Raw genomic sequence first — 72089 nt, forward strand, 5'->3', positions numbered from 1 at the left:
ATATCTTCCAAATATTATTTATTTTTAAGCATTTTTAAGAGAAATTCTTGATTAAATATTAGAAAATAATATATTTTACTTCATATATGGAAAGTGGATTGTTTTTGTGACATGTGTAGGTACAAAGGAAGCTTCCAAGACACATTTATGTGGCCTTGAATGATCAAATTCGAATTTGATAAGATACGCCTCATGGAGAAGATCATGATCTCATGGAGAAGATAAAGGACAAAAGGGGACCTTATGTGTCTAGATGGTTGAGAGATGTATGGACCTAAAGGGAGATTAGTGGATCATCATTATGAGTTTGTTATCCCATCCCATTGTATAAATAGGAGTACAATCTCCTCCATTTGTAATTTTAGAGTTCCATTTGTAATCTTAGAGTTTGTAATCTTAGAGTTGGTTTGTATATCATGATGGAGATTTTGAAATAAAGAATCATACTTTGATTTTGTTACTTCTACATTTGAGTCTCCTTTGAAGTGGTGTGCTTGTGGAGTTATGGAGGGCCCCCATGGCCTCACTTGCATGCTTATTTTAGGTATAATTTAATTTATGTTTTTATTTCATTTCAACTTTTAAGTTCTTGTTAGATATTCTAATTGTTGGAAGAGATCTTAAAATTCATGTGTTCTTGTAAGGGAACCTTAAAACCTCTGAAAAATTAGGAATCTCTCTAGTTTGTTTAGTTGTTGGAAGAAATCTTAAAATTCATGTGTTCTTGTAAGGGAACCATAAGATCTCTAACAAATTAGGAATCTCTCTAGTTTTTTTAGTTATTGGAAGAGATGTTGTCGAACGTGTTCTTGTAAGAGAACCAATAGATCTCAGACAAATTAGAAATCTTTCTAGACCTATAGGTGGTACCTCTAATTTTACCTTCCCAGGTTGACATTAATTGAACTCTAATTTGCATCCACATTTTAGACCAAACAATCGTTATCCTCTAGTACTGCTTCCATCCAATCCTTCTAGGCTATATAATTTGAACTACCATCCAGGGCATATTCAAGTCTCAAACCATTGAACGCCATAGGTGAAATAGAAATGTGATAAGAACTCGATTTCTATATTCAGGAATCACAAACTTCAGCTTCTCCCTTCTTGTATACTATTTTTCCTTGATCACCTGTGCTCTGATACCATGTAGAAATTCCCACCTGTAGGTCACCTGATAATGCAATAGACTAAAGCAAAATACTTGATCTACTTCTACAACCAATTTATCGTAAGCTTAATCGAACATGAGCAACATTAATAAGAACACATATAACTGATAAGAAGGAATCAATCACATATAACATAGAAGATATAACCAGGGGAAAACCTCAGCCTAAAACCCCAACTTTATATTATCATACAAGTGGAAATATAGCCAATATTACAAAAAGAATTAGCTCAAAAGCTATCCTGCTCTCTCTGCAATACCTTTGCTTCTCATAGACAGTGAAAGGCCTCTATCTAACCTTTGGTCTGCCCTCCAAGCTTCCTATTTCTTTGCACAATTCTGATTGGGGTCCAATGCAACCACTTGTGTGAATTGGCCTCTTCACACACTCACTAACCTCTGATCCAACTATGCAGTCCTGAAGGGGATAAATCCTCTTCATGGATGAACTTCCTTTATAGGAAAAATATTCATCCAAGTGATAGTACATTGTCCCTTCTCTAATCTCAACTGGGTCTCTGTCTGAACTAACATGCATGAGTTATTCATGAGAGAATATTCAGTTATCTGAAGTGCAGCAGCTATATGCAAGCATGCATTAACTAACTAAACTTACTTAATTTAAACAAACTGTTTAAATCAAATATAATTGGACTTGACTCAGCTAACTAAGCCAACTAATTACTACTCAATATAGGACTCATCCTTATCTCTTTAACCGATGGATAAATTCCTCAATTAATAGAGAAAATGTTGCATGTCCTCACATAGACTTCATGTTTTAATTTTTACACCTAATTAACTCATGGAGAATTAATTAATTTATTTTCAAATAGCTGTTAAGTTCAAATTTGAATTTTACTTCCTATTTTTAGTCTAGGGACTGACTAAAATAGGAATCCATTCTAAACTGCTAAAAATAACAGTTCTATTTTTAGCACTTCCATTTTTCATTCCCTGTTGCCCAATCCAGCACTGGTACCCAAACTGCTATTTATACCAGTGCTATTTTTAGCACTTCTATTTTTAGCATTTCTTTTTGCCATTTTCAACACCTTTCAGTGATATAACACAATGAATGATAGAAATTATTTTGCCTTGTATGTAGAATTGTTTACTTTGTTCCTACAACATTAATTTGCATATGACTGGTTATCTTGTCTGCTGACTTAGGCTGTAGGTCGAGGTCCTTCCAGGACCACCTCCTGGTTTCCTCATGGAGTAGACTAACCCTATCCCAATTTAACTATGTTGATCCCTTTAGCCATAGTTCCTTTGTTTGATTTTTATTAAGGTTTACTCTGTCTATCCAACAACAAGAGTAACTATTTATGAGTGATTAATTACAAATGAAAACACAGAAAACACTGAACTCTTTCCAACATGAATATGCAAAGATTAATCACGCTAGTTTACCATTCATAGTTCAGAATTCACACATGTAAGAATTCATTTGAATAACAACAATGAAAGGATGTACTTATCTATTACCAATGCCTATGCAGTCAGGTAACTCTACCAGGATATGCTCTCCTCCCTACCAATGAGACTGATAGTTACGTTCAGGCTACTTTCTTGTCCCATCTGAGTCTTCTCTGATTTCCTTTTTCCCTCCTCTTTCAGATCAAAAGAAAAGAACCAAGAACAAACTCCTTTCCATTCACCAAGATTTTTATCTCCAAAATGAGTACCAGAATCATAACTGTCATAACTGCTTGGAAGTTATGTTTCTTGCCAATCATGATCCCCTTCGAGAGTTCCATCCTTGTGAAAAATATTCTTATTTAATTTTTCTTATTCAAAAAGAAATATAAGAACATTCAAGTTATTATATGTGTTTTCCAGAATTTATATAAATAAGTTTTTCCAATTGTCAAGTTTACCTATGGTAAAAATATAAAGAGAAATTACCAACAAATGCTAATGTTAACTGGAGGTGTCACATCTTCCCCTCCTGGTTCGAAACAATGCCCCCGGTGTTTATTCCCGTCCTTGAAACATATGCGGATATGCTTGTTGTGTCACACTTTCATCTTCCCAAGTAGCCTCCTCCCGGTTAAAGTGTCGCCACTGCACTTTAACTTTGATGATAGCTTGCTCCTGCAACGTTACTTCTTTCCAATCTAGGATACACAAAGGTTCTACCTGCATTCCAGTATGACACAATCTTATTTTTATTTTTTAAGTAAGATTGATTTCCAGATTAACATGTGTATTATAACAACTAACATAAATTTACCTGCACTTCCTACCAATTTATAATAAGGTTGGGATCATATATCTCTCTCTCTCTCTCTATATATATATATATATATATATATATATATATATATATAAGGAGATGTGAAATATGTTATGCACCCGCATATAACTTGGTAATGCGAGCCTATATGGTACATGTCCTACTCTTCCTAGGATTTGGAAAGGTCCTATCGAGGGCTTAACTTGGTGCATCCGGTCCATCTCAAAGTACTTCTTTTGGGCTTGACCCTTACGTAAACATGATCTCCTATTTGAAATTACTTGAATGTTCTTTTCCTATAAACATATACATTTTTCAGTCTTCTGTTGCTCTCAAATTCTGCTTTACCTTCCTCGCAACTTGTTCCATTTCTATTAACATATCTAGCCCAAACACGAGTCTATTTTCTGGGCTATTCCAATTAATCGGAGTTTTACACCTCCTTCCATATAACACTTCAAAAGGACTCATTTTCAATGATTCATAGTAATTATTGTTATATGTGAATTCCATTAAGTGGAGGTACTCTTCCCATTTACCTCGCTGTTGCATTACATACATACACAACATGTCTTCTAACGCTTGATTTACCTACTCTATTTTCCCATCTGTTTGTGGGTGATAAGTTGTATTGAATTGAATTTGACTACCTAGCCCTAAGAAAAGGTCTTTCCAAAAGGCAGATGTAAATTTTGCATCCCTCTCAGATACTATAGCCTTAGGTATTCCATCGAGCCAAAATATTTCCTTCATAAATATATTTGCAATTTGTACAACATTGTACATAGATTTAAAAGGGATGAAGTGAGCTACTTTGCTCGATTTGTCTACTACCACCATAATTGAGTCATTGTGTTTTTGAGTCTTTGGTAGTCCTGTTACAAAGTCCATTGTGATCGTTTCCCACTTCATTCAGGCATGGGTAAGGGTGAAGTAGACTAGCTGGGTGATGGTGTTCTGCTTTCACATGTTGACACTCTAAACAATTAGCTAGATATTCTCTAATATCCTTCTACAATCTTGGCCATAAATAATTTCTCTTAATAACATAAAATAATTTTTGATATCCAGGATGTGTGACATAAGGGTTCCAATGGAATTCATCTAACAATAATCGCTTAGTTGTTAATTGGTTTGGTACATAGGTTCTTCCTTTAAATGTCAACAACTTTTCATCGTTAATACCAAAGTCAGTCTGATACCCAACACCCTTGTCTTGCTTGTTCTACTACCATAAGAATTTATATTATGGGTCTCGATTTGCTGCCTCCTTAATTTTTTTTCTGAAAACTTAGGCTCCACTTGGCTATACTTTATCTCATAAATACATTGCAACCTTCTACTCATTGCATCCGCTACTCGATTTTCCTTGCCTTTTAAATGTTTTATGTCAAAATCAAATTCAATTAAAAAGACAGTCCATATTCCTTGTCGGGCATTTAATTAGGTTGTCTAAATAAATTGGTTAGGTTATTATGATCTGTCATAAGTAGAAATTTCTTTCCCAACAAGTGATGGCGCCACATTTTGAAAGCATGCACCACCATAGTTAACTCTAAATCGTAGGCAGAGTATCATTGCTCATGCTCCTTCAGTTTGTGAGATTCATAAGCCACAACTCTATCATATTGCATTCTAACTCCCCCAACACCCTCCTAGCAAATGTCCATACAAACTACCAATTATTTTCTTGGTTCAACAATTTTCAGATTCAGTTCTGAAGTTAACCTGTGCTTTAATTCTTCAAAACTATGTTGGGACTCTGTAGTCCATTTGAATGTTCTTCCCTTCTTATGTACGGAGGTGATATGATAATAAATTCATGAAAATCCCCCTATAAAACGACGATAGTACCCAGCTAAGCCCATAAATGACTTGATGTCTTCCACATTTCTAGGTACTGACCATTCCATGATAGTTTTGATTTTCTCGAGGTCCACAGCTAGACCCTTGGAAGAAATCACATGCACCAGATATTGAATCTGGTCCTTATAAAAGTCACACTTGCTAAATTTAGCATAAAGTTGATTTTCCCTCAATATTTGCAACACTATTCAGAGGTTCCCTTTGTGTTCTTCTACACTTTTTGAGTAAATCAAAATATCATCTATAAAGACTAAAACAAACTTGTCTAAGTATGGATGGAAGATACCATTCATCAAACTCATAAATGTTGTAGGGGAATTAGTTAGGCCAAAAGGAAGCACAATAAACTCGTAATGGCCATAATGGGTTCTAAATTTTGTTTTGCTGATACCTTCTTCTTCTATATTTATTTGATGATAGCCTGAGTGCAAATCTATTTTCGAAAATGACTTTGCTCCCTTCACCTGATCGAATAGATCATCAATCCGGGGCAATGGGTATTTATTTTTAATGGTTAATTTGTTTGGTTGTCTCTAATCAATACATAACCATAATGTGTCATCCTTCTTCCTCACAAACAATATTGGGGCACCCCATGGTGATACACTTGGGTGTATGTATCCTTTTTCAAGTAGTTCTTGCAGTTGTAACTTCAATTTTGTCAGCTCTAGAATACTCATACGATAAGGGGTTTTTGACATGGGAGTCTCTCCCAGAAATAATTCGATTGTGAAATCAATATCCTGTTTTGATGGCAGTCCCGGAATTTCCTCCGGAAACACATCACTAAATTCCCGCACCATCGGTATGTTTTCCAAAGAAGAAAGCTTGTCTTTAGAATTGGTGTATTCAACTTGCACAACATAGAATTGACAACCTTTCCTCATGCATTTACCTAATTGGTTAACTGTGATTGGATGTAGTTTAATTCCTTTTTTAATTCCCTAAATTTCTTATGTACTTCCTTCTTTTGTAAGGAAACAGATGGTATTCTCTCTATAGTTTACCACAGAACAATGCTTTTCTAACCAATCCATGTCAGTTAATACCTCATAAGATCCTAATGGAAACATATTTAAAGCTTCCTTAATCTGCTCGCCACCAATTTCTACGACACAATCTTCCACCTTGGAAGTCACACTTCATTTTGTTCCGGTAGCCAATTGTACTAGCCAAGTGTTATTAAAGTTGACACTTTGCAAATGGCATGATTCAACTACCTTTGGATTAATGTAATTTAAACTTGCACCAGGATCTATTAAAAAAAAAAACATAGCAGTTGGCTAATTTACCTTCGAATTCAACCATTGTTGGTTGATATTCGTCTTAGTGATTTTCCAATGCTGCATTAATTCGCGGAATGTTTCTTGCCAGCTCTCCAACTATAGAGGCTTATTTAATATTCGTAGTTTTCTTCGTTCTACCTCGATGAGGATAATTTTTATAATAATGAGGTTCTCCACAACCCTAACACTGCAAAGGGGGTTTCAGAACTTAATTTGGATCTGGCTTACTGGATGCTTATGTTTTTCTGGTCTCATTTGGAGTTCCATTTTTTTGTTGATTCTTTCCCAAGGGTCTGTTAAAGGGTCTCTTTACGAAGTTCCTCCTGCCAACAACTTTAGTGCCTTTCATATTCTGTATACTTTTTTGTCCCTTTTTATGCAACCATCCTTTGTTGTTCTCCCTTTTCAGTTTCATTTGTTGATAGCAAATCCGAGCCTTCTGAGTAGGGGCATCCATTATTTTTGGGTTATCAAATTCCAACCTCTCCTTCATGAACTCCAATAAATTACTAATAAAGCATTGTACCTTAGCTTTCTCTTCTCGAATATAAGGCACATATCTCAACATCGAGGTGAATAAAGTTATAAATTCATCCATGGTCTGCTGACCCAACTTAAGATCATGGAATTCCTTTACTTTTTGTCATAAAATATTTTTGTCAAATATTTGTCTTTAAAGTGTTTTTGGAATTTGTCCCACGTTACTTCTTGCTCATCGATCTGTCAAATCACTTTCACCTCCTCCCACCAAAAGGTTGCTTTGTTTTGCAATTGATATATTTCTAGTCGGGCCTTCAGGTTTCATCATATTCATATATCTGAAAATACTTATTCATATTGATCAACCATGTTGCGACAACTTCCTCTGCCTTTCCATTGAATTTTGGGGGTTTAATTTTCTTAAACTCCCCATGTAGTTCGATTTTCTGTTTCTTAGTTTTACTAGGAGACACATTTTCAGATTCCTCTTCGTTATTCATTTGATTTCCTTCGACTTGGGGATGTCCCTTCCCTTGGGGATTCATCTCTGCTATATTTCCATTCTTTGCGTTTGGGTTTAGATTCCTTTGTTTTTGTCTATCTGACATACTTTTTATAATTCTTTCCTGCTCTAACCTCAACCTTTCATTGTTATCCCAGAGATTGGTCATCTCTGCCTGTAATTGTTGGACTGTTTCCAACAATAATTCATTTGTATTCTGCGTGTTTTCTCCCAGTTGAACCCACATTTCTGGGTTGGTTCCCGTATGGAGTCCTAACTCAAATTCGTCCCTCAATCATCCACATGGTGTATCTTATACTCCTCTTCGCATAACACCTTTCTTATGCTTTGAATCATACAACAATTTTCGTTTTTTTATTCTCTCTTGTGCCCATACAGGGCTCAGCTTGTAACCGGGCTTTGATATCAATTGTAACAAACATCTGTCCCTCCATGACCTAAGGAGATAATTAGTAAAATAATATAACATATGTAAAATGAATAAAAAAATTCACTTGACTACTACGACATACTTACAATGATTAAAAAAAAGGCATTGATGCAACCATTCACCAGTCAAATATACAATAAGGTATTTCTATTATTTGTTTGAAGCTGTCACTTACCCAACATATTATTTTACATGTTATGGGTTGTAATGTTGTTCGAAGTTTTATTAACATTTAAATAATTGTAACTTAGTTTCACGTAGGAATATTAAAATCCCACCGCACGGTACCACTGTTCATCAAAATGAGAACACATTCCTTGGTAGTTGTCTGTCGAACATTCTAGGTTGCATTTTTATTGAGACAATTGGAGGTAATCTGACCATTGAATATCTAGGGTGTGATCAGACGATCCAACGTTAACCTCATGGAGTAAGTAAGTGATTCCCTTGCATCGGTGGTTTGTTTGACATTCTTTCACCTTTCCCTAGTTGTGAAGCTCTGCTGAGATGAGGGTCAGGTTCTAGAGTCTTTCAAGTATTATGATTATGTCTGTGAGGTACTGAATTCTTTCTCAAATTTTTTTATTGGTTATGTAGCTAACTTCTGGTTGGTTTACATAGGTACGCTTGAAAAGAAGGGTTCTAAGGAGATTGAGTATCTTGTCAGTTTTTTGCTTTAACCTGGCAGGTAAAATGTGGATACCACTTGATAATTTATGCAACACATTTTGGTTTCGGTTTTGTCCACTAACAACTGGTTTGGTGTCTACAAACCCTGGCTCATGTTTAATTCATCGCGACCCCTCATACAGGTATGCTCGATGCTACCCTACCCTTGCTTGGGTTTTTCTTTTTTAAAACAGATAAGTCAAAATTTAAGTTAACATGGGTTCTTCCTTTATGTTGCAGGTATTCTCTTGGCTTTATCATTGTACACTGAGACCAATTACGAAATCGATTCTTGAGACTAATAACTAGGTACCACTTTTGGCGAGGTTCTCTTTAACTCTGGCTCAACATGGCACGTTATGGCGATCTATGCAAGTCTTTGCTGGGTTTACCTTCTACGATTGCCAACCCAAATTCGGGTGGTGGCTCAACCGAGGGCCATAATAGGGGTTTAGTGTTTACTTATCACGACTCCTTTGCCATAGCCATATTGTTTCAGGGTGTATTGAGTTCTAGTCTAAATATGAAATCTGAGCCCTTTGCTCTGAGATTTTCCTGATTATTATGGAGTTTGTTTTCATTATGTAAAATCTTGTACTAAGACAAGGTGTTTCATATTGTAAAGTATTGCTTTATGAACGACGTTAAGACTGTTGTTAGTATACTTATGGGTTTTTTGTTTGGGAAATTTTTGAGACCAACATTTATGACTCCTATAAAGTGTGAACAAGCTTGCTATATTAGCATTGTTCTGTTAATGAATTTTTCTAATTTTCACTGTATTATTGCTTCAAATATTTATTAGTTATTACTGTTTTTATTTTTCGTAGACTTATATACTTCCAGTTTCTATACCTTCAGCTCCTTTCAGTGATTTACCATAGTGAATGATATCAATTGTTCCTACATCATTTAATTTGCATATGACTAACTATCTTGTCTGTTGCCTTGGATTGTAGGTCAAGGTCCTTCTAGGACCACCTCCTGGCCCACGAGGGTGCCATAATTTAGATAGTGGATTTCTCTACTCTGATTCCCTCCTAGAGTAGACTAACCCTATCCCAATTTAATTGTGTTAATCCCTTTAGTCATAGTTCCTTTGTTTGATTTTTCTTAAGGTTTACTTTGTCTATTCAACAATGAGAGTATCTATTTCTAAGTGATTAATTACAAGGGAAAGCACAACAAACACTGAAATCTTTCCAACATGAATATGTAAAGATTAATCACACTAATTTACCATTCATAGTTCAGAAAGATTAATCACACTAATTTACCATTCATAGTTCAGAATTCACACATGTAGGAATTCATTTGAATAACAACAGTGAAATAATGTACTTATCTGTTACCAATTCCTGTGCAGTTAGGGAGCTCTACCAGAATATGCTCTCCTCCTTACCAACGAAACCGTTAATTACGTCTGAGTCTCCCCCTAAGCCCCTAAACTTCCACAATTCCATGACATATTTTCTTGAGTCAAGCATTCAAATATCAAGACGACCCTAGTCCAATCTGAAAGCTCTATAATTTTGTCTATAAGGTGAATAACTCCACTGGTTCAAGCTAGCTCAAGGTTTATACACCTAGAGTAGCTCCAAGCTACTCTCTTGTCCCATCTGAGTCTTCTCCAATTTCCTTTCTCTTTAAGATCAAAAGAAAAGAACCAAAGCTACTCTCTTGTCCCATTTCCTTTCTCTTTAAGATCAAAAGAAAAGAACCAAAGCTACTCTCTTGTCCCATCTGAGTCTTCTTCAATTTCCTTTCTCTTTAAGATCAGAAGAAAAGAACCAAGACAAAACTCCTTTCCATTCACTGAGATTTTTATCTCCAAAATGAGGACCAAACTCACAACTGTCATAATTTCTTGGAAGTTAGGTTTCTTGCCAATCATGAGCTCCTTTGAAAATTCCATCCTTGTGAAAAATATTCTTATTTTATTTTTCTTATTCAAAAAGATATATAAGAACATTCACCTGATCATATGTATTTTCTAGAATTTATATAAGTAAGTTTTTCCAATTGTCAAGTTTACCTACGGTAAAAATATAAACATAAATTACCAACAACTACTAATGTTAATCGGAGGTGTTACAAAAAGATTTATAGGAGTTTCCGTAAATGGTGTTTATAAATTATAAGAGATAAATACTACTCATAACAGGTGAAATCAGAAGCCAAGCAAACTTTGTAATGAAGTAAACAAAAATAGACATATTGTGATAAAGAAAGTGACAAAATATATCAAATATGAAGTTCAAAGCCTCTTTTAGAACAAAACAAGTTAAATAACATATTCATAACTTAGTACATTAAGCACATAAATATGCATGGGTCCCCGCCCAGACAAAGTGACGCTCTTAATATTAAAATTCAACTCTACAACTGGGGTTAATAGAATCCTTTGTTTCCCTTATCCGTTTTAAATTATGGACCTATAAAGATTATAACATAAAACTACTCCAAACCTGTTAGGGTTTTTCAAAAAATGTAGGATTCTCTACATAAACTGGAAAATGCGAATTAGACCACACTTGAAACCAAACGGAAAGGCGTTGGTCACTTTTCTGATATTCAATCCAAGCAAAAATGGACGAGGCCTGAACCTGAAGAGATTACCTGTAGCACAACGCCAAGAGTGAATTAAAACACCAACCTGTGTATACATTATGAAGTTTGAAAGACAAATATCAGGCGAACAGTAAGAAAAAAAGAACACCCACCTGATATATATAATTCCCCTAGGGAGAAACCCCACCAGGAACATGAACCTGAGAACATAAAACTCCATAATGAGCAGTAAGCTTAGGAGAAGAAAATAATGGAATGGAAACGACCAAAACCCTAGTCGACCAGGTGGAAGGGGATACATGTGTAAGGGTTTCGATTAGCGGTATAAACCGTTGAAGACGTAGTCGAAAAGTGTACACTCCTGCAACTGCAACTGCAACGACCGTAACTGAGGGGTTAAATCAAAATAGAAAAAGCCCTCCGCTACATGGTCTCAAAGAGCTTACTAGAAAACTTTGAAAATTCTAATTCTGCTTCGCTGGAAGGACCTCATACCATGGAATACCATGGTATAGGTTTGAATGGGTCATCTTCTTAAGCATGAAACCCTCATTGGTGTCAGCGAGCAAGAAACTACACTGATAGGCATGCAAATGAGACCAGAAAACGAGAGAGGGGTGGGTTAGTTGCTCTCTAACCTCTCTGGACAATGAACACTGCCCATTGACCGCAGATTCGGTGAGTCGTCGATCGGTGACAGATCCAAGAGTGGATTATCGCCAAGTGGACGGACCACATACATTCTCTCGAGGAATTATCTCAAAATTCTAACGACATTTTACAAATTAAGGAACCTTTTAATAAAAGCCTGGACTGTGATACGATTCTCTTGTCATATATGATACGAAATTACCATCGGCGCAACCATTTACCTAGGTACACGATGCGGTGAGCGTGGATCGAACACGCGACCTTCAGATCTTCAGTCTGACGCTCTCCCAACTGAGCTATCCCCGCTAGATGAATATATGTAGTTTAAAAACCGAGGTGTCATCGTAGTTACAAAATTGTCGCAGAAGAACTTTTGTGATCTTGCCTGTGATACCGTAAGGATGGCTATTCATATTTTTTTCCGTCACATGACATGAATTTTGCAGGTGAAACATAAGAGGGTATAATTGAACCAAGTTGCTGCTACCCTTATATGTGCCTTTATTTTCTATTAGGCCAGGGTTACTTGTGGATTGACTTAAAACGAGTGGTTTAAAGATGTTATAATTTTATTTAGAAATTAATAAAAAATTTAGTTAGATTAACGGAAAGTTATTAAGGTTTTGTATTTTGGGGGGTTTTTATGAGGCTGAATTTATTTCTAGTTCAAAAAAGTTATTTAAACAATGTAACAATTAAATTTTTTAGAAATTTTTTATCTATTTTATAAAAAAAATAAAAATTTGAAGTCCATGGAAAATTATGACCTAACAAAATAAAAAAAATGACATTTATGTCATTAAATTTAATGTAAAAAAATAAAAATATGAAATATCAAACTCTATAGCTCTTACTTACAAATGCTCAAATAACAAATAATTTAATATATAAATATAAATTTATATTTTTATATTTATTTAATATAATTATAAAATTATAGCCAAAAAAAAGACAATAAAATTAAAACTACTCTTAATTAATTGTAAAAAGAAAACGTAACTCTAATCAGCCTATTATACCCTCTTTTTCCATAAAGATAATTTCATTAGAGCGACGGCAATGCGTGTGCGCTGCATCTCCTCTTAATTAATTATGTGTCATCCACTTTTCTGTTTACGAGGAACCTCTTCATATCGCCACAAGCATTTCAAGTAATTTTTAAATGCATATCCTCTCTTTTAATATAATACACCGCCGCTAGTGAATTGGTTTCAATACAATACCCGGGAAGCACATTTCTTCACATGTTTTGAAATGGTTTTTCATGAAATCATCCCCACTTTATGCACCTCATAAGAAAATTGCTTGTTTGTTATTCATTTTATTGTAAGTTATGATTCTTGTCGTTTCTACTCAGCCTGGCATTTGCATTACATGTCTTTCCATTGTGTTCATGGCTGGAGTACCGTTAGAAAATCAGCATTAGGTTGAAGGTGAAACAGTTGGGGACGTAGCTCAAACGGTAGAGCGCTCGCTTTGCATGCGAGAGGCACGGGGTTCGATACCCCGCATCTCCGGCGTTGTAACTTACAAATATTCATTATTTTACTCGTAATAACACTCTTTGTCAATGATATGCGTTATTGATGGTTGAAACCATAGTTTGGAGAAATTTTGGTTTACATAGCTTGCAATAGTCACCAATTTATTCCTAACAAAACTCGTAGGAGCTTTTAGTTTACCGAGGAGGACCAGGCTCCATCTTCATTATTAACAACAATACAATGTGTCGAACTCAAATATGCTCATAAATTCATAAAGTTGAAACAAAACGAAAATGTGGGAGGATCCGTGGCGCAATGGTAGCGCGTCTGACTCCAGATCAGAAGGTTGCGTGTTCGATTCACGTCGGGTTCAATCTCTAAATCTTTAAAAAATCTTGACGTCGAGATCAATCTTCAAATCAATCGAAATGTCATTTTCAGTTTTATAAATCAAATCAATGCATACATATTCCTCTATAAACACGGGTGTGTTAAAATTTAATAATCAATGCATGCATATTCCAATCGAAATGTCATTTTCAGTTTTATCAATCAAATCAATGCATACATATTCCAATCATGCTGTGCGTCGACGTCGAGATCAATCTTTAAATCAATCGAAATGTCATTTTCAGTTTTATCAATCAAATCAATGCATACATATTCCAATCATGCTGTGTGTTCTTTAAGCTCTATAAACACGGGTGTGTAAAAATTTAATAATCAATGCATGCATATTCCAATCGAAATGTCATTTTCAGTTTTATCAATCAAATCAATGCATACATATTCCAATCATGCTGTGTGTTCTTTAAGCTCTATAAACACTGGTGTGTTAAAATTTAATAATCAATGCATACATATTCCAATCATGTTGTGTGTTCTTTAAGTTTTATAAACATTGGTGTGTTAAAATTTAGGAAGACACTTATTCTTACTCTTCGTTGCATGCGATGATCACAACTTTTTTAATGCCAATCCAATAGACACATTGAAGAGCACCCCAAAAAGCAATCGTCTTTGCTCTGCAATTGTCTCCAGACCCACTAGACTAGAAAAAACGATATAGAGAAGAGGGCTCAATAAGAAGATATATACCACAACCACAATTTCCCCTTGTAGATGCACCGTCAAAGAAACATTTGGGGAATATCCCATCCAAATCAACCAATGTGACTAATTAAGAAGGAGCCCTGGGATGTCATGGACCAATTTCATTGAAGAATGCCATGATCTTGAAGGCCACCATCTTGCTATTTGGGACTTTACCCTCGAAAATGAGGTTGTTTTGAGCTTGCTAAATCCCCCAAAATGTATAAAATGGGACAGCCCTATAAGGCCTGGCATGTTGGGCCCATGATATGAGACAATCTGTAATAGAAAATACTTCACAGGCAACATTTACTCCCAGGAGATGGGAAACCTCCTCCCAAACAACACCGGCAAAAGGACATTTCACAAAAAGATGGTAGCAGTCTTCCCCATCCGATCTACAAAGAATGCATCTTCCAGGTCCGATAAATCCCAATTTGATTAGCCTATCCCAAGTCAAAATGCGGTTGCGAATGGTTAACTAGACAAAGCATTTTAATTTTAAAGGGACTTGCCAACACCGCATATGCTCACTGCACTCAGCATATGGAAGGGGCTTGATGAATGAAGAGATGTGTGTATATACTTCTTGGGCACAAATCCTCCCCTTCACAATGTGACCATTCCAAACAAGCACATCCCTGCATTGTGACAGAGTGATGCCTGCTTGGCAGAGTAGGTTCCGGTAGCATTCCCAATCCTCTTCAAAGAGATGGGGAATACCAAGATGCCATGCATGGGACCATACCGGGGTGGATAGTGGGGTATAGTCCCCCATCCACATGCTAGCTAGAGTATCAATCCCCTACTGTTTTAGGAAGAGAACCAATGAAGTTGAGAGAATATGGCATCCAGATACACCCTTAATGGCATCCCTTCCAATAAAAATATTTTGTCCATTCCCCACTAGCCAATGAAGGTTACATCTTAACCATGGGAACACCTTATTGAGACTCCGCCATATTATAGAGGAATAGTCTTTCGAGGGAGCCCCTACCCTAATCCATTCCTCCATGCCATTTTGAGGGATGTATTTACCAAAACATATTTTCTGCCATAGACCATCTTCCTTGAAAACCCTCGATAAGTTTGTTGCCAAAAGATCCATATTGAACCTTCTGGTATCCAATATGCCCCATCCACCCAAATGTGTCAGCTTAGATACCTAAGATAGCCTCATAAGATGAATCTTGCTAGTGTTCCTGGAACCAGACCAAAGAAATTTTGAGATCAGGGTGTCGATCTTGTGTATGATTGCATGTGAGATGCGAAAGAGGTGCATCCAATCAACAAGAATGCCTTGTAGAACAACCTCAATCATTATAACCCGACCTCCAAGAGAAAGCAACTTATGTTCCCAGCATTGAAGTTTCTTTTCAAATTTTGAAAGTAACCAACCCCAATCCTGATTTTTGTGCTTATCCGCTTTTAAATAGCATCCCAAATACTTAAAGCCAATGTATAGGGGGGAAATTCTCACTCCAAATAATGCTGCAATATTTTGGATCTGTTTTGAGTCAACCTCATCTATAAATATCTCTGATTTACTGTTGTTTATGTCAAGATCGAAGGATTTTCCAAATTGATCAAATACTTGGTGGAATGATGTCCATTCCTCTATGCTTTCCATCCCCACACAAAGGACATCATCCATGAATAATATATGGGACATTGTGCAATTGTTGGCAGCCTTACAACCCATAATAAGACCAGACTCCATCTTGGCTTTTATACCTCTACTGAATGCATCCATTACAAGAATGAAGTGTAAGGGAGAACACACAACCTTGATGAAGCCCCCTATGTATCTTGAAGAATGAAGTGGGTTTACCATTGATAAGGAAAACCATTGAAGCAGTGGAGAAGCATGCCTTAATCCATTTCACATGCCTATGTGCAAAGCTGATTTTATATAATAACATGATTAGAAATTCCCAATCCATGCAGTCATATGCCCGAATGAGGTCAATTTTCAATAGACATGCTTTTAATTTTCTAGATTTTATCGAGTGCATGCACTCTTGAGCAATAGCGACAACATCCTAGATTCTTCTGTTAGGAAAAAAGCCGAATTGCTCCAATGAGATATGAGGAGACAAGTTTTTTTTATTCTATTGGCTAGCAATTTGGATATCATCTTATATACAGAGTTACATAATGAAATGGGTCTGAATTCATCAAAAGAAAGCAATTTAGATTTTTTGGGAATTAATATTAAAAAATTAGAATTGAATGCACCTGAAATTTTCCCAGAAATTCTAAAAGCTTCCACCATTCCAACCAACTTGGGACCCATCAACTCGAAAAGGTGTAGGAAAATGTCCACAAGCCATCCATCAAGCCCTGGACTCTTGTCCTTGGCCATTTCGTTGAGAGTTTGGTGCAACTCCTCACTCGAGATTGGATCATCCGTCATAGATGCATTCTCGTCACTTACCATCTGTGGGAATAAATTTACCAGATCCATTTTTTCTTCCATGTGATCACCTTCTATTTCCTTGAAATGATTGCTGAAATGTTTCAATGCTTATTTTTTTATTCCTTCAACTGTGGAGAGAATGATCCCTTCGCCATTTTTTATTTTCTATATAGTATTCTTTTGTTTCCTTTTAGATGCCACCCGATGGAAAATTTTGGTATTCCTGTCTCCACTTTTTATCCATACCACCCAACTTCTTTGACACCACTCCTCCTCTTATAATTTGAGAATTTTCTCTTTTCTCATTACCAAGTTTAAAATAGATTTCTGCTAATGGTTGGAGAAATAGCCAGGAGATATTGGGTCCATAAAGCTAGCAATTTCGCAATCAATGTCCAACAGTTCGTGATTATACTACCTTTTGCATTTCCTAAACCATTCCCTTACCTCTGTTTTCATTCTCTCAAGCTTGAAACGAATCTATTGCATAGGATCAAAAACATGTAATGGCTTCGGATAGGACTAGTTTATGTTGACCAATTCTTGGAAATCAAGTTCATTTAACCAAATAGGGTTAAATTTAAATGGATACTTGGCTGGCGCCAGATCAAATTTCCATTCTAATATAATTGCATCATGGTTTGATACCTCTGAGAAAAAGTTCCAGGATTGAATGTTCCTCATCCTCTGGCACCATAACAAATCCACAAAAAATATATCAATTCTTTTTGTTATGCCATCCTATCCAATGCACCCATTGTGCCAAGTCGGGCAAAGCGGAAAGGGGACAATGTTGATAAGAGCTTTGTGTTCAAAGAGCTCCTTGAAATAGTCTGCTAACGGATCTAGAATTGATTTCTGTCCCTAGACTTCCTTCTCACCAGTAGTGAAGTTTAAATCCCTGGCAATAATAATTAGGCGAATATCCAGTATGCTAGTTGAATATACTCGCTCCCAAAAGGCCTTTCGATTACTGTATGGTGCATATATATTTAGTACACGGAATCTGTGCGTGATACCCATACCATATCCACTCAATAAAATCCCAGCACATGATTGATAGACCTGGAAAGAAACTATAGAGGGATCCCATAAAGATGCTAGTCCCCTTGACATTCCATTCACACTTATTTCACACGCACACCATGAAGGGAAAATTATGAGGAGAATATCTAATGCTTTATCTTTCGTTATCAATATCATTGTTTCTTGAAGAAGAAAAATAGATGGGTTTTTTTATTTGATGTTGTGTTTTAGGGATCTTATTTTTTGGGCTGATCCCAACCCTCTCATGTTCAACGACATAATTCTCATTGGGAGCAGTTTGTCGCGGGAAACGATTCTCTAAGGTTCAGGAGGGTAGTGAATATAGGTGTTGTAGCGACTACAACCTCCCTCCAAAATTCTGCCTTAGCTTCGTTTTGGAGCCTCCCTACTAGCCTTCCTCAGCAGCATGTCTTGCCTTGTCAAATAGACAAGCTTTAGTGATTTTCTAGTAGACTGCCAGTCTATGCATGATAGCTTGTTGCATCCCCCTCATAGGTTGTTTCTCCGGACTTGGTCCAGTTGTAAGCTAAGTAGCTCCCTGAATAAATTGCGCAATTTTGTAGTGGAACCAACCTTCCCTCCAGAAATTGCGCAATCTTTTCTAGTAGTCTGATGGGCTCCATAATTGCGCAAATTTTCCTATCACCCTTCTTTAGAAAAACTGCGCAATCTCTCCCAGTAGGACTACTTAGCCCAGAAATTGCGCAATTCTGGGCAACAATCAACTTCTTAGCCCAGAAATTACGTAATCCCTCTGGGACAACCATCTTTGCTCAACCCAGAGATTTGCATCTTGAGCTCACAAACCGATGCATGTGCCTTCAGGTTGATCGATTCCACCCGAGATCGAGCAAAAATTATTTGCATGCATGGACTACTTCTCCCAAGGAAACATGCAAATGCATTCCTTGATTCAAGGATCTATTTGTAGCAGATGGAGGTTACATGCAAGGATCATTTCAGAAACCTCCCACCAAGTGTCGCTTTTCCTAGATTTGTGGCATGCGCGTGACAACATCGATTTTATCAAAACTCATCAACCAGATGCTGCAGAGGTCATTCCTCACATCGACCTTGCAGCTCTGACATCCCATATTGCATCTAGGAGTTGTCGGCACATTCAGCTCAGTTGTTTCAAGGTATGCATGCTTTTCATGTCTCGCGTTGTGTTTTTGTTGCTTTCTTTGTTTCGCTTCGTGGGAGTGTTGTCTGCTTGATTTTAGGTAGCACTTGTTTTCATTTTGATCTATGCTAGCTTGTAGAAGCATTGTTTCAGTTTTCATTCGCATCTCACTGTTGTTGCATGGATGACACTATTTTTGCGTGAACGGTCGCTGTTGTGGTGACTCACTTCACACACATGCATGCTTTCCTGATTTCTGAATCTTGCACTTGTTGTTTGCATGTATGAACATCCACTTCTATTTTCACTCATCTCATCATGCATTCAGACTTCTTATGTTTCCAGTCGCCCAACGGCTGGCTTGGGCTACCTTGGTCTGGACCATGCCTTGCCCAGCTAGCACTACGCATTTCCGAAAGTGAAGTCTATGCCTTCCCTCCAGAAATTGCGCAAGTCTGGCCCATCATTGACCTCCAAGCTTGCATTGCGCAATTCTTGGAGGCAGTATCCTGCTGGCCCCAGAAACTGCGTAATGCACTTTGTTGGTTGCATGTCATTGCTGACTGAAATTGCGCATTGCTTAGCTTCAGTCCTCAACAGGCCAGGCTAGATTGTGCATTGCATAGTTCTAGCAGTCAATCAACCTCATGACAGCCCGGACTGTTCCTTGCCTAGTTTTGGCAGTCAATATCCTGACCTCTGGGCGGAAATTGCGCAACCTTCACGATCAATCACATAGGTATGTTGCAAGTCAGTCCTCAAGTTTGTTTTGGTTTTCAACTGATAGATTTTTTGCCATGCGTGTTGCTATGTATCCAGGTATCATAAGTGTTCGTCTGTCTCTCAACAGCACAAGTACAATGGCCTTCAGGAGAGCAAAGTCAAAGGACACCTTTGAGAGCATAATGGGGTTTGTAGCCAAGTAAATGTCTATGAGCTTGCCTACCCATGAAGACATCAAGTTGTTCATAGGAAAGGACATCAAGATAAGATGGAAGTAGCATCACAATGAGCAGCACCATCAACAGCAGCAAAAGGCAACACACTTGCATGTGATGAGTGCAAGAGGAAGGTTGTTGACAACATAGAGGCGGAGAAAATCTGCAAGTTCAAAGTAGATCCACTCATTACGAAAGAAGCTTTGGAGATTGAGGCTATAAGGTGATGGGGTGACACGAAGATCGGCCGAAGGCAGAGAGAGAAACAAAGGAGGAGTTGCATGTGCTGAAGGGACAACTCAAGGAAGAATAGGAGCTGCACAAATAAGAGAATGAGTAGCAGCAGAAACATGCACAGTAGGGGGCGCAACATGCACAGACTGATGAAACTGCACCCATACAAGATATATATCCATCCCAACAGCTGGCACAGAGCAGACAAGGTGAGCATTGTTGTTGATCACATGCGTGGGAATTCAACAGCATGCATGTCATTATGCGTGCGCATGTTATCCCAACCATTTGGCACACTCACTGAGGCGAAGACAAGAAGCAAGTCCAACTGGAGATGAACATATATTTTTACAAGTAGAAGCGTATGACCACCAGCACATGCTTGGATATCGGAGCAGACACTATGCATCAACATGTTGCCGGTCCAGTCGCACCCAGGACAACCATGTGCATACTATCAAACAAGTTGGAAAGAAGAGCCATATCAGTGTACCCGGATGCAATAAAGGAAAGAGTTCCCTTCAGCAAGATGTCACCATTGAGCGCACGAACACCATCATGGACGAACAAGCTTGGCATCAGTTCACCACTGTCCAAGTGTTAGTGATGTCTTGCATGGCTTGCTCAAGCCATTTTGTCTCACATGGGCACATGTGCATTGTAATGTAGCGTCTTGTCAAGTGGAAGTTCAAGTGTCGATAGTTGAATGTAATAGTCATAGAGTAGTTGAAGAGTCATTAGGATACATGAAAAGTCACAAAGGGGAATGTCAAGGGTCACCCCACCTTTTTCTATAAACTTTCCCTCGTAACTCATTGTAAAGGCTTTTGGTTGACCAAGCTTCCAAAAGGAGTATCTTAGAGAAATCTTGGACAATATTGTAACAATCCTTGGCTTCTCCACTGCACAGAGCTAGTATATCTCTTTGGAGGAGTAGGCGGCAGTGACTATAACATTCTATTGGCAGAACAAGTGGCTGGTCGTGGATGTATTGTATGACTCGTACTTACACTTTTTAAATAACATAGCCAACACGTTTCATTCATATGTTGTATTATATTCCAGTTATCTTGTTTACTCTAAATGATATATGTATTTGTTTTCTTATGGATGCATGTATGGACTATTCTGTATAAGTATATATGAATCTTATTGAAATGTGTTGATTGGTTTAACTGTCACTTTGGATTGTTAGCTAACTTGTTTTCTAGTTTGTGATGCATCTTCACTCGTGTGTTCCCTTCCAAGCCACGTGCTACCACAGGTTTCCAAGGGGTGCACTCAACCCACTTTCTGTGTGTTAGAACTGTTCATGCACCTTCCTTGACTCGCCGTAGTTGTCACACCCTTGCTACCAATAGGGACATCTTACTTTCCTTTGTGCGGAACTGTGGTCAAGGCGATACCATACGACCCACTGTCAGGACTCCCACATGAAATGGTTGAGGTCTAAATGGGAATTCTTATCAGTGATATCCCTTGACATGTTGGCTAGTCGAGCACTATCAACATTTATGGTGCTAGAAGGAGGGCCAGATGACAAGTTGTGTCCTCTCATCCTGTTTTGAACCTTTGCACATCTATAATGGAATCTTTCACACTCAACCCTCCATGATGTTTTTAGCATTATGACCCTGTCCACATCACGAGGGAGTTTTTTGATCTCTTTTCTGAATACATGTATGATGGTGAAGGCGAAGTGGCCTGACCTGTGTTCTTACATGACTTCCTTTCCATTCTTGATGAGGAAGATGGATGTTTTAACGAACATGCCAGTCTGTTGCTTGCATACACACTTCGCGAATCCCCACATCGGTGGTTGTGCAACCTACCAGTTAACAACATGCACTCACTTGAGCACTTCTGTGATCTCATTGAAGATACTTTCCATCATTTTGATCCAGAACATCTTGACCACAAACTGTTACAACAACGGAAGGCTCCGCATGAATCACCTAATGATTTTTGGCAATGCTTCTGTGTTTTGCAGTTTCAAGCTCCGAGAAGCCAGATGAAGTTTCAATATATCATTGATAGATTCGAGTATTTCCTTATCAAATCTGTCAATCCCAAGAAGAAATATGAGCCCAAGCCTTGCTCAACATACTTCAGTGATGGAGTTGTGCAATCACAGATGGATACGGTCGCTGTCACAAGTGATTATCCACTGTCCCCTCATCAAACAACTCCACCACTGCAGAGTGATGCGGGAGATCAGACACACACATTTGTTCAACCGTCACATCCTCCCAACATCACTTCTCTTAACTTTCATGCAGATTTGGTTGTGAATCCATCGAGTTGTCATATGCATTCTGTACCACAACCTCCATCTTCATACTCAGTTGATCCTACGGATGATACTGTCTTGTGTTCTTTCATTCTGGACTCTACACTTGTTGTGAATGAGGATCAAGCCATCGACGGATTTGGTGTTGCACAACCAACATACGCTGTCATTCATGAAGAGTATGATTGGGAGCTTGAGCATCAACACTCAGTGAAGGATGAATCCCTTTTGTTTGAGCCCCCTCTGTTCTTTCTTGACATCTTTGGTGAACCTGCCATCCACGATTTAGAATGTGTATCTTCATCTATGGATGCAATCACTCGCAGGACACACCGGATGTCAGTCCATCATTCAACAACGGAGAGTATAAGTTATTAATTTAAAATCCACTTGACCTTTCATCTGCCTTTTTGGGAAACACAGAGGGTGGATTTGTCCGCTTCTCATCTACCCCTCTGTTTGATTTATCAGATCACGAAGATGTCGATGAAATCATTGATTTTTCTGATCGTAGATGTCGTGATCCATTTACTCCCATATTCGATCACGATGATGATTCTATCGTAGTTGATTTTTCAAAGCCACCTGTTTATGATGATCTATATAACGACAAAGTTGAAACACCCTAGACTATTAAGGCACTTTAGCTCGAGCTAATGGTTATGTCAGGCCCTCGCTATCCTAAGGATGGTTTCATTTCTGATTAGGAAATTGTTCAATCACCTGAGGCTCCTCATCACTCATCTGTATGCATTGAAGATCAATCTCACACACAAATCATGATTCCTCCACTTGAACTACACAATCCCATCGCTCATGCATTGGAGGAATCTGACATTGCAAGCACACGTGCACGACGCAAGTTGTCTTTGTTTCTTTCGTTTACTTTCATGTCAAAATCAAGAGTATGTGTATGCTTCCCAGCTGCACACAATGTCGCACAACACATGATAAGTCCACGGACTACATGTCATGTACTTGTACTCACTTATGTCATGTGGACACTTTTAAACATGAAGTGTCTTTGTCTTCATTGTTATATCTTTCTTGTTTGTTGGTTCGCACAACCAGGTTTCTCGCAGACCAAGCCTTCACCAACATGGGTCAACCAATGCACCAGTGGCTGCATTGGAAATATCACTTCACGTGATTAGGCCCATGCATTGTGAGCTTAGGTAGGAGTAGTGTTTGCTTTCAGTTTTCTTACATGCATGTTTTCTTTCTTTCTTTGCATGTTTTTTTGTCTGCTTGCTTGTTTTCTTACTCACTTTCTTTTGCATTTACTTCTTCTTCTACTATGCTTTGTTTTTCGTTTGCTTGTTTTTATTTGTAGGTTAGTTTTGCATGAAACTGTGTGTGACTCTTGAAACAAGTTGGGTAAAGTACAAGAGGCCTTGTGTAGCTATCACTACTTGATTATCTATCGTTCGACCTCTGTATGAAGAACTTGTTATCTTCAGTCCATGATACGCCAATGGAAAATATGTACTGTTCGAAGTGAACCTTGTTGGAGACACAACACTTGCGCGCTAACTAGTGTCACCTACTCTAGTCAGTTGTTTTTGGGTTAACCCTTAGGAGTGCAGTCAAGTAGAGTAAGGTGAGGGGGAAAACATTAACAAGCACGTTAGAGGTATATATAAACTACTTCTCTGAAGGAACAACCTCTTCTGCTCTCAATAAGTTGAGATCCCTCTTCTGCCTTTGAAATGAATAAGTGCTATGAACAGTTACGAAAATGAAAAAATGAAAAGTGAAAAAATTTCGATAGGAGAAAGAAGAGAAAGGCTTCTTGCACAGAGGGGTGATTCAAGTAAATTTGTTGGGGTACTAAATAGGCTCACTCGCAGTGGAGCGATGCTTGTGTTCCTGCGTGACTCCATCGGGGTACTGTCCAGGCCTGCTGGTAGTGAAGCAAAACCAAAGATGAAACTAAGACTCTGACGACTATAATGCTTGTGCACCAATATACCCCTCAACCCTAATAGAAACAACTGTGTTGACTTGCCTTGGAATGTGTGTCAACTGACCAAGATCTTCGCAGATGCTACATCTTACAATCAAGCAAGTGTGGAATCCAAGGCGAACTGAGAACTAAACAATACTTTTGGAGGTGTTAGACTTGCTTTTCACGAACAAGGTCCATTCAGAGAGTTGGAGTTCTACCAGTGTGTTGCCAAGTGTTGTAGCGGCTACAACCACCCTCCAAAATTTTGCCTTAGATTCATTTTGGAGCCTCCCTACCAGCCTTCCTCAACAGCATGTCTTGCCTTGTCAAATAGATAAGCTTCATGATTTTCTAGCAAACTGCCAGCTTGCGCGTGATAGCTTGTTGCATCCCCCTCACAGACTGCTTCTCCGAACTTGGTCCAACTGTAGGCTAAGTAGCTCCCTCAAGAAATTGCGCAACTCTGGAGGGGAACTAACCTTCCCTCCAGAAATTGTGCAATCCTCTCTGGTAGCCTACCGAGCTCTAGAATTGCACAAATCTACTTGTCACCCTTCATTGGAAAAATTGCACAACCTCTCCCAGCAGGACTACTTAGCCCAGAAATGGTGCAATCCCTCTGGTAAAACCATCTTTGCTCATCCTAGAAATTGCACAGATTTTCATCCTAGGCTCACAGACTGATGCATGTGCCTTCAGGTTGTCCGGTTCCACACTGGATCAAGCAAAACTGATTTTCATGCATAGACTACTTCTCCCAAGGCAACATGCAAAGACATCCCTTGATTTAGGGATCTATTTTTAGCAGCTGGAGGTTACATGTAAGGATAATTTCAGAAACCTCTCACGAAGTGTCGCTTTTCCTAGATTTGTGGCATGCGCATCACAACCTCGATTTTATCAAAACTCATCAACCAGATGCTGCAGACCTCATTCCTCACATCGAACTTGCAGCTCTGACATCCCACATTACATCTAGAAGTCGTCGGCACATTCAGCTCAGTTGTGTCAGGGTAAGCCTACTTTCGCGCTGTGTTTTTGTCGCTTTTTGTGTTTCGCTTCGTGTGAGTGTTTTCTACTTGATTTTAGCGAGTGATTGCTGTCATTTTGATGTATGCTAGCTTGTAGAAGCAATGTTTAAATTTTTGTTCACATCTCAATGCTTTCACATGCATGACACTACTTTTGCACGAATGGTCACCGTTGTAGCAACTCACTTAACACACATGCATGGTTTCTAGTTTTCTAAATCCTGCACTTGTTATTTGCATGTATGAACATCCACTCTTGTTTGCACTTATCTCATCATGCATTCAGAATTCTCACGTTTTCAATCACTCGACGGTCGGCCTGGGCTGCCTTAGCCTGGATCGTGCCTTGCCCAGCTAGCAATGCGCATTTCCAAAAGCGCAGGCTCTGCCTTCCCTAAGAAATTACGCAAGTCTGGACGAGCATTGAACTCTAGGCTTGCAATGCACAATTCTTAGAGGCAGTGTCCTGCTGGCCCCAAAAACTATGTAATGTAGTTTGCTAGGTGCATGTCACTGCTGACTGAAATTGCGCATTGTGTAGTTTCAATCCCTAGCAGGCCAGGCTGGACTGTGCATTGCGTAGTTCTAGCAATTAGTCAACCTCATGACAACTTAGAGTCCTCAGCAGGCCAAGCTGGGTTGTGCATTGCACAATTCCAATAGTCAGCCAGCCTCATGACAGCCTAGACTGTGCCTTGCACAGTTTTGGCAGTTAGCCTCCCGACCTCTCGATGGAAATTGCGCAACCTTCACAATCAATCACACTGATATGTTGCAAGTCAGTCCTCAAGTTTGCTTTTGTTTTTGACTAACATATTTCTTGCCATGAGTGTTTCTATGTCTCCAGGCATCATAGGTGTTCATTTATCTCTCAGCAACACAAGTACAACGGCCTTCAGGAGAGCAGAGTCAAAGGACATCGTTGAGAGAAAAACGGTGTTTGCAACCAAGCAAGTGTCTATGAGATTGCCTACCCATGAAGACATCAAGTTTTTCATAGACATGGACATTAAGATAAGATGGTAGAAACATCATAACGAGAAGCACCATCAATGGCAACAGAAGGCAACACACCTGCATGCAGCGAGTGCAAGAGGAAGGCTGTTGACAGCATAGAGGCGAAGCAAAGCTACAAGTTCAAAGTAGATCCAATCATGACAAAAGAAGCTTTTGAGATTGAGGCTATGAGGTGACGACGTGACACAAATATCGTGCTAAGGCAGAGAGAGAAACAGAGGAGGAGTTGCATGTGTTGAAGCGACAACTCATGGAAGAACAAAAGTTGCACAAACGAGAGAATGAGTTGCAGTAGGAACAGGTACAACAGGGGGTGCAACATGCACAGACTGATGAAACCGCACCCGTACAAGTTATAGATCCATCCCAGCAGCTGGCATGAAACAAATAAGGTGAGTATGTTGTTGATCTCATTCAAGGGAATTTAAAAACATGCATGTCATTATGCGCGTGCATGTGATCATACCCATTTGGCACACTCACTGAGGCAAATACAAGAAGCAAGTCCAACTAGAGTTGAACATGTATTTTGACAAGTTGATGCGCACAACCACCAACACATGCTTATAGATCAGCGCATACACTATGCATCAACATGTTGCCAGTCCAGTCACACCCATGACGACCATGCGCATACTATCAGATGAGTTGGATGGAGGAGCCATATTAGTGTACCTGGATGAAACAGAGGAAAGAGTTCACTTTAGAAAGATGTCACCATTGAGCGCACAGACACCATCATGGACAACCAAGCTTGGCATCAGTTCACCATCGTTGACCATCATGAGGATGTTGAAGAGTTGGTCTCACTACAATGGACCGAGTGTTAGTGATGTTTTGCATGGCTTGCTTAAGCCATTTTGTCTCACATGGGCACATGTGCATTGTAATTTAATGTCTTGTAGAGTGGAAGTTCAAGTGTCGATAGTTGAATGTAACAGTCATAGAGTAGTTGAAGAGTCGTGAGGATAGATGAAAAATCACAAAGGATAATGTCAAGGGTCACCCCACCCTTTGCTATAAATAGTCCCTCATAACTCATTGTAAAGGCTTTTGGTCAGCCAAGCTTCCAATAGGAGTATCTTAGAGAAAGCTTGGACAATATTGTAATGAGCCTTGGCTTCTCCACTACATAGAGCTACTATATCCCTTTGGAGGAGGAGGCGGCAGTGGAACTAATGGTTGGTCATGGACGTATTGTATGACCGGAACTTACACTTCTTAATATAACAGAGGCAACACGTTTCATGCATATGTTTTATTGTATTCCAACTATATTGTTTACTCTAAATGGTATGTGTATTTGTTTTCTTGTGCATGCATGTATGGACTATTCTGTATAATCATGTATGAATCTTACTGAAATGTGATGATTGGTTTAACCATCACTTTGGATTGTTAGCTAACTTTCTTTCTAGTTTGTGATGCATCTTTGCTCGTGTATTCCCTTCCAAGCCACGTGCTACCACAGGTTTCCAAGGGGCGCACTCACCCCACTTTTCGTGTGTTAGAACGGTTCATGCACCTTCCTTGACTTCCCGCAGCTATCACACCCTTGCTACCAACACAGACATCTTACTTGCCTCTGTGCAAAACTGCAGTCAAGGTGATATCATACGACCCACTGCTAGGACTCCTACACCAAATGGTTTGAGGTCTAATTGGTACTTCTTACTGGGGAGATCCCTTGACATGTTGGCGGGTCCAACACTGTCAACAATAGGGGAGTCATAAGATGCATTTGTTAGTCTGTGGTGAGTTTGTTACATGGATTTTGTTGCTTGTGTTTAGTTGAGTTCTGTAATTTGCATATTTTGAGTATTACACATTCAAAAATATATTTTAGGTAATAAAAATTCACAATCTAGCTCCAAATTGTATTCTCAGATTTCCTTTAAAGATACAAAAACATATAATAGTTAGATTGTGCCTTTTAAACAACAAAAAATCACTAATTTCAACTAAAATCAAAATTGTATCGTCGAATTTCAACTTTAAAAAATGGTCTAATACGTTGACTATGCCCAATATGTGTGATCTAACTATTCAATGTTTTTGTCATTTTCTAGTCAATTTTGCTCAAGAATTGTTGGAATCATTTGTTTGAGTTGTATAATTTGCACAATCCAAGCGCCCAATATATTTTTTAGTATGATGAATTTATTTATGCATTCAAAAATGTATTTTAAATAACAAAAAATCATAATATCACCCAAAATTTTATTGGAATATATATATTGTTAGACTGTGCTTTTTCCTATATCACAAGAATTCTAGGACACTTAATTATTTTAGACTTTATATTTTTATTTTATTTTTTAAATAATAACTGTTTTGGATGGTGTCTACATAAATGTTAATAGGAATTTTGATAAAAAACCTTATTTCCATAGGACTAGCAAAGCCCTTTCTTCATATAGAACTTATATCTTTAGGACCCAAGGAACAAATGAAAATATTGTTTTCTACCTCTAAGTTCTGCAAAAGGTGTTATAGTTTTTATTAGGTTAGTAGGATTGAGTATTTACCTCAAATACTTAGTCTCAACATGAGTGCTAGACATGAAAAATACTTCTCGATGGCAAATGATGTTAGGTAGAAAGAGTGTCTAAAGCTATTAGTCTATTTATCAAAGCTAGTGCTACGATTTTGATACATTGGTTGCATGATATCCTTTGATATTTTAGTAAATCGAGTAACCTATATGGGTTGGTCACATTAAACCAGGGAAACCAAAAAGGTATCAATAGAAAATCATGACTAAAAGGCTACTATCATAAAAAATAGTCAATTAGTGGAAGAAATGTTTTGATAATGAAAGAGAAAACCAATTTATTAAATTAAGTGAAGAAAGCTAATTAGATAACATGTGAGGATTGAAGTGCACGACACAAATGAAAGATTTTTCATGTAGATATATATAGAGATGGTGTCTTTGCAAAATATAGTATAATTCATAACAATATACAATGACAACTTAAAAATTTAAATGTGCTAAAAAACATTAGTGTAAGTTATATGTGTGTATGAGGAAGTGGACTATAAATTAGAGAATACAAACTTGAATACCAAAAATTACTCAAAATCTAGGTAGAAAGAGCATTTGAGCTCTTATGACATTGATGTAGGATAAGTATAGGAAGGGGACCTTGGTAGTTCACCATCCTTCAGTTTCTAAGAAAATTGTTTAAACTATACAACTTGGTTACTCTAAACCAACAAAGCCAAGAAAGCGGCATTGAAAGACAATGACTAAAAGATGATTATCGCAAACAACTTATAAAAGGAAATATTGTTTCAACAATGAAAGTGATTCATTCAATGAAGAGGGAAGATATTTATATAACTATACATGGGAAGTAAAGTAAAGGGAAAACTTCAATAGGGATGGATATAGATATGTACATAACTATGCATTTGCAAAATATAGTAATGAGTGATAAGAATGCAAAAACAAGAACTAAAAATATCTAAATATGTTAATGACATATATGTCACTAATACATGTGGATTAGAAAGTGAACCATAGACTAGGGAATGAAAACCAAAATATTAGAGAATTATAAATTGATATATTATTATGGGTATAGAATTTAACTGTTTTTAAAGTACATGTAGGAAGCTAAATAATCAATGCCCTCATTATTTTCCATGAAGAAATACATCATTAAAAATTGATCTATAATGCAAACTTGAAGGTGATGGTAAAATTGTAAGTAAATTTTTTATGTATTGTAGGCACAAAACACATAAAATTATGGGTTTTTAAACTTAGTTAACAACATAAAACAAAGACAATAGACCATATCAAAAACACATAATACAAAAATGATAAAGGATTTCACCCCTCTTCTAGGCGACATCTCGTGGTATAGGTTCCAATGTTGGGCGTCTTTCATTAAATTCTAAAATTTGTGTTTAAATATATTTAAAATACTCAAAATGTAAAAATTATGTCTCCAATGGCTCCAGAACTATCAAAAACCCCCATCTGGGCTCTTTCTGCACCTTATTTGGCCAAAAAATGACAAAGTTATGCTTCTTCCATTTTTTTCCAATTTTCCACAGCTAACCATTCTACAATTTGCCTCAAACCCAGAACTAGCACACAATTTCAGCCTACAATCACACTCGATGGCGCAAATTGTTGGACAGATTAAATTCCCAATAACCCCCATTTTCTGAAAATTATGGTCATATGGGGCACGTGCCCAGAGCTAGGGCCAATCACCCGCCCTTATTGGACGACCCCAAAAGAACTGGAACTGAGGAGAATTTCTTACCATAGAACCAGGACTAGGGCCAAAAATCTCACACATAACCCAGATTTCATGCTAAGTGGTTGTGGTGGTGGCGTGAGGTTCTATGGCGCCATGGGACCGGGGTTGGTCCCTAAACTCTGTGCTTGTTGTAACAACCCCCCAAAGACTGCGCATGTGGTCATGTTTGGTATTAAAACCATGGGATGGGCTCTTACCTTAGCACCCTTAGCACGAGCACCTTTCTCCGATCTACCATGTGTTACATGTTGTGGATGAGACCATGGACTAGGCCCTTATAGCTCCGCCCTTATTTACATGTTAGCATCGAGGTTTGATCTGTGGTTCTGTGGCATATTTTTGTGGGTGATGACAGTGGCTTGGGGTTGGGGCTAAGCCGCGAGCCTTTGGTTCCCTCCACCATGGTTCTGTGGTGTGTAGTGTGGTTGGGGGCTAGGGCTTAGCCTTGGTCCCTTCCCCCATATGTGCACAACATCAAACTTATATATCATTTTTGAACCATTGTGAACAAGGAACAATGCACGCTCTAGTGGTAAGGTTATTTACTACTTGGTGGGAGGTCTTGCGTTCGACTCCCCCGGAGGCCTATTCGCCCATAATTTTTTTTATAATGACACTAGGAAGCCATGTGGTAGTCATTCATTTGCCCATGTGGCTTCCAACCACTGGAGCCCAAAAATCAGAGTCAACCATATAAAAGTAATAAAATAATTCAAACCAATAAGATTCAAATGTTTTTTTACCAATAAAAAGCAGCCAAATGGCAACCTATCAATGGCCCAAAAAAGTACAATCATCCTATCACCTACAATTTTTTACTTGTTTGGGAATTTAATTAGAACATGATATCGGGAACATACAATATCGGTTTTTAACGATTCAATTTGCGTTGGATTCAAGTCATCGATATCTATGCACTGGTATAAGTTTCGAGCTCTTTTGAACACTTTGAATTGTGAGCACTTTACTGATCCTCTCGATCACTCCTCCCAACTAGAAGCTTTTGGACCTCCAAAAGACTATTTTTCAGTCAACAAACAAATGTGTGTACAATTCCCTCACCCTTCCCTTTTCAATCCATTTGGTTTTCCCCGGTTTTGTATCTTTGAACCACATATGAAGGGTTTTCCCATTCCTTCTTCCTGGAGTTCCTGTTTCTCTATCAAGGATAGGATCTTATTGCAATTCTTCAAGATATTGATAAGAGAAAACTTATGTTAAAGAAATATGAACATTCTCTCCTATGTCTTCAATTAAAAGAGGCTTACCCAATTTGAAGTTATTTTCAAATCAAATTTTTTCTTTGCTGATGCAAAGCCTTACTTCATCTCCAACTTGAAAGCTATGGCCAATCTGATGTTGATCATGTTCAGCCTTGTTTTTGGCTCGACTATTCACCATATGTGAATACCATCACCATGCATCATTCTTCCTCAAAGAGAAAACATTAGGAGACCCACAAGAAGTCATATTAGAACTAATGTTCCCTTTTTCAAGTAGCTCTTGCATCTGCTTCTTGATTCCTTCTTTCTCTAACACTGACATCTTGTTCAAACCAATGTTCAAAAGTTAGTCATCCTACTGCAAATAAACTTCATGTTTCTTTCCTCTTTAAAGAGGCAACACATTAGATTCCTCAAACATCTTATCATATGTATTAGCAACTTCAACTAAATTTGATTTTAATGTTGCATCACATTCTTGTAAGGCTTCAAATTCATCAACATCTTTATGTTTAATCATCAACAATGTAAAATTTTGACTAGCATTTACAAACCTCTTCATTTTTCCTACATTCACAAGAGATAAATTCAACTTGTTGCTATGTGCTCTAACAATGTACTCAATCCCATCTTTAAACAATCAATACTTGTTCTCATGGCGATGAAAGATGGTTTTCCTGTCATATAAGTATGGTCTTCCCAAAACAATCCTACAAATGTCAAGTGGTACCACATCAAGTTCTACCTCATCAATAACATTTGCAAGGATAGGAAGTCATTTCCATGGACTTCATCACATGTTTTCTGAGTATAGTGAGATAAATGACTCTATCATGGTTATTGTGAACAGGTTGACAAAGGTTGTGAACTTCATTCTAGTGAAGTCTACATTCTCAGCTAGTGATGTAGCATAGGTATTCATTAGAGATGTGGTCAGACTACATGGTTTTCTAAAGAAGATCGTGTTAGACAGGGATGCAAAGTTCACTTCCAAGCTTTGGAAGGAGTTGTTTGCAGGTATAGTCACAAAGTTGATTTTCAGTACAACTTATCATCTGCAAACAAATGAATAGAAAGAGAGGTTCAACAATATATTGGAATACATGTTGAGGATGTATGTGATGCATCAGCAAAAAAAAATGAGAAGAGTGTCTTCCATTGGTAGAGTTCACTTACAACAATGGATATCAAGAATCTTTGAGGATGAGTCCATTTGAGGCATTGTTTGGGTGGAGTTGCAATACTCCTATCAATTTGAGTGATCTAGTTAATAGGGTGTTGATTGGACCAAACATGTTGGCGGACATGGAACATGAAACGAAAGTAATCGAGAATAATCTAAAGGTAACACAGGATATGTAGAAGAGCTGTGCAGATCAGAACAATTTGTTCAACGAGTCCCAAGTTGGGGAATAGATGTACTTGTGCATCAAACCGAAGAAGAGCTCCTTACAGATCGGATCATGTGGCAAGCGGGCACCACAGTTTTGTGGACCCTTCGTTATTATTGAGAAGATTGGGCCAGTAGCCTATCGACTTGCACTGCCTCCGACAATGAAATTCCATTATGTTTTCTGTGTGTCATTTTTAAGAAGTATGTTAAAGATGTTGATCATGTGGTTGACTAGTTTGTATTGCAGGTGGAACCAGATGTACAATTCCTATCAGAGCCTCAGTGTATATTGTAGAAAAATGTGTTCATGCTCCAGAACCAAGCAATCGAGCAGGTTAAGGTGCAATGGAAGCACTTTGGGTCCGATGAAGAAACATGGGAGATGACATATTAGATGCGGGTTATGTATCCTTCATTGTTTTCCAGTTGAGGCAAAACAGTTTTAGTATGGTGTTTTGGTATATGTCTTGGGATATGTTTGAGTATGTATTTTGATGATGTTCTGGTATATGTACATATGTATATGGATGTAAATATCACCATGAGATATGTTATAAATCTCCAATAAGAGTTATGGGTTTCATTTCATTATGATGTTATGCTTGTTATGTTTTCATGTTAGTTTACTTCTCAACAGGTTTATCATTGTAAATATTGCATCGAGCTAAATTATAATGCTCCATCAGTAGTATGCTTTTCTTACGGCAGTGTTGTGGTTATAGGTATTATTAAACACCGAGGATAGTGTTCCCCCAAGGGGGAGGGTTCTGTAACATCCCTGGTGAAAATTCCATGTAATAAAAGTTAAGAAAGGGAAAATAATAACCACTTTTGATGAGACACTTATTCCAAGCTAAATGTTGGGCAAGGCATCCTAGTGTGGGTGTTCATTTGGTTATTAATGGCTACGAAAATTGGCAAAGTCAATTGCTAAGGCTTTGGAAACACAAAATGACATTTTTGGCACATTTATTTATGAAAATAATGGAAATTAAGAGAAAAGGGAGGTGAAAGGTCACAAGTTTCATGTGAGGAGGAAAATGAAGAACAATAATGGAAAATTAAGAAAATAGAGGTCTCATTCATAAAAAAAATTCTAAGGACCAATACATAGAACTTTGTCAGTTCTGTTTTGGAGCTCTCTCATTATTCTCTCTCTCTCTCTCATTCTTGGATACTTAGAGTTTCTTGGAGCACTCTTGCAGAGTGTGGAATACTTGGATTTTTGGAGCAAGAAGGAAAAGGAAAATCAGAAAAGCGTAAGAGGACATCAGGGTCAGCAGCCACAACGGGTTTTTCTTGCAGGTATTGAGTTGATGTATGTTTTCCTTACTAGTTTTGGCATGCATGGCATATGCATGTGGTTTTTTGGTCATGATTTGTCAGTAGCATGGAGGATGGTCAGGATTGACATTGGATTTGCCTAACCTTTCCATTTTCTGGATAGCCATGGTGATTGTGGATGTATTTCCTTGTTTTTTTTGGGTTAGTTTTCATGTTTCCTTAGCTTGGGTTGAGTTACTAGTTCCTGGAGCCTTGTTTGGACAAACGCTTTGGAGCCCTGTATTGACTTGGGTTGAGTTACTAGTCCTGGAGCCTTAGTTGGACAAACGCTTTGGAGCACTTGGTAGGTTGAGTTACTAGTCTTAGAGTCTTGGTTGGATAAATGCTCTAGAGCCCGGTATAAGTTGTAGGTTGAGTTACTAGTCCTAGAGCCTTGGATGGAACAAACGCTCTAGAGCCCTGGAAGGCTTAGATAGAGTCCAATCTGATAATGGTTTTGTGTGTCCGGCCATGAGGTGGAATCACTGTTTGATGGGTTGAGGTGGTTTGCCTTTAGAAGCCCTAGATGGTTCTAGATTGATGTGTTATATGAGATCCCACATTCATGCTTCGAATATGACACAGGCGTGAATGAATGAAAAAGATTTGGCTCAACCATTCTATGGTCGAGTGAAACATGGAGGTCTCATCCCAAGTTTCGATTTTTCATCATCATTATGAGGTCATTTCTCCTTATATTTCTATGAGTATGACACTAGTTTATATGTGAATTATATGGCCGTGATTTCCTTAGTATTTATGTTGTTATTATGTTGGTTACGTATATGTTTTATGATAGTAGATATGTATGGATCTCATAATGTTTTTACGTGTAAATGAATGAACAATGTACCTATGACATAATGGATGAAATGGAAGCTAATGTGTTGACATATCAATGCCTCTTAGCAATTCTCAGCTAAGTATGAGGCCCCTAAGCCCAGATCTGTTATTTACACTTGCAGATTACATATTCATGATATGTTTGATGAAATGCCTGTCATGGCTAGTAGGTTCCAATCAAGGTCTTGTTCAAGTAATTGTATTTGTATTGTCACTTCCCTATTATCTTACTATTCTAAAGGTGTCATTAAATTCTAGGCGGTGACTTGGGTTCTAGGCTTGAAAAAGTGGCTCAAATCTGGGGGATGTGGGCACATCACTGAGTAAAATAGTCCCTGGATGCTAGCATGCCTTGTCATGAGAGCGTCTAGAGCCTCTTAGATGCTAGAAGGTCTATAGGATGGGAGTGTCTCGGGGTTAAGTGGTCCAAAATCTCAATGGGACCCAAGGGCTGGTTGGCATAAATTTTGGGATGGTTCCTGAGGGTCCTAATGCTGATGAAGAAGGTTTGTATGGTGTGTTTCCATTGGTTCTGCTTCCTTAATGTAGTTTAGGAGGTCGAATCATATCATAGTGACCTCTCATTGTATGTTTACCTCAGTGGGCTGGTTACTTGGGTAGACCTGGGAGGAGGGTGTTACACTTATGAAATAAATTTTCAGCTTGCACAGAATACTAAAAGTGATAATATCTGATAGAGATGTCAAGTTTAAACATTTTCATTTTGGAGAGCTCTGTTTGTTGTACTGGGTAATCAAATACAATTAAGTACTGCATATCACCCTCAAACAAATGGAAAAATTGAGTGAGTAAATCAAGTACTCAAAGACATGTTAAGAATGTGCGTAATGTAGCAAGCAACTAAGTGGGAAGATTATATCCACTTGGTGGAGTTGGCGTACAATAATAGCTAACACACCTCCCTAAAAATGAGTCCATTTGAAGTGTTATATGGACGTAGGTGTAGAATACCTATTAAATGGAGTGATCTAGAGGAAAAATTGATGTTAGGACATGATATGTTGAAAGGAATGGAAGAAGTGAAGAGAGTAAGGATGAATTTGAGAGCTTCCCAAGATAGACATAAAATGTATTCTGATAAAAAGAAAAACTACTTGGAATTTCAAGTAAGAGACCACTTGTATGTGAAAGTAAAACCTAAGAAGAGTACCTTGCGGTGGGAAGGTTGTGCTAAGTTGGCTCCTCGATTCTATGGTCCTTTCCAAATCTTAGCCCAAGTTAGGTTGGTGGCTTATCAAATAACTTTGCTTTGCCACATAGAGCTTCATAATGTATTTCATGTTTCATTATTAAAAAAATTATTTATGATCCTAGACATATCATTAATTGGAAGGATATATAGGTAATTATTTATAAAATGCATATAAATATACATGTATTATAAAAATGTTAGCAATAGAGACTAACAATGACTTAATGGTTGTGGGTATAGTTCGAGTTGGACAGAGAGTTTCTGGTCGAACTCCTATGCACCCTAAATAAGAGAGAAGTAATGTTTCAGAAGCAGGTTATCACCGAGGTTAAGGTGAAATTGAGGCACTTTAGCACAGAGGAGGCTACCTCGGAGGATGAAAAACTCATGAAAGAAGCTTACCCCAACCTATTTTTAATATTTAGAAACACCGGGAAGGTGTTTCACTCAAGGGGAGGAAGATGTAATATCCCCTAGTAACCTCATAAATATTGAGGTTAAAAGAATGTTGTTTTAATTGTGGGTTGATAAGAATAAAACTATAAGTAGACATATATGAATATATGTTTTGATTTTATTTTATTTTCATAATGTTTGTGTGTGGACCGTGATTGAGAAGCAATGCTAGAGAAAGCTCACACCTAGGTAGTTGAACAATTATGGTGAGGTAGTTGCCTATCCAAGCTCCTCCATTAGAAAGAAGAAAAAACTTCCAAAAGAAGGCCAAAAGGGTTATTAGGCAAACTTTGAGGTCTAAAATGGGCCTCCTAAGAAAAATGTATAGCTAAAATAAAATTTATAAGAACCAACAGGATTCAAGATGATGATATCAACCATGGGGGATGATTCACCATTTTTGGAGTAAAAAGTAAAAAGATTAAAAAATAATAAAATAGTAAAATTACTTGTTCAACTCATATTTTAAACTTATCTCCCTAAGGTTTTACTTAAATTTCAAGTGGGAGTACTCATTGGATGCAAAATTTAATTCCTCATCTAACGAGTACCCATGTTGCATACTTCTGATGGACCTTGCTACATGAAAAATGAGAAATACATGAAAGAAACATGATTGCAATCACATTTTTCATGTATTTCTATTTTTTCGTGTAGCAAGGTCCATAGAAAGTATGCAACATGGGCACTCCTTGGATGAGGAATCAAATTATTCATCCAACGAGTCTTTTCGCTCGAAATTTGAGTAAACCCACAAGGAGATAAGTTGAAAATAAGAGATGAAAACAAAAAGTAATTTTTTCCCTTTTCCCTCTAAAATTTGATGATGTAGTTTAATCTTATTTTACTATTTCCAGTAATATTTTATAGTTTCCTTAGGAGGCCAATTTTAGACCTCAAAACACCCTTAATGTTTGGGAACCTGAGGCAAGAGGAGAGTAATATGGAAAAAGAAAGCGAAAGATAGGTCGAAAATATTTGAGCAGTAAAGACTCTAGAGTTGGTTGGCTAGTGGAGCTTGTCTAGAGCCTGGATGCTCAAAAATTTAATAGTGGCTAAGTTTGGTTATGATCAGGTAGCCTATGGGAAGAACATTCATGTATTGTCTATTTTCCCATAAAAATTACTCTAGGTGTGCAACAAGCTCGATGGGGGGATAAATAAATAGAAACTCAGATAAGCGTCAACAAATTACCTTGTAGTTACTCAGATTATTTATGTGAGGTACTGAATTCATTCTCATGATTATTTATTGTTTCTATAGCTAACTTCTGGTTGGTTTACACAGGAATACGATTGAAAATAAGTGTTTCAAGGAGATTGAGTATATTGTCAGTTTGTTGCTTCAACCTCAGAGGTAAAATGCGACTATGAATTGCTAATTTATGCAACACATTTTGGTGGTGGGTTTTTCCCACTAAAATCTGGTCTGGTGTCTATAAATCCTGGCTCTAGTTTAATTCATCGTGGCCCCTCATACAGGTTGCTCGATGCTACCATACCCTTTCTTGTGTTTTTGTTTTTTAAAACAGATAAATCGAAATTTAAGTTGACAAGGGTTCTTCCTTTATGTTGCAGGTATTCCCTTGGCTTTATCCATGTGCATTGAGACCAATTAAAAGCTCGATTATTGAGATTAATAACCAGGTACCACTTTTGTCCAGGTTCTCTTTTCCTCTGGCTCAACATGGCACATTACAGTGGTCTATACAAGTTTTTATTGGGTTTACCTTCTACGATTCCCAACCCAAATTTCGGGTGGTGCCTCAACCGAGCACTGGAATAGGGGTTTAGTGTTTATTTATCATGGCTCCTTCACCATAACTGAATTGTTTCAGGGTGTATCGAGTTTTGGTCTAAATACGAAATCATAGCCCTTGGCTCTTAGCTTTTCTCGATAATTATGGAATTTGTTTTCATTATGTAAAATTTTGTTCCAAGATAAGGTTTTCATACAGTAAAGTCTTGCTTTATGAATGACGTTAAGCCTGTTGTTAGTATACTTATGGGTTCTGTGTTTGGGCAATTTTTGAGACTGACGTTTATGACTCCTCTAAAGTATGAACAAGTTTGGCATATTAAACTTGTTCTGTTAAGGAATTTTTCTATTTTCGCTACATTATTTCTTCAGAAATTTATTAATTATTACTATTTTTAGTTTTTCTAAACATGTATACTTCCAATTTCTATATGTTCAGTTCCTTTCCGTGATTTAACATAGTGAATGATAGCAATTGCTTTTCCTTGTTTGTAGAATTGTTTACTTTGTTCCTACAACATTTAATTTTCATGTGACTGGTTATCTTGTCCACTGCCTCAGGTTGCAGGTCGAGGTCCTTCCAGGACCACCTCCTGGCCCATGAGGGTTCCATAATTTAGAGATTGGTTTGCTCTACTCTCGTTTCCTCCCGGAGTAGACTAACCTTATCCCATTTTAACTGTTTGATCCTTTTAGACATAGTTCCTTTGTTTTATTTTTATTAAGGTTTACTATGTCTATTCAACAATGAGAGTATCTATTTTTGAGTGATTAATTATGAAGCAAAACACAACAAACACTGAACTCTTTCCAACTTGAATATGTAAAGATTACTCACACCAGTTTACCATTCATAGTTCAAAATTCACACAGGTAAGAATTCATTTGAATAACAATAATGTAAGGATGTACTTATATCTTACCAATGCCTATGGAGTCTGGTAACTCTACCAGGATATGCTCTCCTCCCTACCAATGAGACCGACAATTATGTCTGAATCTCCCCCCCGATCCCCTAAACTTCCATGATTCCATGACAGATTTTCTTGAGTCAAGCATTCATATCAAAACCACCCGAGTCCAATATGAAAGCTCCAATTTTTTTTCTATAAGGTGAATAAATCCATTAGTTCAAGCCATCTCAAGAGTTATACACCTAGAGTAGCTCCAAGTTACTTTCTTGTCCCATTTGAGTCTTCTCCAATTTCCTTTTTCCTTCCTCTTTCAGATCAGAAGAAAAGAACCAAGAAAAAACTCCTTTCCATTCACTGGGATTTTTATCTCCAAAATGAGGACCAAACTCATAATTGTCATAACTACTTGGAAGTTAGGTTTCTTACCAATCATGATCTCCTTCGAGAGTTCCATCCTTGTGAAAATTATTATTATTCGAAAATATACATAAGAACATTCACCTCATCATATGTGTTTTCCAAAATTTATATAAATAAGTTTTTCCAATTATCAAGTTTACCTATGGTAAAAATATAAACAAAAATTACCAACAAATGATAATGTTAACTGGAGGTGTTACATCTTCCCCTCTTGGTTTGAAACAACGTCCTCAGTGTTTATTCCTGTCCATGAAACAAAGGAAGATATGCTTGCTGCATCACATTTTCATCTTCCCAAGTAGCCTCCTCCAGGCTAAAGTGTTGCCACTGCACTTTAACTTGGATGATAGCTTGCTTCCGCAACGTTACTTATTTCCGATATAGGATACACAATGGTTCTACCAGGAACTCTTCGCTTGGTTCTACCTACAGTCCAGTAGGACACAGTCTTAATTTTTTTTTTTTAAGTAAGTTTGATTTCTAGATTAACATGTGTATTATAACAACTAACATACTTTTACCTGCACTTCCTTCCAATTTATAATATGGCTGGGATCATATATATATATAAGTAAAAATATGTGAAATATGTTATGCACTCGCATATAACTTGGTAATGTGAGCATACATGTTACAAGCCCTACTCTTCCCATTATCTAGAAATATTCACAATATTGAGGGCTTAACTTGGTGCAATTAGTCCATCTCAAAGTACTTCTTTTGGGCTTGACATTTACATAAACATGATCTCCTATTTGAAATTCTTTGAATGTTCATTTCCTATCAACATATACTTTATGTCGGTCTTGTGTTGCTCTCAAATTCTGCTTTACCTTCCTCACAACTTGTTCCATTTCTATTAGCATGTCTGGCCCAAACATGAGTATATTTTCTGGGCTATTCCAAATAATCAGAGTTTTACGCATCCTTCCATATAACACTTCAAAAGGAATCATTTTCATTGATTCATGGTAATTATTGTTATATGTGAATTCCACTAAGTGGAGGTACTCTTCCCATTTACCTCATTGTTGCATTGAAAAAATATACAAAACATGTCTTCGAACACTTCATTTATCCACTCTGTTTTCCCATTTGTGGGTGATAAGTTGTACTGAATTGAATTTGAATCCCTAACCCTGAGAAAATGCCTTTCCAAAAGGCAAACGTAAAATTTTCATCCCTGTCAGATACTATAGGCTTAGGTATTCCATGGAGCCGGAATATTTTCTTCATAAATATATTTGCAATTTTTACAACATTGTACGTAGATTTAAGAGGGATGAAGTGAGTTACTTTGCTCAATTTGTCTGCTACCACCATAATTGAGTCATTGTGTTTTTGAGTCTTTGGTAGTCCTATTACAAAGTCTATTATGATCGTTTCCCACTTCCCTTTGGGTATGGGTAAGGGGTGGAGCAGACTAGATGGGTAATGGTGTTATGCTTTTACTTGTTGACACTCTAAACATTTAGCTAGATATTCTACAATAACCTTCCGCATTCTTGGCCATAAATAGTTTCTATTAACAACAAAAAATAGTTTTTGATATCCAGGATGTGCGACATAAGGGTTTGGGTGGAATTCATCTAATAATAATCGCTTAATTTCTAATTGGTTTGGCACATAGATTCTTCTTTTAAATGTTAACAAATTTTCATTGTTAATACCAAAGTAATATGATTCCCAACACCATGGTCTTTCTTGTTCTATTGCCATAATAATTTATATTCCGCGTCTCAATTTGCTACCTCCTTAATTTGTTATGAAAACCTAGGCTCAACTTGACTATACTTTATCTCATAAATATATTGCAACTTCCTACTCAGTGCATCCCCTACACGATTTTCCTTGCCTTTTAAATGTTTTATGTCAAAATCAAATTCACTTAAAAACACAATCCATATTTCTTGTCAAGAATTTAAATTAGGTTTTTATGATATGTTATAAGTAAAAATTTCTTTCCCAACAAGTAATGTCGCCACATTCTGAGAGCATGTACCACCACAGTTCAAGCTCCCTCATTTTGGGAGATTCATAAGCCACCACTCTATCATATTTCATTATAACTCCCGTACAAACTACCGATTCTTTTCTTGGTTCAACAATTTTTAGCACCGGAGCTGAAGTTAACCTGTGCTTTAATTCTTCAAAACTATGCTGGCACTTCGCAATCCATTTGAATGTTCTTTCCTTCTTATGTAGAGAGGTGATAGGATACGAAATTCGTGAAAGTCCTTCTATAAAACGATGGTAGTACCCAACTAAGCCCATAAATGAACTGATGTCTGCCACATTTATGAGTACTGACGATTCCATGATAGTTTTGAATTCTTTGTCTCCCTTATCCCTTCTAAATTATGGAACTATAAAGTTGATAACAGAAAACTACTCTAAACCTGTTAGAGTTTTCAAAAAATGTAGGGTTCTCTACATAAACTAGAAAATGTGAATTAGACCACACTTGAAACCAAACGTAAAGACGTTGGTCAATTTCCTAACATTCAATCCGAGCGAAAAAGGACAAGGCCTAGACCTGAAGAGATTACTTGTATCACAATGCCGAGAGTGAATTAAAACACCAACCTGTGTATAAATTATGAAGATTGAAAGACAAATATCAGGCGAACAGTAAGAAAAAAGGAGCACCCACTTGGTATATATAATTCGCCCAGGAAGAAACCCCACCATGAACATGAACCTGAGAACGTAAAACTCCATAATGAGCAATAAGCTTAGGAGAAGAAAATAATGAAATGGAAATGACAAAAACCCTAGTCAACCAGGTGGAATCGGATACCTGTGTAAGGGTTTCAAGTAGCGGTGTAAATTGTTGAAGACGAAGCTAAGAAGTGTACACTCCTGCAACTGTAACGACTGTAACAGAAGGTTTAAATCTAAATAGAAACAGATAAAATACAAAGTCACATAAAAACGCTGAATAAAACACTTGATTAGATGGTCTCAAAGAGCTTGCTAGACAACTCTGAAAATTCCGCTTTGCTTGAAGGACCTCGGGCTGTGGAATGCCACGATAGAGGTTTGAATGGGGCATCTCCTAGGGCATGAAACCCTCATTGTTATCAATGAGAAATAAACTGAACTGATAGGCATGCGAATGAGACCAGACAACCAGAGAGGGGTGGGTTAGTTTCTCTCTAACCTCTCCAGAAAATCAACACCACCCATTGACCGCAGATTCGGTGAGTCGTCGACCGATGACAGATCCTAGAGTGGAAATCGCCAAGTGGACGGACCATATACATCATCTAGAGGGTTCAAGTACCAGCGCGTCAGCAATACCAAGGTGCATTAAACATGGTTTAATGATACACTCACCATAATCCTAAACCATAGCTTGAGTTTATGTGAAGTACACAAACTATGGCTTGATATTTAAAAGAAGAGATTGACCATCAGGTAATATGCTATGCTTAAGTTACAAGGTCTTCATTGTAAAACACATAGACTCAATGTATGTTAACTCAAGTATTGTAACAGGAAAATCTAAATTTTCGCATGTGGTATGTAGCATTAAAAATTAGATTAATTTTTAATTTTTTATGTGACATTTAAACACTGAAGTCTAAGTTAATTGTTGAATATGTCTTTAGAGATATGTGACAACCGCCATTATTTTTTTCCTTAGATGTTTGAAAACAAATAGCATGTAAAGAAGATGTCTTTAGAGGTATGCGATAACTACCATTATTTTTTTCCTTAAACTTTTGAAAACAAATATCATGTAAATCCCCTTATATTCTTAAAAACAAATATCATGTAAATCCCCTTATATTCTTAAACAGTGAGAAAACTTATCATAACTCAGTTGTCAAACCTCTATTGAATCTAGTCATTCCAAGCACTAATGATATTTTGCATGTCCTCTAGTTTCAATTAAGTTATGGTTATTCTACTTTACTTGAAATTTACCAATATTGTGTATATCTTGGTCAGTATACTTATTTTTATTATAAGTAGTTAATGGTTTTCCTACTTCACTTTGAATTTACTAGTATTGTGGCATATCCTTGATTTGTATATTTTTTTGTATGTGATTAATATATGTGAATGCACTCATTCCAAGCACTATTAATATTTCCATATATTCTTGATAATTTCAATTAACTTATGATTTTTTTACTTCACTTAGAATTTATCAATACTTAACATATCTTAATCAACATATTTTTTTTCCTCTTTTTATATAATTAATGAATTTTCTATTTATTAGTGTTGAAACAGGTTTATTTATTAGTGTTGAAACAGGTTTAATATATATAAATTTGCCAAAATTATGGCATAATATTTAATATAATAAAACTTTACATTAACTTTTACTATTAATTTAATTTCCAATATTCCAAATCAATAACAATTTCCCTTCTCTCGTTAATAAAGATCACCCAAAACCGTATTCACTTACAAATCCAGAACTGTAATCACTTATAAAAGCTGCGAAGGGGTGACCCTAGATTCTCAGGTCTGCGGTGCGACTCTAACGTTTTAGCCCCGAAAACAATAAAAAAAATTGGCATCATTTAAAACAAAAGTGTCCATTCTAGCCCCGAAAACAATAAAAACTTTCGGCATCATTTAAAATAAAAGTGTCCCAAGGAGCTTGATTCATTTTTACCAGTACATACATATATATTTAAAAACTCTTAAAATCAGATTTAAAATTTATCCAAAATTTTTGGCGACATTTCGCTAGGAAAATTGTGCCCACGCCCTCTCCCAACTGTGCTATTCCCAATTGGTAAAAGTAAATAATTCCCAACTGTGCTATTCCCAATTGGTAAAAGTAAATAATTTACAAATTAAGGAACTTTTTAATATGTTCGCGGAAATAAAAGCTAGTATGTTATAACGATATATACTCACGTTCGGACCTACGATGCGGTGAGTGTGGATCGAACACGCGACCTTCAGATCTTCAGTCTGACGCTCTCCCAACTGAGCTAACCTACGATGCCGTGAGTGTGGATCGAACACGCGACCTTCAGATCTTCAGTCTGACGCTCTCCCAACTGAGCTATCTCCGCTAGACAAAATTTTCTCGCTAGACAAAATTTTATCGACTGAGCTACTCTCGGTGGATGAAAATCAATAATCATGAAAATCATTAATCAATAATTTAAAAACAGCGGTGTCATCCTTATTACATAATTGTTATTACAAAATTGTTGCAGTCATTAATTTGAAGAACTTTTGTGATCTTGTAGAACTTTTGTGATCTTGTATGTGATACTGTAAGGATGGCTATTCAAAATTTTCGCCGTCACAGGATATGAATTTTGCAGATGAAAATTTTCGCCGTCACAGGGCATAATTGAACCAAGTTGCTGCTACTCTTATATGTGCTTTTATTTTCTGTTAGGCTAGGGTTACTTGTGGATCGACGACTGCAATCAGATCAAATAAAAAATAATAGTTTAACGAGGTTACAATTTTATTTAGAAATTAATGAAAATTCCAATTAAATAACTGAAAATTTTCTATTAGGCTAGGGTTACTTGTAAATTGACGGCTGCAATCAGATTAAATAAAAAATAGTAGTTTAAAGGGGTTACCATTTTATAGAGAAATTAATGAAAATTTCAATTAAATAAATGGAAAGCTATTAAGATCTTGTATTCTATGAGTTTCACAGTTTTTCATGATTTTGAATCTATTTTTACTTTAAAAAAAATTACTTAAACACTACAAAAGTTAATTATTTTTAGAGATTTTATAATTAGATTTTAAAAAATCCATGAAAAATTGTGACCTAACAAAACCAAATAAAAATAACATTTATAATTTCATGTAAAGGAAAAATGGAAATTTGAGATATCACATCTTATATCTCTTAATTACAAATTCTCAAATAACAAATGATATAGTATATAAATATAGGCTTATATTTTTATATTTATTTGAAAAAAAAACGGTTCTATTAAGACTATTTTTAATTAATCATACAAAATAAAATGTAACTCTAATCAACCTATATATTAATCACGTTATACCTTTTTTTTTCAATAAATCACGTGCATAATCAAGATACCTTAGGGGTTTCAGATTGTTGAATTCATACATACAGTTAAAACCAATTTAAAATAATACAAATCAAAAATTCACTTCAAGTCTAATTCCAATCCTAAAAAACAAAACAAAAACAAAAAGCTCCTCCATTAAAAAAAATAAAAAACCAAAAACTCCTCCATTAAAAAACAAATAATAGGTACTAGTTAATTGGTTTCAATATCATACCCGGCCGCTCAATACCTCCGGCTCCGGGGAAGCACATTATTTCACAGGTTTTGAAATGTTTTTTTTTTTTTTTTCATCCCCACTTTATGCACCTCACAAGAAAATTGCTTGTTATTTATTTTATTGTAAATTATGATTCTTGTCGTTTCTACTCAGCCTGGCATTTGCATTACATGTCCTTCCATCGTCTTCGCAGGTTCACGTACAATTGAATCTACCAAAAATGGCTGGAGGAGAGTTAGAAAACCAGTTAGAAAATGGCTTTGCATGCGAGAGGCACGGGGTTCGATACCCCGCATCTCCATCCTTTAAATTACGGCGAATAACACTCTCTGTCAATGATATGCGTTATTGATTGTTTGGAGAAATTTTGTTTGGTTTACATAGCTTGCATTAGTCATCAATTTATTGCTAACAAAACTCATCCACGATCACATGGGTTTACATGAGCTTTTAGTTCACCCAGGAGGAGGAGCAGTCTCCATCTTCATTATTAACAACCATGGAAAGTGTCAAACTCATTTGAAAGTACATTAACAAATATTGAAGTTATGTTAAATCTTTAAGGATCGGTGGCGCAATGGTAGCGCGTCTGACTCTAGATCAGAAGGTTGCGTATTCGATTCACGTCGGGTTCAATCGCTGAATCCTGAATAATATGTGAATTCACGTCGTGATCAATCTCTAATTAGATTGAACTGTCCATTAAAGTTTTATCAATCTCTAATTAGATTGAACATATTCCAATTCATACATATTCCAATCATGCTCTAATTAGATTGAACTGTCCATTAAAGTTTTATCAGTCAAATCAATTCATACATATTCCAATCATGCTGCGTGTTCATTAAAGTTTTATCAGTCAAATCAATTCATACATATTCCAATCATGCTGCTTGTTCTTTAAGCTCTACATATGTATATAGTCAAATCAATTCATACATATTTCAATCATGCTGTGTTGTTCTTTAATCAATTCATACATATTCCAATCATGCTGCGTGTTCTTTAAGCTCTAGATATGTATATAGTCAAATCAATTCATACATATTTCAATCATGCTGTGTTGTTCTTTAGGCTCTAGATATGTATATTATTTCAATTCGTGTTCTTTAAGCTCTAGATAGGTATATAGTCAAATCAATTCATACATATTTCAATCATGCTGTGTTGTTTTTTAGGCTCTAGATATGTATATAATTAACCATTTTGCAAAATATAGTAAGGAGCAATAAGAAGCAAAAATTCAATATGCTATGTGTTTTTAAGGTCTAGATATGTATATAATTAAGTATTTGCAAATATAGTAAGGAGCGATAAGAAGCAAAAATAAGATTTAAAAAATTTAAGTAGGTTAATAACATACGTATAATACATATTTCAATCATGTTGTGTGTTCTTTAAGCTCAAGATATGTATATAGTAAAATCAATTCTTACATATTTCAATCACTTTGTATTGTTCTTTAAGCTCTAGATATGTATATGGTTAAGCATTTGCAAAATATAGTAAGGATAAGAAGAAAAAATTCAATCATGCTATGTGTTCTTTAAGCTCTAGATAGGTATGTAATTAAGCATTTGCAAAATATAGTAAGCAGTGATAAGAAGCAAAAATAGGATTTAAAAAATTTAAATAGGTTAATATCATATATATCATACCAAATTTAGCCGTTATCTATATCGCTGTTACCTGGTCAAGGAATTCAGCTGTTGGAGTTTCTGCTCTATCTATTTAACATGAAAAGCCTAATCTGCTCATTCAACTTGTCCTGACGATGAACCACACTAGCTGGTTCGAAAAGCGTCGACAAATGAAATATATTGTGATTTACGTCGAAAAATCTCTCATAAACTTAATATGGATCACAAAAGCCTCAATTCAACATATATGTCACTAATACACTAGATTAGAAAGTGAACCATAGACAAGGGAATGAAAATCAAAATATTAAAGAATGATAAATGGAGTCACGTTTTTTTTTTACTTTCTGGTGGAAAAGTTTGAGGTGAAATTTTGATTTGTGTTATTTAAACTAGTTTTTTTTACTGTATATATGGATTCAGCACCATGGAAAACCCCTAAGGGCACTTCGATTGAACAAGATTACACATCAAGCTTGCGATTTCAATAAATTTCTGTGAGATTTTAGAGAAATTAGAGCGGAAAAACCTACCTAAGGGCACTTCGATTGAACAAGATTACCCATCAAGCTTGCGATTTCAATAAATTCCTCGGATTTTAGAGAAATTAGACCGGAAAAACCTATCGTAAAAGCTTCCAAAAAGTCGCACTAAAGACAACTCCATGATAAAATTGATATAAGATTATTAAATTTTTTTAGAGAAATCAGACCGGAAAAACCTACCTAAGGGCACTTCGATTGAACAAGATTACCCATCAAGCTTGCGATTTCAATAAATTCCTGTAGGATTTTAGAGAAATTAGGCCGGAAAAACCTACTGTAAAAGCTTCCAAAAAGTCGCACTAAAGACAACTCCACGATAAAATTGATATAAGATTATTAAAAAATCTAAATAGGTTAATAAACACATACATCACTAATACACGTGGATTAGAAAGTGAACCATAGACAAGGAAATGGAAACCAAAATATTAAAGAATGATAAATTGATATAAAATTATTGGTATAGAATTCAATTATTTTTAAAGTACATGTAGGAAGTTAAATAATGGATATCCTCATTATTTTCCACGAAGAAATACATCATTAAAAACCATACCTATTCAAAAGACGAATAAAACCTAAAATTTACTTAGCAAAGTCTAACGACAAAGCAAATTATCCTTCCTAAAACCTAAAATTTACTTAGCAAAGTCTAACGACAAAGCAAATTATCCTTCCTCCAAAAAGACTCTTTAACCCTTTAGTTTTAACTAGAGGATAGAATGAATTGATGATGCATCTCAACTACCTCTTGGTAAGTATGGAAAATGGGGAACCTTCAATTTTTTATAAGGAAATAAGTAGGATATGTCAAGGTTGCTCTTTAACCCTTTAGTTTTAACTAGATGATAGAATGAATTGATGATGCATCTCAACTACCTCTCGGTAAGTATGGAAAATGGGGAACCTTCAATTTTTTATAAGGGAATAAGTAGGATATGTCAAGGTTGCTCATTGCCCCATGTTCCTTTTTATCATATTGATTGGCATCTTGGAATGTCCAATCAAAATATGCTACATGTAGAAATATCAGTATAAGTATATCAATATTTAGATGCTTTAATCTAGCCACCCATATCACTAATACACGTGGATTAGAAAGTGAACCATAGATAAGGGAATGAAAACCAAAATATTAAAGAATGATAAATTGATATAAGATTATTGGTATAGAATTCAATTAGTTTTATAGTACATGTAGGAAGTTAAATAATGGATATCCTCATTATTTTCCACGAAGAAATACATAACTAAGAAACCATACCTATTCAAAAGATGAATAAAACCTAAATTCTACTTAGCAAAGTCTAACGACAAAGAAAATTATCCTTCCTCCAAAATGAATCTTCAACCCTTTAGTTTTAACTAGATTATAGAATGAATTGATGATGCATCTCAACTACCTCTTGGTAAGTATGGAAAATGTGGAACCTTTCAAATTTTTATAAGGCAATAAGTAGGATATGTCAAGGTTGCTCATTGCCCCCATGTTCCTCTTTATCATATTGATCGACACCTTGGAATGTCTAATCAAATATGCTACATGTAGAAATATCAGTATAAGTATATCAATATTTAGATGCTTTAATATAGCCACCCATTTTTGGTTTATAAAGTATATCAATTTCTGAAAACTTTAATCTAGTAGCCACCGATGTTTTATTCATGGTTAACAATCTCCTCTTCTCAACAACAGATGTAAGAGGAGCCACATAACTCATAAAAATACTTTCTAAATTTGAAATATAGTTACATGACATATTTCTTAATATGAAACTAAGAATTAATAGTAAAATTTATAAGATGTTAAGTTTTAAGGATAAATCACTTCCAACCATGATAAGGATTCTCTTTAATAGAATTTGGTCATAACAAAATGACAATAGAAGAGTAACATGTTTTAAATTTAATGGAAGAATAATGGATTTAAATTTATTATCAAGTTAATATTCAAGCAAAATAAGTCCTTCCCCTTAATCGAAAGAATTATCTCATAATAATTATTAGGGTAAACTTGAATCGGTGAAAGAGTCAAAACTCTTAGGTCCATAGTGATTGTTTCGAATATGCGATTTTTGTGGCCTATGGAATTAGATCCCATGGATTACATGTGATAAATCCTTTAAAAGGCTTGAGGAGTCTCTATTATAATGTGCCCGGGTTGAGTGGAGGGATTACTTGGTTGAGCTGGGAGGTTGTTCATCTTAGCTTTTTTCAAGTTAACACATGAGTGCTTTTAAGCCATAAGATAATAATAAACCTATTAATATGTTGGTTTTCTCCCAATTGAGTTTTTCCAAGTAATTCACGATGTGCATGATTTATGTGTATTGTTCTTATGTATGTGAATTTTATCATTATTTCGCTCATATTGTTTTTATTTCTAGCAATTGGTATCAAAGCAACTTTGGCTCCAAGGGGGTGTTTTTGTGACTAATGGGTTTTTCTCGGGCCTATGGTAGACAATGTTACGGTAGGAGATCTGTCGAATTGATTCTTATGCTAAAAAGAAATGCCAAGTAATTCAAACATAGCGATCAAGAAATTCAATAACCAGAGTTTTGAGCTATGGAAGATCTATTGGTGGACAAAGATCAGTGGATTGATGTGGTTTTGGGTGCTACACCTACACGGATGTCGACAAAATATTGAGCCAAGTTTGATCAAAAGGAAAAAGCCACAATAAAATTGTGTCTATCGTATTTATTATTACTAAATGTTTTAGGAGAAGTTATAGCAAAGGAATTGTTGAACACGTTAGGGACTTTCTATTAGTCTAACCCCCCCTAGTGAATAAATTGTTCCTATGGAAGAAGCTGTATAACCTAAGGAGGAAGCATGGAAATTCGATGAAAGCATCTTAATGCCTTCAATACTCTTGTAAGTTAGGTATTATCTATTGATATTAATATTTTAGATGAAGATAAGTGTATCACTTTATTTGGTTCTTTACTAGAATCACAGGATAGATTGGTTGTTGCCATTGGTAGTGTTGTAACTACTTGAAGTTTCGAAAATATAGTCCCATCCTTGTTATCAAAGGAAATGAGACAAAAAAGTATGGAATATCAAGAAAGATATGCCTCGTTAATGAGAGGACACTCCTAGAATTGAAATAAATATAAGTCCTTAAGTGGGAGATTTAAATCTAGAGGAAGATCTAATCCCTAGGAAAATTTGTAAAGGTATGTAACTTGGAGATGTGAAAAAGAAGAGATTTACAAGAAATATTGTAAATCCAAAATTATTAAGAAAGGGAACAGATCTAATGATGCTCCATCTACAGAAACAAAAACTTCCTCAGATGAAGGAGGGGGTGTGTATTTGGATTCTTCTTCAAGTACACATGTAGATCATGAGGCATAACTGGTCAACTAAGGTGCATCCTTTCATATGAATCCTCATAGGGAGTGGTTTTGCGAGTGTGACATATATGATGGTGGTGATATTTTCTTAGGTGATGACTCAACAACCAGAATCATAGGATGAGGAAAATTCAAGTTGAAGCTCATGGGTTGAAGGATTAGAACAATCCCTAGGGTTTTTCACATCCAAGGATTAGCTAGAAATTTGATTTTTGTAAGAATGATGAGTGATTTGGGTGTAAAAATAATGTCTAAAAAGGGTATCTCCAAGATGGTTGGAAGAGAAATGATATTGATGAGGGGAGTTCAGATTAGTACTCTATATTATAATTTGTCGAGAAGCATTGCTAGTGATGGGTGCAATAGTTCTATTCTTCTTGAGAGTGGAGTAGAAGAAGGAAAAACTCTTATAGACTCTAGATAAAAGGCTATGCTATGGAATCAAATACCAAGACATATCAGAGAGAACGAACTTTGAGTACTGCATGATGATGGTATAATAGAAGATATGTATAATTTCTCTCTGAATTTTGATTTCTATAAACATTATTTTTTTGGCAAGTGGAATTGAGTAAGATTCTCCAATGGTGCTACGAGGTCAAATTGAATATTATAGTTGGTGCACAATGATGTTTTTGAACCAAATTCAATTCCATCACTTTATAAACCTATGTACTATGTTTTATTTATACATGACTTTTCAAGGAATATAGAGATTTCCTAGGAAGAAATATGAAGTCTTTGACAAATTCAAAGAGTTTAAGATTCTTGTGGAAAACAAAACAAAGAAGAAAATTAAGGTGTTGAGGATAATAATGGTGTCAAATATGGTATGAAGTGGTAAGAAACCCACTCTTAAACATGTCAGGGTATTTAGTTGTGATGATTATGCACACATTCGAAAGGATGATAGGAGTAAGTTATATTGGAAAGTTGAAAATTGTATCTTTATTGGATATAAAGACGGTATGAAAGGTTATAATATTTGAAACCTAGAAAATAAGAAGGTTGTGTGTAGTCGAGATGTGGTATTTAGAGAAATTATAGATGTTGTTAAAGAGGAATTCCTACCAAGGGAAAATGAACCAAAGAAGATAAAAGTTTCAAATGCAAGATGATGAATCATAATCTATAAAAAAAACAAGAATCAAATGAATAAGAACGACATATTGTCATACTGAAGAGATCAATTCAGAAAAGAAAGCAGCTAGAAAGGTAAACCCCACTTGATTTCGATTCAAATTTTGCTTTATTTATTATTGATGATGATCCTAGAGCTATTAAGGAAACAATGGATTCAAAAGACAAAAGACATCAAAACTCTGGAAAAAGGCCATGGTTGAAGAAACAACAACCTTGGAATTGGAAAAAAATGATACTTAAGATCTAATGAAGTTGTGATTCCAAATGGAATCCTTTTTACCCCTAAGAATGGTTTCACTCACATTCATTCTTGGATAAATCTCAACCTGTTGCCTTTGATCTCATTGTGGGATCTTTTAAATCTTTGTGCAAACATCACTATGGATCGAGGTTGAATTTACAATAGCATTGTTAGCACTTTCCCCAAAGAGCCAGAATACCACAAATTTGTGCAATCCTGCACTTTACCCAATACCAAAAGTTTATATTCCTTTTAACACTAGGGCTTAATTCTTGTATCAAGTCATATGACAGTGTTTAGGACTAGATTCTTGGACCAAAAGGTGCTAAGGAATTTTAGCCTTGTTGGCCAACAATTCCACAATTTATATGTGAAGTTCTCAAAATATAAATTCGTTTACACATAACGCTTACCTGATCTGATCATATAAGGTCCTAATGGGTCCATATGTAGCACAATATGTTGCACCCTTGATATGTTTTCTAGCCTAGTTTCACTTCAATTTATCTGGTAATCCAGGAGAACTACCGTTCCCTTTCCTATTGAATAATTGGATGTTTGTGAATCCACTCAAATATCCTCCACTCCATCTGGATATTTTTTTCTCTACCTAGATATCTCATAGATAAAGATGATCTTCCTATTTAGGGATCTTCTCATATCCAATGTTATCACTCTTGGTGAGGCTCAAATACATTTGATCTTAGATGAATTTGCTCCATCCTAGATGTGTTCACCCCAAACCGGATGTGGGGTCCATGCCAAATATCCACTTGTGCTCTACACTCGCTCTTCGATTACAGATCTCAATTTAAACTTGTAGTAGTGCTCTTGTTCGATTCAAATAGTTAGTTACAAGATGCAAAGGGATTCACTGCAAAACACATAGACTTGGGTCAAAATCTTGACCCTAACGGAAATTTTGACTACAAATTTCAGGAAACTTTATATGGGGTTTTTTATTCAATGTTCACATTATAAGTTTCTCGGCTTTCTTAAAGGTCGAACTCTAATTCACTCATAATTGACAAAATATACTCATATTCAATGTTAATGTGTGACCACTCTGATTCATTCACGTATTTGAATTTGAACTCATCACATTATAAATTATTCGCATAAGACTCACCATTCCTCTTTCACAAAGCATTCATGCATACCTCTGCTTACCTACGATGATTGACATTTTACACACACAGCCTCAAATTCACATCCACTCACAAATCATACTTTTCACAACCTTAACATTCACGGGGGATAACTTATCAATTTCAAAAAACTTAGATTAGATAAAAATGGAGGATATTTACATACTTCCCATTAGCATAGGATTTGTACAATATGGTATGAATAAAATGATAAAATTTGATAATGTCGATTGTTTCATTAATCAAATGCAATTACATATATACATGCACACACAATCTATTGGTTGAGAGAATATCTCAACCACACACCAATGTAGGAAATATATCCTAACTACTAGGAACAAATTCCTTTACTTAGTAAGAATCAAAATTGAGACAAGTAGGAGTTACATTTTCCAACACTCCCCATTAATGGCTACTTGTCTGAATATCAATCTGCAAAATCTAGTTGTGGTCAAACATAACAAAAGAATATGTAAATGTCCATATAAAGGAACAACCATCTATCGGAATGCATGGGTGCCAACCACTGCAACCGCTAGTCTTGTAGGATGTCCTTCGTGTACATGGTTTTGTCAACCATTATAGTTGCATACATGTACCTGTACCTGTAAATCCCCCTCCATCATTGTTAACCTGGGTTTTGTCGGATCACCCTCAACCATGCCACCATGGGCTCTTAGCCACCACTGCTCAACTCAGCCACAAAGGCTCAACTCAGCCATGAAGGCTCAACACAGCCACGAAGGCACTTAATTCAGCCATGAGGGCTCTCTAGCCACTCTGGGCTACAAATCTACCATTAAGACACTCCATCCACTCTTGGCCAAGGGTTTTGTCGGCATAACCTAAACCATGCCTACAGGAATCCTTGTCCACGTCACTCTCACACTTGGTTTCTGGCTTACCACAAACTGACACTGCAAATACAAAGTGGTTTTTAGATTACCACGAGCTATATAGGAGTACACATGCCTTATCAAGCTTACATTTCAAACTCAAACTCTTGGAGTTACCAAGTACATACTTTAAAACAACCACTATAAACATCTTATACTTGCTTAAAATTAAAATGTGTGATATACTATAATCATCATGAGTGTATTCCACAATACACTGAAACTCACACAAACTAGATTGTCCATCATCCTCCAATCTCTGACATTGCTCGTGCACTTCATTTTTTGATCACAACCTAGGCATCTTTGTCTTTATCAATTAAATATTTGATTATAGCCAATTCTAACAAAATAACCTGATATTGAGGTGGCTAATCTCAATATGTATATCAATTTAAATTCCAAAAAATTACTTCACCAAAAAAAACATTTACCCATGTATGCACAAACAACCATGCTTCTCCCTTCATATCGAACACAAAGTTGCTCTCCTCCTTGAACGAAGAACGAAACTACCGGTTTCTTTCCTTAGCAACAAAAGCCCCTACCTCTGCATCTCGCTCACCAACACGATGAGCAAGTTCACCAGCACAACCAGCCACTCTCCTGCACATTCAACTGCTCACCACGTTGCAGCTACTCTCTACGCTCAACAATGAGCAATGATTCCATGGCCTCTAAAGCAAAACACGTAGTTGTGTATTCGGTGATGCACATTGCTCCACCCTGCACCATGGGTGACCTCAACTCCTCGATCACTAGCACTCAACTCTCTTTCCGACTAGTACGCAGCCTCCAATAGCTTGATCACAACAGGTTGATCACAACAAATCGATCGAGATCACCGCAGAACCGGAAAAAGAATTCTAGTAGGCTTGAGACAACACTGACTATGAGGGAACTTCCCAATTCCCCGACTCTTCGTCCTCCTCAACATCTCTCGGAGGTCACACCCAACCAAAAACGGGCACAGAAGAGCCACCGAAGATTTCCAGAGCACAATGCCCTACCTCTTCCTTATCCTTCTCATCAGCAACTGGGGCACCATGTCGATGAAGAATCGAATGGCAAAAAAGTTATCCAGTGGCCTTGGTTGCATCGTCCACCACACGCACTCACCATTTACGACAATTCCAACAATGAATCCCGCAGGCACCATCATAACAATAATGACAATTACAGCCACAATCACAATTACAATTACGCTTACGCTTCTGCTACTGTGAAGGCTAAAGCCTTGCAACAAATTTCTATAGCATCTCCGACCCCAAAGAGGCAACACCTTGTTCAAGATCTAGTCTGTCGTCCCGGCAGCAGCATGGATGAAAAGGAAAATAACCCTGCCATCATCCCCGCCTCCTTGGATGGCCACAATAGCTTTTGGAATGCTGGAGTTCCCTCCGCTACATTGTTCAAGCAATATCAGAATACAAACTCCTCACACTGATGTAGAGCAATTCGACGACCAATCTAGCGACGCAATCCGGCAACAATGCAATCTGGTGATAAAACACAACGTTGCAAGATATTAATGAGATCGACTCACTCAAATCAAATACGGCGCTGCGAGATATTTGGCGAGACTGGTGAGATCTCTTGGCTGCGACGATCTGTAGAGGAGACACGACGCCAAAAAAATATATCTAAGATTCACTTAATCCGTCGATCTGCAAACAAAGAATGCCGACTAGCAAACAATGTTGATTTGCATAAAAGAAAAAACATCGATAAACAACGTCGATCTACACAAAAAACGTCGAGATCAAAGGTCAATTAATCTCTACACACCGATCTACTTTCCTTCGCTCTATAAAGACACCTGCAGGTCTTCATCGACAACCGAGTTTAGAACGTCCTGAATATGCCGAACCAAACCACCAGCATGCTTAATCACGATTTCAATGAGCCGCATTTAAACAAAGGAAATGATGGACAAACACAAAAAATGGATTAGAAAACCAAGCTCTTTATTTCCTCGGCCCAAGAGGGGCCAAATCCACAAGGGGCGAGGCCCTTAGGGCTTTGATACCATGATAAAATCTGATAATGTCGATTGTTTCATTAATCAAATGCAATTACATATATACATGCACACACAATATGTTGGTTGAGAGAATATCTCAACCATACACTAATGTAGGAAATAGATCCTAACTACTAGGAACAGAATCCTTTACTTAGTAAGAATCACAACAGAGACAAGTAGGAATTACATTTTTCCAACATTAAATAATAATTATTGGCCCTTTCCTATCTTTTCTCTCATACCTCTCTTGGTTATCTCCTCCTCTCTATTATCTCTATCATGCCTACTTCCATTTACAAGGATCAATTATTACAACAATTATGGTCTGTTGAGATCCACTAAAGGTGGATCTAATGTTCCATACAAGGAAAATATTAAATCTAAGCCTAAAAACTATAATCCTCAAAAAGGCTATCCAAACAACGCATTACATGTCGATGAGGAAATGATTCCTAATTGCTTAATTAAATCCCTATTTCAACAAGAAAATAAAATTTACTAGTATTTTGATTACATAAATTTCAATTAAATTAAATTAAGAGAAGCCACTCCATTTAGTAAATGTGGAAATATATCCTACATCTTGTTGACTTGAGGAAATGCTCCTGCATTAGACTTGAGGAAATGCTCCTGCATTAGACTCCAAAGGAAGACAAAAGCATGGCCTTTTGGTCATGAGTCTTCTAACTTTTTTTGTTATCTATAGCTTCCATCTAGTTGTCTGCATTTTCCAATTGCAACTACATCTACTGCAATTTCAATATCATTAAGGCACTTAGGCAAAAATAAATATAGTTAAAACGACAAAGCTCTCTAGTGAAATATTCAACGCATTAATTGAGGCAACGTTGACATTGGTTTGGTTATGGAGTTCAACATTGGAATTTGGCATTAACTCCAATAGTTTTTGAATTTAATAAAATAGCAATTATCAAATGAAACTGAAAGAAAAATACTTTTCCCAATCAACAATACCTTTCCCTGCATTAAAGAATTAAACACAAGGCATTAATGGAACCACCAACTTCATCTAATATTCTTGACAAGGGTCAGATGGACTCTCATGTATTGATAAAAATTATGGTTATGTTGATGACTCACTCATATTGTACAACTGTTTAACATTTTTTCCATCTGACATCAATCTCCTACCAATTTCGTCCCATTTCTTCTAACATAATTTCAAATTATGTTAGAATGGGATGGCTGGTTAATAGCCTCCCCACCTGGGTTCAACCCTCGACGCATGTCAGTGCTACTCTGCAGCTATTGTAATCATCTTGCCTCTGTATATATGTAAAATTGCAAATCTGGGTTAATATATAGGTTCTAAAGAGGGACTCACCCCCCATTTAAAAAAAATCTCAAATCCTATGCGGTCAAGGATTTTGAAAGATTATGCAGCCAGTGCCCATCACAATGTTGGAGCCTGAAGCTTACTTGTGTGGTAGTAATTTTGATCTCTATGGTTTGTAATTCTCTCGGTATCATAAAGAGAATGCATGTTATTTCAGAGTCTGTAAAAGATAAAAAAATGGCGTAGTAAGTTCACCACTGCTCAAAGTAAGCTCCTCTCATGTACTTTCCTTCTTTTATTTCCTTTTTATATGTTATGTTACCACAATACCCTATTTTTCTTTCAGTTTCAACCATATTATAAAGAGTTGTGCGCTATCCATTTAATATGATATAGCAATTCCAAAAGTGATGCAGTTTATAGATGAAACAAGCTTATTGGAAGGAGTGGCTATATTCTCCTTGAGATGTTATAGGTTATACCTTTTCCTCCTCGGACTAAAATTCAAATTGGGTAAATTAGTGGTAGACTAACATAATCCATACCATTTCCTATGTATAAGAAAATGCATGCTTATTCATTCCAATAGCATTAAACTTCATTCCTATCTCAGACTCTTAATTAAATGTGCTTTCTGCAAATACTAATTTTATGCCATATATTTTGATTTCCATTGCGGAATTTGATCATCAATGGCCTGAAAATTATAAAAATTGAGGGTGAAATTGAATGGACGTGTAGAGAGACCGACTTAAAAAAATTAAAAAATATCGGGAGAAAACATGAACATGTGTCCAAATATTTAAACATTAACAACAAAAAAACTTAAAATTAAAAAATCCAAGTAATAAAAAGAATAGATGGAATAGGGGTTTCATGTATTTATTAAATAAAATAAAATAAAAGACCGAAACTATTAAGTATATAAATTAAAATAACTTGTTTTTTTTAAAATATAAGATTTTTATAATTAAATAATAACTAAAATAGGAGAAGAATTTAATATAGAAAATGATAAACGGAAAAGATCTAAATGAATTAAATATTTAAAAAAATTAATATAATATTTAAAATTATTAATCATGGAGTAAGTATATAAATTTAAACTATAAATATGTTAATTGTAGAAGGCTTTTTATTTCAATTTAAGGTGGATGAGGATCTGTTGCTCTTTTTTTAATTGAGATCTAGATTGATTCTTGAGGGAATATGCTCGGTATATGCTTAGTCTTAATGCTTATCAACAACTCTAGTGTATTAAAGAGTTTGTTAGGTTGCATTGACTTTTAATAAATTCAAAAAATTAGATTCGTTCCACTTGGCTCCCCACCCACTAGTTTCTTGTGAATTTGAGATTATTCCAATTCTAGTGAGTTCCTCCATGATAAGTTCCTTATTATTATTTAACATTCATTTATAATTTTTTTCTTCTTCTTAAGTTAAAGTTGACCCATACTCTTTTTATACATGATTAATCAGGTAAATGTTGTATTAGGAAGTCGTGTTGCAATAGTTTTTTGGTTATATTTATGAATCTTTCAACTATATCAACCATATATATATATTTTTTTAACTAGTTGTACTAGTTAATAGAAATTTTATAATAACTCATTGCTAAATTTATTTAAAATATAAAATTATTTTAATCTAAAAATATATATAGTTATTGCCAAAACTTTTGAAATAAAATAATTAATCAAATTTACTTATTAAGTTCCTTTATTTATTAACTCATTAATTTAAATAATTTCTTAAATACAATACAATGGGATCATATTTAAGAAAGAGAGTGAGATGGAAGGGGGAATAGAGTGTGGGAGAGAGACATAGAGGTGAGAGACACAATGAGAGAGAGAAAGGAAGAGAGAGAGGAGGGGGAGAGAGGGAGAGAGAGATGGATTTGGAGGGGGAAAGAGAGGGAGTGACAAGGGAGAGATGAAGATGGAATGAGGGAGAGAGGAGACGAGGGAAGAGAGATAAAATGAGTGGATAAAGATAGGGATAGAAGGGGAAGAGAGAGACAGGGAAACATATATAAGGAGGGGGGGAGACAGAGGGAGAGAGGGAGGGAGATAGTGACAGAGTTGGAGGGTGGAGAGAGAGTGTGTATGATGGGGGCAGATATAGAGCGAGGTGGGAGAGAAGGGGAGAGAGAGGAAGGAAAAAGAGAGAGGACTTGAGAGAGAGGAGAGAGAGCGGGGGAGAGAGATGGAGTTGGAAGGGGAAGAAAGACATGGAGAGAGAAAGGTGGAGAGGGAGTGGCAAGGGATAGATGGAGAGTCAGTGAGAGAGATAGAGAGAGAGAGAAGGGGAAGAGATAGAGAGGGAAAGGAAGAGGGAAAGATAGATAGATATGGGGAGAGAGAGAGCATGGCATATGTTTAGGGGGTTGAGATAGAGAGACAAATAAGGAGAGATGGAGGGAGGTATAAATATAGATGGCAAGGGGAAAGAAGAAAGAAGATAAATATAGAGAAAGTTAGGGAGAGGCAGATAGAGTGAGATGGGGGAGAGAGAAAGAGGGGAAGAGAGAGAAGGAGAGGAGGAGGGAGATAGAAACAAAATGGAAGGTGGAGAGAGAGGAAATAAGAAAGAGTCTCACAGAGACAAATATAGACATAGAAGTTAGATCTAGAAAGTCATGAATATTTTACATTTTCACTAAAATAGGTGTATTTATTTCAATGTAGCTGTTGATTTCTAATTCTATTTGATCACATGAACTATATGCATTGATTTCAGTATAGATGTTGATTTATAATTCTATTTAGTACCTTACACTAGATGCATTGATTTCAGTGTCGATGTTGATTTCTACTCCTATTTGATTGCTTACACATCATGCATTGGTTTCAGTGTAGATATTGATTTCTAATCCTCTTTGATCACTTACACTAGATGCACTGATTTCAGTGTAGATGTCGATTTCGAATCATATTTAATATCTTACAATAGATGCATTGATTTTAGTGTAGATGTTGATTTCTAATTTGATGCAATAAGATGTATGATGTACATTAATTTCAAAGTAATTAGATTAATAGCATGCATTGATTTCAGTGTAAGAACATCTCTACCTCCTCCATCTATATCTCTATCTCCCATTGTCTCTCCTTATCTATCTCTCTATCTTAGCCCCTAAACATACACACTCTCTCTCCATATCTATCTCTACCTTCCTCCTTTCCCCTCCCTCTCTCTCTCTCTCTCTTCCCCTTCTCTCTCTCTCTCTAACATTTCTCTCTCCATATCCATATCTCTTCCTCCCTCCCTATCTTTGCCTCTCTCTTCTTACCTGTCCCCCCATCTATATCTCTACCTCCCTTTCTCTCCTTCTCACCCCCAAAACACACACACTCTCTCTCAGTGTAAGCACATAAAAATCATTCAACCATAGATAAAATACTTGAAATTTCATCCTAAAAACATTGTTTGCTTACTTGAATTTATAATTGGGTACATTCTTATTATTCCCATTTTCCATCATTCAACATTGTTAATTACTTTGCATTCAAATGCGGTAATAGAAAATAACTACCATTGAAAATTATTTGGGGTTTAACACTCCATAAGTCACAATGATTGACTTTGGAGAAAACTACTATTAATATTAGAGAGCAACAGAGACAAGGTATGTTGTTTACTACAGTAGCTCGAGTTAAATATTTGAATGGTATATGATTCCAACTACTCTTTTCATATGATCAATATGAGAAAATGGAAAAAAATAGTTTCAGATTGATTGCAATGAAGATTGTTTGTAATTGACTATATTCTTAGTATTCACATTTTCTATCTATCAAAATTGTTACATTGACACTTTGCACTCAAAATTTGTATTTCATCATTTTTCATCATTCAAGTTACTAACAATCTCTCTCATCTCAACAAACTGAGGTAACTAAGAAAATTTTAAATTAAATTGACCAAATTAACCTTAGACATATTTAGCATATTTAAAATTATCAAAATAATTAGATGTTCAACAAATTTTGTATGACCGCACATGACTGAAACCAACCTAGATCCATCTTAACACTAGATCTATCAAGCACCGAGAGGGATCAAATCTCTTGAGGTGCAAACCTTTCCTCAAGTTTTACACTCAAAAAATAGGTTTGCACCTCGAGAGATTTGATCCCTCTCGGCGCTTGATAGATTCAGCGTTAATATAGATCTAGGTTGGTTTATTAACTCATTAATATTAATTATTAACACATTAATTCAAAAATATAATATAAATTTAAAATATTAATAATAATTATTAACACATTCATTCAAAAATTATATATAAATTAAAAATATTAATAATTATTATCAACACATTCATTAAAAAATTATATATAAATTAAAAATATTAATAAATTATTGGGGGTTTTAGCAGTGATTGTGGGGAAAACTCCACAGTTAAGCGTGCTTGAGCCAGAAGCGATTTGGGATGGGTGACCTCTCGTGTTAGGGTCCCAAACTAACCCCGTTATTTATGTAATAGGATCGAGTCATAGTTATAGTTAAGTAAAGAGTCAATAAAGCCCATATTAATAATTGTAAGTGGTTAACCCACATTTAATGAAGGGACCACAGTTAGTTGCAAATGGGCCATGGTATTAGATAGATGGTATTAATAAGAACCATAGTATTGCTCCATGGTCATGCATGTATGAATCCTATATAAAGGATAAAGACTCCCCTCAAGGAGCATCGTGTCTTATTTTGTAATCGAGCTCTGCTCTATTGGAGGTTGTCCCCTCAAAGAGGCAAGTGAACATTGCTCTCTGAATAATAAAATACTTGCTGTTATTTCTCACTGTTCTATGTTCTGGGTATATTTCTTCACATATTTGGTATTCTGGTATTGTCTTGCAGGTTAAGAGCATAACAGGTGGTATTAGAGCGCTTTCCTGGGCCGGTGGGATCTCCATTTTTTAGCAATTTTTTTTTTGGCTAGAGATGTGTTTCGACATCTTTAAACCATGGGATCTGTCGTTGAGCGCATAAACCTACAGATTTGTGGAGGCATGCACACAGGAAATACAAGAGGTGGTCACGCTTGTTGGACTCCCTTGTAACCCCTGTGGGTACCCCTTTGAGTAGTAGCGCATTAGACAGAACCACGCACGGACTGTCTTCCAAGTACCCTCTGGGTATATCGAAAGCCCCCTAGCTCCCTTGAAACCTCGTCATAGATAAATCGTCAGCTGTCTTGCTACTATAGTACACCGAGAACAGCACTCGGAGAGATTACTCACCCATTCAATAGGGTAGTCGGGTTGTATGGCTAAGGGTACGGTTGATCCTCCTTGGTTAGTGCCTTGAAAAATTGGGTCGAGTACTACTGTCAGACCCTTATGTATATTGTGATTCGTAGCACCTGACACTCCTGGAGACCATAGTTCCCTTCTCTATCTCTGGATCACGCATAATCTCTGCCAGATCAGATCTCACAAGTGGGGTTTTGCAACAACAATAGCAATCAGCTCCACCGTTCAGATTTATTAGAACATCCATTTAGATCTATTAGATCTAACAGATCCGCAGCAACAATCAGTTCCACCATTCAGATCTATCTGATCAGCCATTTAGATCTCTTAGATACATCAGATCCACCATCCAGATCTGAGTAGTCGTGTGGGTTCCTATACCTGGGCATGATTTTCGTAGGAATTTTGGCAACATTGACATTTCCGGGATTTGGCTACTGCAGTATTCCTAAGAAAGGAGTAAAACTCCATTAGGAGTTAAAAAAAAAGAGTCTGGGACCCCCCCTGGGTGATTATTGGTGACTTAGCCCATAAACATCAGGATGACGAGCTGAGCAAGGTGGTACCATTCAATTGTTAGTGCCAAAAAATTCAGGTGGTCCCAAATTTCAATTAAATCAGCTTGGTGCATGGTACAAACTAGAGCTCAAGCTATGGTGAATGAGAGGATGGACAACCTTGAATCATCCTTGAAAGACATCCAATCACAACTAAAGGAATTAACTGCAGCACTCTCTAAAGGCAAGGTGGAGGCATATATTGGCAATGAAAACAGTGAGGGTGAGTCTAGCCAGTCTCTTCACCTCTTTGGCACCCCCCAACAATCCCATCCACAACCACCCAAGCTGGACATGTATAAATTTGATGGCTCTCACCTAGTCGCATGGATAGCACAAATGGAGCAATCACACTGAATTACATCCTGGATAATGCAACTCAGCTTAGTGTGGGTATCATATACTTAGACATTGAAAGATGGAAATGGTGGCAATGGCATCAACATTGCTATGGAAGGCCCTTGACGTGGGATACATTCAAAAAAGCACTTATTGATCGCTTTGACCATGAATCTAACTTTTTGGGTTGTCTCACTAAGCTCAGATAGACAGGAATAGTGAATGAATATATTGCAACCTTTGAAGCCTTAGCTTTCTACACTGGAGGTCTACAAGATGAGTTCTACATGGAATGTTTTGTTAGTGGTCTCAAAGAAGACATACAAGCCCACATTCGACTGCACCACCCTAGCTCATGGCTACATGCTTGCAGGATAGCTCATGAAGTCAAACGTGCATTGGTGGCCTAGTCCAGTCGCCCAAATTTCATCACCAAGGGTCACCCCCCATAGGCTCAAAGCACTACCCAGACACTCAAGGTTCAAAAGGTGTCACCAGCAGAAATGGTGGAAAGAAGTAAGCAAGGATTATTTTACTACTGTGATGAGAAATACTCCCCCAGGCATAAATGCAAGGAGCCCAAATTTTTTCAAATTGATGCTACTGATCACAGTGCATCGGAGGAAGCCCCACCACTTGAGCAACCAGAGGAGGAAGAAGAGGACAACCAGTAGGACAATGTACCTAAAGAACCAGTTATCTCGCTGCATGCTTTGGCAGGGATTTCTTCGCCTCAAACTCTCAAAATCATAGGTTTTATTAAGCATCGACCAGTAGTAGTCTTGATTGATAGTGGAAGTACACGTAATTTTATCCATCAAAGAGTCATGGAAGCAGTGCATTGTTTTGTTCGAGAAGTTTCTAACTTCTAGGTCCAAATTGCTAATGGGGGAACAATGAAATGTGAAGGCCACGGTGAAAATGTCAAACTTCAAATGGGGGATTATCAATTAAAGACCCACATGTTTGCCATACACATGGGAGGGTGCAACATTGTCCTCGGTGCTAAATGGCTTCGCACACTTGGCCCAATCACAATGGATTTCCAGGAGTTATATATGAGCTTTAAGTAGAACAACCATACACATACCCTCCGCGGACTGCAGGCGAGAGCTCCCTCTATCATCAACTCACATCGGATGGAAAAATTGTTAAAAAAGGGCCACCATGGAGTCATAGCTCAATTTAATGGCATCCAAGCCTGTGAACCCAATCTTGTTCATATTCATCTTGAGATACAACAGATCTTAAACAACCATCTACTAGTCTTTGACAAGCCTCTTGAGCTTCCGCCCTCGACAGGGGAACATGATCATAGCATTACTTTGGTCCTAGGGGCCCAACCACCAAATGTGCACCCATATAGATATATGTTTTCCCAAAAGAATGAAATAGAAAAAATAATCAAGGAATTCTTAGAAGCAGGCGTCATTCGTCCCAGCATTAGTCATTATTCATCGTTGGTGATCATGGTGCTCAAGAAAGATGGGGAATGGCGTATGTGTCCAAACTTCAGGGACCTTAATAAGTTGACAGTCAAAGATAAATTTCCCATACTAGTTTTTGACGATTTGTTGGATGAACTAAATGGGGCTCAATTCTTTACTAAGCTTGACCTTCACTCAGGCTACCACCAAATCCGCATGAAAGAAGTAGACATCCCAAAGATTGCTTTCCGAACTCATGAAGGCCATTATGAGTTCTTGGTCATGCCATTTGGTCTTTGTAATGCCCCATCCACTTTTCAGAGCCTTATGAACCACGTGCTCAAACAATATCTCAAACAATTTGTCCTTGTTTTCTTTGATGACATCCTCATCTACAGTTGCACCTAGGCCGCACATCTTCAGCATGTAGATCTGCTCTTGCAACTACTCTGCAAGCATAAATTATTTGTCAAGATGTCCAAGTGTTCTTTTGGCATGGAAGAATTTGAGTATTTGGGCCACATTGTGGGGCGTGAAGGTGTCAGGGTGGACCCAAAAAATATCCAGGCCATGCAGGATTGGCCTCAACCTAAGACATTGAAGAGCCTGAGAGGATTTTTGGGTCTCACAGGCTACTATCACAATTTTTTCCACAATTATGGTCACATTACTAGGCCCGTCACTCAACCCCTCAAAAAAAATTCATTTCTCTGGAACGATGAAGCACAACAGGCCTTTACAGCTCTTAAACATGCCATGTGTTCCACTCCAATCTTAGCACTACCCGACTTCACCAAATCTTTTGTGATTGAATGTGATGCTTCGGGTACAGGTATTGGGGTAGTCTTAATGCAGGAAGGTTGACCCTTGGCCTTCACGAGCCAACAACTAAGTGGGAAGAATCTAGGACAATCTATATATGAGAAGGATATGATGGCCATCTTACATGCAGTAGATACCTGGTGACCATACTTATTGGGGCGACATTTCCAAATCCGCACTGACCATCAAAGCCTTAAATATTTTTTGGAGCAACACCTATCCTCACCACAACAAAATAATTGGCTCGCCAAAATGCTGGGATATGATTATGAGATAATTTACAAGAAAGGGCACGAAAATATTGTAGCAGATGCGTTATCCTGCCAATTTGAGGAGGAAAGTACCTTGTTCGCAATTTCCCTTCCCATTCTAGAATGGGTTGAAGAGGCCCGCAAGGAATGGTTTTCACATCCCTGGCTCTCCCAACTCATTAATCAATTGCAGGCGGATCCAAATTCCACAGCGGGATACTCGTGGTAGGATGAGATTCTTCACTACAAGGACAGAGTTGTAATATCACCAACATCCACCCTCAAAAGCCACATTTTGGCAGAGTTGCACTCATCTCCCACTGCAGGACATTCATGCTTTCAGAAGACGTATGCTCGCACTTGAAGATCTTTTTTTTGGACAGGCATGAAAAAGGACATTCTTACTTTTGTAGCTGAATGTGACGTCTATCAGCGCCACAAAGGAGAAACAGTCAAATCCCTAGGCACATTACAGCCATTGCCCATCCCGGCCTCAATCTAGATGGAGGTTTCTATGGATTTCATTACGGGTCTTCCAAAGTTAGGAAACAAGTCAGTCATCATGGTGGTTGTGGACAAACTTTCTAAGTATGCTCATTTTTGCGCCCTACTCCACCCCTTTACACCGAATTTGGTCGCTCAATCTTTCATGGATCAGATCTTCAAATTGCATGGCATGCCCACTTCCATCGTGTCTGAGCGTGACCCAATCTTCACCAGTAAATTTTGGCAGGAACTCTTCCGGCTACAAGGTACCCAACTACAACTCAGTACTTCCTATCATCCACAAACTAATGGTCAAACTGAAGCAGTCAACAAATGTCTGGAAACATACCTTAGGTGTTTCACTTCAGAAAAGCAACATCTCTAGGTACAGTGGTTACCTTTGGCTGAATGGTGGTATAACACCAACTATCATGCCACCACCAAAATGACTCCATATGAAGCAGTTTATGGTCAACTCCCTCCTTCCCCTACTTCTTAGATTAAGGGATGCTCGAAGGTACAAGCAGTGGATCAACTCCTACAGAACCGCACCACCATGCTGGCTCACCTTAGAGAGAATCTTCATGAAGCTCAAAACCACATGAATAAACATGTAGATCAACATCGCTCAAAACGCCAATTTCAAGAAGGGGATCAGGTATTTTTGAAGCTGCAACCATATAAGCAAACATCACTCAAAGACAAGGGTTGTCAAAAACTATCTCCAAAATTCTACGGACCGTATCAAGTACTTCAGCGCATTGGAAAAGTTGCCTACAAGCTAGCTTTGCCACCCACTGCAAAAATCCATCCAGTTTTCCATGTCTCATGCCTCAAGAAAGTGATTGGGAACAATTGCAGAATTCAAACCAATCTACCTCAACTGGATGAAGAAGGGTCAATCTAGCTCCAACCTGAACAAGTTCTTGATACACGAGAAAGGAACCTGCGTGGCTGCTTGATCAAGGAAGTCCTCGTCAAGTGGAAAGACGCCTCTCTAGAAGATGCAACCTGGGAACTAGCCACTATTCTTCAAAAGTTTCCACAGCTTCAGCCTTGAGGACAAGACTATTCTTATGGGGGAGGGCATGTTAGGGTCCCACACTAACCCCCTTATTTATGTAATAGGATCAAGTCATAGTTATAGTTAAGTAAAGAGTCAATAAAGCCCATATTAATAATTGTAAGTGGTTAACCCACATTTAACGAAGGGACCACAGTTAGTTACAAATGGGCCATGGTATCAGATAGATGGTATTAATAAGAACCATGGTATTGCCCCATGGTCTCGCATGTATGAATCCTATATAAAGGATAGAGACTCCCCTCGAGGAGCATCGTGTCTTATTTTGTAATCAAGCTCTGCTCTCTGAATAATAAAATACTTGCTGTTATTTCTCACTGTTCTATGTTCTGGGTATATTTCTTCACATATTTGGTATTCTGGTATCATCTTGCAGGTTAAGAGCATAACATCTCAGGAAGTTCTAGTTATCGGATGCAAGCCCCATATGTGATGATTGATTCTATGTGATTCATTTCCCTAGCTTCAATCCCACTTCTTCACCCCTGTGAGCATCACCCAATGCAATGAGTCCTAAGTGAACTATTCAAAAATCGTGAGAAATTAGTCAGTTGACTACCTCTCATGGAAATGGTCATAGATGAATGACTTAATTAACGCAGTTGAATCCCAAAAAATGATATCTAATATTAATAGAATTTAATTTATAAAAACCTAAATTAATTGAAAACTTTATCACCTTTTACAAAACCATGCAAAACCATGCGAAGGATCTTTCAGTTCATATATTTTAAAAATTCTTAATTTGTATTTAAGATTATTTTTAAAAATATAATTCTTCATTTTGGGAAATCATGGTTCACATTATTTATTTTAAAAATCTTGCTCTGTATTAAAGATTATTTTTGAAAAAATAATTTTCAATTTTAGGAAATCATTATTCAAATGTTTTAAATTTATTTTTTGCATTTAAAATTAATTTTTAAAAGAATATTTTTTATTTTGATATTTTATTTGAATAAATATCAATTTACCTTTTAATATATATCAAATTTTAATGAAAGTGTTTATTGAGGGGGAGGAATTGCATAGACAACCAAAAGTGGTCAAAATCTAGGCAAAATAATTTCAAAAAATCTTGCACCAACAATGTTTGAATCATGCTTTTGCTAGTGGAAATGGATTCAGCACCATCAAAAGCTTTTGGGGCACTCAAAACCTTGAAGTTTGACAGATATAACCTAGATTTACAAAAATCCCTACCAGATTTTATAAAAATCTCACCTAAATTTCCATGATTTACAAGGCAAAAAAATAATCTTGGTAAACTACGCTACCAATGTAAATTTTTTAACAAATGATTTTTAAATTAAAATGGATATACTCACAAAAAATACCTCGACACCTACCTGTAATCCTCTCTTCTCCAATGTTTTCTTAACCTCCACAATAATATTGACCCCTCTTGTGTCTATAGTTGTCACAATTGCCTCCATTAGAACTGAAATTTGTTGTCAGAATAAGTATGAAAGTGGAGGGAAGGTGGATTAATTAGTGACTTCCTTACCAGTCATGTCCAATATGACATACTGTAGAGTATCTTCATTTTCACTCTCTATTTTGTCCTCCTCTGTTATAGACATTTTTGTGCCTTACAACTCTAAGCATGAAATGTCCATAAACCAAGGGCTCCTAAGTCCTTAAAAGTGTTGTTCTAACTCCTAAAGGAACAAGGTCAACAAATTACAGCTTCTCCCAGAATTTCTCCACCAGAAACTGCTCAGAATAAGTCAAATCAGGATCATTTCAGTTGCTCCACTAGCCAACTGCGTTGCATAGCACCCAAGTCCACTAGCTAGGTGCGTTGCAACGCACCTAAATGCACTACCAGGGTGCGTTGAGCGGGAAATGACAAGTGGAAGAGTCATTCCACGAGGTGGAGAGACAATGGAAGCTTCCAGAATCTTCTCCCATGACACTTGCCTCACTGAATTCGACCAAGGATGAGTAAGAGACTTTCAGTCTCCAAGTGGAAGCAAGAACTAACAGAGAGAAGCCACTAATCAAATCATGGGCTGACTCATCCTCCTTGCATACATCTATATATGGATCCCTCATCCCAGAGATCCAGAGGCTAGAATTTTGCACATTGTAAGGAATTGCTGTTGGTTTTGAGATACATATCAGAGAATTGGGTGATCTATGCTTTGTTGGGGTTGAAGAAGGGACTTCTTTGCTGGGAGGTTGATGTTGGGTCAGGAAACATCGGTTGTAACTCCTCCTGGATCTTCTTGTATATCAATAAAACAATTTGAGTTTCTTCTCCATGCTTGTGTTTCATTGATGCTTGTTACATTTGTATGGTTAACTTAAATATGATCCTAAGTTATTTATGAATATAAACCCATGTCTTTGTATAGTTTCCTTCTTCTGTGATCTTACAGGTACTTGGTGAAGCTGGACAAGTAAGGGAGAAAGTAGCTGGAAGCTGTCAAAGAGGAGAAAGATTGGATCAAAGAACTAGCGCAAGACACAGGTTGGTTCATCCTATTCCTCTTTGTTTATAGTTCATAAAGAAGAATACAAAAGTAGTTTTCTCTGTTTGTTTCTAAGGTAGCTGTCACACCTTAGTGGGATAGAGTCGTTCTAAATAGACACTTTTCCCGATAACAAAATGGCGACTTCGCTGGGGATCGAACAAAATGGCTTCATATTATTTTCATGATGTAACTGAGGCGGGCATTCCCATGCTCAACTTTATAAATTCATTTTCATGTACACTAGGACAGGCAATCGTCTGATGGTAGACTGATGATTCTGATAGAGCCATCATACTTTTGGTAGGATGATTATCTGTGCTGCAATGCTGTACATTTCAATGTCTTTATTTTCCTGAATATATATCGCAGCCCGGATGGATGAAACTAGATCCGGGGTCTTCAATCTCGGCCGATCTTCACTCGAAGTACAAGTCGATCCATGTGAGAAATGTTTTGAAGTCGAACATGGAAAGACATCGCTTGA

At 36.9% G+C, this 72089-nt stretch overlaps 1 protein-coding gene and 3 non-coding genes across 4 annotated transcripts; 3 read left to right on the top strand and 1 right to left on the bottom strand.

Annotated features, from left to right (window-relative positions):
* Window positions 1-12122: 12122 nt before the first annotated feature.
* Window positions 12123-12195, bottom strand: TRNAF-GAA (transfer RNA phenylalanine (anticodon GAA)). The gene has a single exon. It is a non-coding gene; the product is annotated as a tRNA-Phe (tRNA).
* A 1138-nt stretch (window positions 12196-13333) lies between these two features.
* Window positions 13334-13406, top strand: TRNAA-UGC (transfer RNA alanine (anticodon UGC)). The gene has a single exon. It is a non-coding gene; the product is annotated as a tRNA-Ala (tRNA).
* A 268-nt stretch (window positions 13407-13674) lies between these two features.
* Window positions 13675-13746, top strand: TRNAW-CCA (transfer RNA tryptophan (anticodon CCA)). Its single transcript has one exon. It is a non-coding gene; the product is annotated as a tRNA-Trp (tRNA).
* Window positions 13747-26547: 12801 nt separating this feature from the next.
* On the top strand, window positions 26548-57022 carry LOC149215366 (uncharacterized). The gene is made up of 2 exons (XM_089389704.1): window positions 26548-26684; window positions 56392-57022. Exons 1-2 carry the CDS (start codon window positions 26548-26550, stop codon window positions 57020-57022), a joined length of 768 nt encoding a protein of 255 aa, XP_089245830.1.
* Window positions 57023-72089: the final 15067 nt, after the last annotated feature.

This window comes from Pinus tabuliformis, chromosome 1_1 (assembly GCF_031772625.1).
Source record: "Pinus tabuliformis cultivar Carrire ecotype Pingquan chromosome 1_1, CPIR1, whole genome shotgun sequence".
Classification (NCBI taxonomy): Eukaryota; Viridiplantae; Streptophyta; class Pinopsida; order Pinales; family Pinaceae; genus Pinus; species Pinus tabuliformis.

Bases quoted from the DNA above. Each gene is read 5' to 3' on its own strand.
- LOC149215366 (XM_089389704.1), top strand. From the start codon at position 26,548: ATGGCAACAGAAGGCAACACACCTGCATGCAGCGAGTGCAAGAGGAAG. The intron at 26,685-56,391 runs GTGACGACGTGA...TGATCACAACAG, and splicing joins TTTGAGATTGAGGCTATGAG to GTTGATCACAACAAATCGAT.